General features: G+C 45.0%; 1 long non-coding RNA gene across 1 annotated transcript; it reads right to left on the bottom strand.

Annotated features, from left to right (window-relative positions):
• Positions 1–25,575: 25,575 nt before the first annotated feature.
• LOC126533938 (uncharacterized) lies at positions 25,576–65,931 on the bottom strand. Its single transcript, XR_007600139.3, has 4 exons — positions 65,590–65,931; positions 40,252–40,353; positions 30,630–30,675; positions 25,576–25,763 (listed from the first exon to the last, which is right to left on the bottom strand). It is a non-coding gene; the product is annotated as an uncharacterized lncRNA (long non-coding RNA).
• Positions 65,932–72,089: the final 6,158 nt, after the last annotated feature.

Raw genomic sequence — 72,089 nt, 5'->3', positions numbered from 1 at the left:
GCTTCTGCACAGAAGCAAGGCAACTCTCCGGAGCTGGTGCTGATGGTCGCATTGGATAGTCCCCTATGTATATCTCCAGACAGTCTAAAAGAAGAGTGCGATAAATATAGAAGTAAATTGTTTGTGCAGTGATTTATAGCAATAAATGAATGAAGGAAATCCGCTGGAATCATTTCAAGCAAAAGATCGATTGAGCAAAGGTTTCAGATAATAAAATGCAGCAAACATTACACACAAACATATGATACCCAGTGTGCAAGCCAGAGCAACTTTATTTGCAGTGAGAGTGCATACACATGCATCACATTGTTTTGCAGATTTACATGAGATTTTCGTAGGTGCTTTTGCCAAACCTATGCCTATTAGGGAGGTTGGCTTTAGTCACCTGGCAGCTGCACTCAAAATCTCATGGGGCGGATCTTCGGCTCCCTATTTAGCATAATTTGTCTGCTCTTCAGCGACCCAAATTCCTGTCACATTAGGACAGCCACGATTTGGCTGCAATGTCTCTAACGCATACAGGAGAACTGCAAGGCGCAAGCTGCCCGGTTTTTCCACTCTATCATCTGCTGCCCTTACCTGTTACCCGTGCAGCTGGCGAGGAAACGGGCCATAACTTTAGCATTTCCCATATAGACATAAGCAATATTATGTAAAGTTTTTTGAGTTAAAAGACATTTTGATATATTATTGAACACTAGTTGCTGCAGCAGCGCAGCAGCAAACGACTTTATTGGGGTCCTGAGGAGCTAAGCAGGGGCCTGCAGGTCCCTACCCAGCCGTTGGCTTGTCCCATGTCGGAACAAAGAGGCAATGCCTCTCCGCTCGTTCACGGGCTCTCTGGACAGCCAGGAGCTGGACGACCTGTCTCGGGTCTGTGATGGCCTTCGTCCAGTCTTCTTCTGTATTAAAATCCTGTAACACAGGGCACTGCCAGAGCATGTGATTCAATGAGCTAAATTCAGTGCCACAATCTGGGCAGAGTGGATCGATGTCCGGGTGGAGGATCTTCAAAAAGCCCCTAGAGGGGTAGGACCCTGTCTGGAGCATGCGAAGCGTGCTAGCTTGTGGCCTGTTGAGCTTATGATGGGGGAAAGGAAAACTCTGCCTATTCCCTCTGTAATGAGAGGTGATTTCATGAAAAGTAACGAGTGGATCACTGTGGACGAGCTCTCCCGAACTCTCCCGAGACACCATCCCGTCGCGGCATACAAAACCTCGCACACGGTCGTGGGCTATGTCATTGGGGTTCAGGTGACCCGGTAATACGTCTGGTCCCATGTGAGCTGGGAAACAGACTATGTGGTGAACAATGTCAGAGGGGTGTTTGCCGTTTAGAATCCTGGCTGCTTCTTTGGCTATCAATCCCGATGCGAACGCTCTAACAGCTGCTCGGGAGTCCGTGTACACCGTAGTGCGTTTTGAGTCCAGTAATCCGAGAGCTATAGCAGCCTGTTCTGCCACATCGACCGAGGAGGTTTTCAGCGAGGCTGCCGAGAGGAGTTCTCCCCTGTCATCGACTATGGCTACGGAGAACTTGTTGGCACTGGCGTGTCGAGCCGCGTCAACAAAGGTCTCCGTTCCGGATATGTTCTTTATGAAAGTTCTAGCCCTCGCTAACCTTCGACCTTTATTGTGTTGGGGGTGGAAATTTCTTGGAAAAGGGTCTACAATAAAGGAGTTCCTTGTCTGAATATCAAGTTGCGTGATATTTCCCTGATTGAAGCTAGGGCGGAGGCCTGCCGCATCCAGAAGCTGCATTGTGTCGATATGAATTCAGGAGTAATATAGGTTGTGCCGCATGTAGTAACTCCGTTTAAGTATTTGTATCAGTACGCAAAATTTTATTCCTAAGAAAAATGTAGTTTGCACTTGGACACGATTTCACACTATCTTGTTAGTTTGGTAATTGGCTTTGTCACCAAATTATTGTGTATGTAGGATGTTTATACGTATTTGTCTGGACAATGGCACAGCACATGATATGAGCAACAATCTGCTCACAAAAACATAAGCTCCTATGCCACACTACGGCGACAATGACAGATTTACCGAGCGACTGTGTGTGCTTTTCTTAGTTACAGAACTGCCAAGCCGTCGGTAAGCACAGTGTTTTTGTTTAGCAAATAACTTTTCTTTCCATCACAATGTGCATTTCTTATCTAGGTCTCATGTAATGTTTAGTTAGGGTAACATAAGTAAAATCAATCATTATGAAACACGAACCTCAGGCTCAAGTGCCAGCATTCACCACATCACTCAAAATTGATTTTATGAAAGCTAGAAGCAAAAACTTTCATTATCATAACCGCTTTCTTTGTGTATGAATAGTATGCATTCATTCGTCATTATATTAATATATTGTAAAGCTACTTGTTTTCTAAAGCTTCATATTAGGCATCGACGTGGAATAAGCACACTAGGATAAAACGAGCGTAATATGCACACAGTGGTTTTTCCTCCATTACTTGACTATTTCCCGTGGAAATTCTGCTTGTGCAAGGTAAACATAGAGTAATAATTGAAGTTTCCGTGCTTTTTGTAAACGTTGAATTGTAGGGCATTTAAGCAAGAAAATTTATTTGTAATTTGACACACCCTGGCAATATATATATATATATATATATATATATATAGAGAGAGAGAGAGAGAGAATGTGTCAAGATTTGATAAATGCGCTTTCTCATGTATCCCGAAATTTCGCAAGCAAATGCATAATTTCGGCGCATTGAAATTTTTGTTTTAATGTTAGCGTATGCGATGTCACAATTCAGCTCATGTTTTCTGTCGTAAGTGGCAGGAACTGTCCTCATGCAATTTTTTTTCTTTGTAATATCTCCTTCCTTTCAAATATTCAGCTTGCCAGTATCTCTTGCTTTCGTCAGATTGAATCATTGAAGCTTTTCCATGCTGTGTACCTCTCCCCAAATTCCTTTGCTCAGCAGCTTCATCACAGCTCCTAGACCTACATCCACTTAACACCATCCCGTCTGAGTATGTCTCCTTCTCCCCACTGCAAAAATACATCTAAGTATTGTTGTTATTCATACTGTGGCACTCTCGAATACTTTACTGGGTCATGTTCATTCTCTTTCCCCTGCTTTAATATCTTCTCCAAGATACTTTTGGTCATTTGCACCACTTTGTATGTCATTGCAGGATGTTTCAGTTATAGATTGTGTTATATATTCTATTGGTCTGCTTTCGCACATATTTTGCATGGGCAACGTAAGAAGGGCACATTGCACTAGCGCGTAAAAAAGGACATGGAAAAGAACACGAATTACTTGCTAGTGCAGTGTGCCCTTATACGAATAACCATCAACTAGCCCAGCTTTCAGCGTTAAATAAACGTAACAAAATGCATGGTGGCTACATTTCTGTTGTCCTTTGCCTTTGTTTCAATGTTGCTGGCTTGTTACCAGTTATGTATACATTCCCTGTTTTCAGTTGTGGAACATAATACAAACAGTTCACTTTCCACAACATTAGTGTCGTAGAACAAGTGTTTTATTGTCCTTTTTTGGTGTTCTCATCATACCTGATTTTTGTTAATAAGGCTACATATGCTTTATGAAATATCTCATCTAATTGCAGTAAAATATGTAACACAAGAATAATACTACAATTTCTGCTACAGAAACTGTAACACACCATATGCACATCTCTGCAATCAATTTGTTTTTAGGCGGCAGTTAACATTGAAAAGGTACCTTTGAACAAATGCACCAAGTGTAATTGTTTATAGCCCTTGCCTCCATTCGATGAGAAAAAAATTTACATTACAATGTTGCTCCATATCTATGTACAGTGCTAGAGCCTTCGCCATCAAGTATCATCGTTTGCCTTTAAGCAGGCACTTCGCCTTTGAAAAGAGTATTTTTGCAATAGTCCAGCCCTGCGGCAATAGCTTGACAGCGGGGCACATCATCCGATATGTAGGACAACTGGTGACCTGTTACAATATAGGAAAGGGGCGTTTCATACAACCTGTAGGACAGAGTATTTCTTCTCTATTGCATTAACTTAATTTGGTTTTCATAAAGATAGAAATACAGTCAAAGGTGACAGCATTGCCGAGAATGGTGTTATGAGATTGTGATATAAGAAAATTAGTGACCATTGGTAAGGTTTCTTTAGTGCGTGAAAGTAATTAGATGTTGCAGAGGCCTCTATGCACTATGGCGGACGCTACGTAATCATGACGCACAGAGAAATGTTAACAAAAGGCAAAGACTAATTGGTGCTTTCGTGGAAAATACATGATGGTATGTCTAGCACTTTTAATACCAGAGCAAGGAAAGAAATACAATTATCATATAGATGGAAAAAGTTAGCTTCTAAAAGTATTTCTATTTTCCCTAAATGTGTCGAACTTGAAGGGTAATTCATATTCTGTATTGCATATACAGCTACTTGGTATTGCCAATTAAGCTTTGTGAAAACTATGAGTATTATTTGAAAGATATTTCTACTTATTTTCATTCACAATTGAATGGCGTATACTTAACCATATATCATAGGATATGAGCTAAGCTCACTCAACAAGGCCGATATATAATTACGTGTTCTTTCATTAACTCAGGCTCCATATTTAGCATACTGCAAAAAACAATGTGCTAGATTTGCTTTAATGTGTACCTTCTAAATACACATTTTTTCTGGTGGGCTCTGTTTTTCTTTCTTAATTAGAGCAATCCAATGCAACTACGTTGCAATGTAGTGCTCAATAGAATGATCATCATCATCAGCCTGATTACGCCCGCTGCAGGGCAAAGGCATCTCCCATACTTCTCCAACTACCCCGGTCATGTACTAATTGTGTACATGTTGTCACTGCAAACATCTTAATCTCATCTACCCACCTCAATTTCTGCCGCCGCCTACTACGCTTCCTTTCCCTTGGAATGCAGTCCGTAACCCTCAATGACCAAGGGTTATCGTCCTTCCTCATTACATGTCCTGCATATGCCCATTTCTTTTTCTTGATTTCAACTAAGATGTCGTTACCTCGCGTTTGTTCCCTCACCCAATCAGCTCTTTTCTTATCCCTTAACGTTACACCCATCATTCTTCTTTCCATAGCTCGTTGCGTCGTCCTCAATTTAAGTAGAACCCTTTTCGTAAGCCTCTAGGTTTCTGCCCCATGCGTGAGTACTGGAAAAACGCAGCTGTTATACACTTTTCTCTTGAGAGATAATGGCGACTTTTACTGTTCGTGATCTGAGAACGCCTGCCAAACGCACCCCAGCCCATTCTTATTCTTCTGATTATTTCCGTCTCATGATCCAGATACGCGGTCACTACCTGCCTTAAGTAGATGTATTCCGCTACCACTTCCAGTGCCTCGCTACATATCATAAACTGTTGTGCTCCCGAGACTGTTAAACATTAGTTTTCTGAAGATTAATTTTTAGACCAATCCTTCTGTTTTGCCCCTCCAGGTCAGTGAGCATGCATTGCAATTGGTACTCTGAGTTACTAAGCAAGGCTATATCATTAGCGAATCGCAAGCTACTAAGGTATTCCCCATTAACTCTTATCGCCAATTCTTCGCAATCCAAGTGTCTGCATACCTCCTGTAAACACGCTGTGAATAGCATTGGAGAGATCGTATCTCCCTGCTTGACGCCTTTCTTTATTGGGATTTTGTTGCTTATTGAAATAGCATGCGCCTAATCTCTCAAAACAATGCCTTTATTCGTAAGAACTGGAGTGCAATGCTTTCTCTTCTATTATGTATGCTGTATAGCTTGTCGATTAACAGTTTTATTTCTTCTATATATGAAAGGGTACTGCAATATCTCGGCCATCCACCATTGCATCAAATAGAGCAAGATTCATTCATTTGAAATGTCGGATATTTTAAATGTGTATCATTATTGTACAAAATAAAGCACGCAAGAGGTTCTATATTTGATATTTATGTCCGAAGATAAACATCCAAGCTAGCACTTTTTATTTTTGGCGCCTTGCAGAGGCCCAGGCAGTCCATTTAAACAAGGTATATTGTAAGCAACCTAACTTATGCAATTTAGCTGTTATACAGCCTGCATAACGATTTCACAATGCACTTTTTACAATAGTGGCTGCATTAAAGAGCATTGCCCTTCAGCTATTTTATAATTTTAGTTGTGCATTATATGTATTATCACTCTGAAAACTTCCATATCGCATATTTTATGTGCCATATATGTATGGTTGTCATTTTTACCAATTGCACAAAAATCATACGCGAATAAAATTTCAGTTTGGCATGAGGATTCCGTGCTTGCTATCTCAACACTCATTGAGAGAAAGTGCTTCCCACTATGCTGACGGGCATGTGCAGTTTACCATAGCCCGTATGGTATAGCAGCAAAGAAATATCTATCATGGTTTACTATCACCATCAATGTTCAAGTTGAATTATATTCAATATACCTTTAAACGCGAATTGTTGCAATAATGAAAGCAGCATTATAAATACTAGACACAATTTTAGCAGGGCACAGTATTTAATAGTTAGGCATGCATCATGAAATATTACATTGCAATATTAGAATAAATGTCATAATAAAGTACATGCGAATGCATGTTTCTAGAAGTAAAAAATGGGACTACATGTAGTGCTACCATTTGGCAAGTCAGGTAATCATGTACACATTAGGTACCCGAAATCATCAATGCACGTTGCACTACCACCGACACATCTATTATGTTCTCGCTGTCACATATATTCGCTCATTTTCTTTCCACTATGTGTCCCGCAATCCACCGAGTATGCCCACCATTCACCGAACGCGTACACCGTTCACCCACCACATATACATGTCACCCAGTACGTACCACACCATCCGCCGACCACACCCACCATTCATCCAGCGCGTACACTATTGAGACAAGTCACCGAGTATGTATCCCACCAATACATCCCACCATCTACCACTGTACCCACCATCCACCCAATATACCTATGACGAATTCCATCATACTCACCATATTTTCCACTATGCCGAGCACATTTTACTTCTTGGCCGTCTGCATACCCGACATGAACGTAGGTGACTTATATCCCGAAGGAACTAGAAGTGTGGAAAGAGACAAAACAATATATCGGGCTGGCACCTTTCACGCAATTAATCATGTGATGACAAAGTTGCTGTATGGCGAGTTGCAGAGCTAAAAAAAATACGCAGATATCACGCAATGTGGAAATCAACCTTAGAATAAATTTACATGTAGCTGCCTACCGAGGATTGTTCGCGGTTCCTCAAAGCGTTACCAGATTAACCATCATTTTCGTGCAAGGCGAGGAATTGTGTCAGAGAGTGTGACGAAAGACGCCGATAGATGACAACTGGTGCACGACGACTGATTATTTGTACTCCGGTCAAGAAACGGTTCGCCGATATTTGCACTCATAAGCAAGGGGGTTTTCTGTGACATTACGTACACCTAAGAAAATTTGTTGCTATGTGGCATCACGCAAGGCACATGCTGTAGACCAGTCACGCGTCTATGTAAAAGTGCTGAATGGTAGATTTTATATTGGTGTTTTTCTTAATCACACTAATGGGGTAAAATTTTTTCTTACGGAAAAACAAGAGTAAAAAGAAAAGAGTAACTCGCTGTTCCGGCTCTGCGCAAGTCTATGGCCCGCGATACTGTTGCAAAACCACCACTACAACTACTGCAGGGGGTATGCAATGTTTTAGTGATGGTTCGGATACTAGTTTCGAGCTTGTCCTTTATTTCAGAGTATGCGGTTTTGTGTGCTGTATGAATGATTTTAATAATGGGCACATTGCTCGCTTCACTCTGCTGAGCTCTTGCAGCTGCTGACTTATGGGGGAATGGGCCAATCCAATTTTAACGCGATAGCGTTAAGTGCCCCATGCCGCAGAAAAGCCAGTGTTGGTGCGATGTCGACGCCAGCGCCAGCGGCATTGTCCGTATGAGACAAAATCATCCCAAACCACGCATCCCGATCCACGGAGGCAGTTGCAGTTCTCAAAGTGAAATGAGTAAGCGAGGGAGATAACTTTATCTCGAATCCAGCGATTGGGAGGATCGTATCTTGGGCCACCTAGATGGCCTCTGGGAGATATTGCTCCCGTGCGGCCTTCGTGGCTGGTTGGACGGCCCAAAGTTTGTTTTGGAGTTCTGAGTTGAGCAGCGCGACCAACCACCATGCCTATAGAGTTTCTGAGGTGACTGTCATTTTATCTTGATATATTTTACATCTCCACAACATGTGTTGAAGGGTGGCTCTTGCACACTTCCATAGCTTGCATATATCACTCTCGTATATCTCGGGGTCGAAAGGTATTAGTTGCATGGGACTCGTATAAGTTTCCGTTTGTAATGGCCTCCTAGTAACTGACTCAGCTCTGTTCAGTTTCGTGTGAAGCAGTAACAATATTCGCCTCAGATTTTGATAAAATTTCGTAATATCATTTAATATTGCTAATCTGTCTTTTTCTCTCTTGATCTCCTCCTCCACATTCTCCAGACCTATGGAAGTCACTTCTTGCCCTGCTCAGCGAGTAAGACTTCGAGCTTCGCGGTGTGCTACCTCGTTGGGACTGATTGCGGCAATGACTGGAGTCATATGCAGAGAGAACCAGAAGAAATGCCTGCCATTCTTGTCTGCGTTAGAAAATATTGCTTCGTTTACTCTAACGATGTGCCATGTCTGAGGAGATGCCCTGCTATTAGCATAATTTCTACTGGTTGCCTGAGAATCGCTAAGATTCGTGGAGGCCAATGCTAGTGCAATAAGTTCTTCCTCTGCTGTCTCGGAATGCTTGGTATTAACTGACACACTTGTAGAGGGTTTATGCGTGTGATCTAAGAGTACTGCCGCATGGCTATTTTGGTGCGAGTATTCTGCCGTGTCTACCAAGGTTGCTCCATCGTGGGACCCATAGCTGCGGATCATTTTTTCTCCTCTACTCGCGCGTCTGCCCTCGTTGTAACATACATGCATGTTTTTGGGTGTATTTCCTACTAGGAGTTTGTCACGAATGTATCTCGTTAGCCTCCTCTTCTTCCCGTATATATTGTCGTACTTCATTACTAGCTTGCGTACTATAAGCCTGTTTTCGTCCCGCTCTGGTTTTCGTTGGTCGTTCTGCCCGGGATGTTTGTTTGGCTCCTATGAGTTCGTCCAGTGTGTTATGCAGTCCTTACTTTAGTAAGGGATAATTGCTCGTACTGAACGAAATCCCTAGTGCTAGTTTGGTCAAAAATTAACAGCCAATCAAAAGGCATCTGAAAGTATAATGCGTCACAATATTCATACGCACAACCTTCAGACACAATAGCGCCGGTCTACAATTTGAATATAGCAGAAAACATAATTCTGTTACGCCGAAACTCAAAGAGAAACCCGTTTTCGAGCTCCCGTTTGAGGTCTGTTTTAGTAGGAGCGGCGCACCCCGTTCGGTTCCATGCAAAACCATCTAAATGGTGCTCGATAGCCTTCGTGCATAATCTTTGTCGCAAGCGTTCCAAGGAAAACGTTTACGGTTATATAAACTACAGGTGTAAGGAAGCGGAAGAAGCAGTCAGGGATCTCTGAATGCTGTCACGTTGCACCCTTTAAGGTTAACCTTTAGAGTAAACAAAAATGTGTAAACAAGTGTAAACAAAAATGTTAAATATTGTACACGATGTACACGCTGTTCTTACCACTTAGATTGTAAAATATAGTCATCATCAGCTGCAGGTATCCGAATGAAATAGCGTTTGCAGCCGCAAGAGTTATGCTATAGTAATGCAGAGTATATTTGCACGAGTCATGTCGATGGCTTCCGAGCAATAAATGTTGCGATATGTTGAGATGTGCGGGGGCAGCTTATATATCTACGTTCCACGCTATGTGACTGTTACGCACTGAAATTATATTGTAGTGTAGGGAAGAACGATGGGCAAGTGCTTCGACATTTGCTCCTTAATACATTTTTTTTTCTGTCAAGTAGAGACAGCACTACTTTTACAAACGCATATACACATGTCACGCTTCCTATTGTGATATGAAGAGAATCCTCAGACTTACTACAAGTACATAGGCAAATAGTTTTGTTGTCCTTGCAACTGATAAGACCAGTTCCGCAAGGCTCGTCCTGTTTCCATGGTTCTTCACAGGGTTCGTTGTTACCGGCTGAAACAAAAAATGAACAGTCATAAAGTGACGGCTTCATTTGCATTTATGTAGTGTTAAGGCAGACGCCACCGCTACTAACATTGGTGTATTCCGCCCGAAAATTGTGTTGCCTGGTATCATGGTTGAGTGCTCGACAACACGAACAGCTGAGTGTATTGTGTTACCTATTAGTACTAATGCTAATTATAATATTATTACAATGTCGGATCAAATTCACGCAAGCTGGTGCATAAAGCTATAGAGTAAACCGAAGTTATTTTGTTCACATGATAAAAAAATTATGTAGCTCCAGTACAGCCTGTGAAAGCTCAGTTCAGTTCAGTTAAATTTATTACCTTAAAAGTCCCCCGTAGGGGTATTACATAAGGGGTGGGTTTTATAAAAATAGCGGTAGCATAAAGACAAATAATTATTTAACATAATTGTTGGTTACAAGTTCTGTGAACGAAGATGGACAAGTGGTAGAAGCGATGTTAGTGGGAAAGCCGTTCCAGTCTGTGGCAATACTGAAGAAAAAGGAGGCTTTGAAGGTGGTTGTCCGTGAACGTGGGCGCGCTACTTGAAGTGGATCGCTGGTGCGATGAGATATGCGTGCTGCTGCCATGATGTAAGGCTCTTGATTAAGGGAAGAAAAGAAGAACTTGTGGTACAGGGAAAGACTGGAAATGCGACGTCGACATGAGAGCATTTACAAGCCGGATTCTGATTTCAGAGATGAAACGCTGAATTCGTATAAGCATGAGGCATGAATGAATCTAACAGCACGATTTGGAACTGATTCTAATGCGCGGTGAGATATGCTTGATGCGGGTTCCAGACGGCTGATGCGTATTCCTGTTTAAGCCTGACAAGTGACCTATATGCTAGTAATTTTACATCTTGTGGGACGTGCGTCGATTACGGTTTAGAAAACCTAAGGTTTTGTTATCTGCGGAGATAATGCTTGTGGCATGTGTGCGCCAAGATAAATCGTGAGATAGGGTTACACCTAGATATTGGTAGGATTGTACTAATTCTAATGGTGTGTTATTAATTGTATATAAGAAGAAGAAAGGGTTGCGACGGCGAGAGAAGGACACGAATTTACATTTGTTGGCGTTAAGGGTCATCAGCGAATTGCTGCACCATTGTAAAACACTATTAAGATCATTTTGGAGAGCAGTATGACCAGAGGAGTTATTGATACAGCGATAGATGACGCAGTCGTCTGCACATATGATCAGCGAATTGCTGCACCATTCTAAAACACTATTAAGATCATTTTGGAGAGCAGTACGATCAGAGGAGTTATTGATACAGCGATAGATGACGCAGTCGTCTGCACATATGCGGATATTACAGGAGACACACTGAGGTAAATTATTAATATATATTAAAAATAACAGGGGGCAAAGAATAGATCCTTGGGGCACGCCAGAGGTTACTGGGAGGGGACTTGAAAGGTTATTGTTGACTAGAACCATTCCTGTGCGATGAGGCAAAATTCCTTTACCGCGATTAGAACGCTAGGGTCCAAGTTCAATAGTGGAAATATTAGTAGCAAATGTTGGTGGGATACTTTATGAAATGCTTTTGCAAAATCCCAAAAGATTGCGTCATTGATGTCAAGGTTATTATGCAAGTCATGAATGGAAGGAGCTAATTGAGTTCAGCAAGACAAACCTTTGCGAAAACCATGTTCTGAAAGGCGAAAAAAGTTATTACGGTCCAAGAAGGCAATGAGATTTGAAAGTTGATGACATGCTCCATAATTTCGCATGGCAGGCTTGTTAGTGAGATGGGTCGATAATTTAATGAAGAATTCCTGTTACCTGTTTTGTAGACTGGAACGACCTTTCCCACTTTCCCATCACCCGGCATGTTTCCTGAAGCGAGTTGATGTGAGAGCAGTAAGGAGAGGTATGATGCAGCCATGTGTCTTTTGTATCTTAGAAGTTTAGAGTGAATTTCATAAATGCCAAATGAACATGATAGGTTAGCCTTCTAGATTGTGGATGAAGTTCCGTCAGACGAAAATGTGATGCATGGCATGAGACTTTCAACATTGTACAAAGGTAAAAAAATATTTTTTTCGATTTCTTTCTTGAATACTGTTTCAAATGCGGAATTAAAAGTGTCAGCGCATTCAGTATTGGTCATTGTTTCGTGTGAGTCATTGGTGAGCATAATAGTTTGAACAGGATGAGGGTTTATTACTTGCCAAAAGTGTCTTTAGTTAGTGCGCAGCTAATTTGCGAGTTTGGTGCCATAAAAGGAACACTTTGCGCTGCGGATAGCAAACAGATATTTGTTTTCAGGTTTGTGGTAAGTTTCCCATCGAAGCGAATTCCCATTAATTTTAGCCGCTAGGTAATGACGTTTCTTTTTATTTTCTATTTTTTAAGGCGTTAGTAAACCATGATTTTTGATGAATGGGAAGAATGTGAACTTTAGGAATACATTTGTTAGCCAGATCTGTTAATTTATCCTTAATCATCGACCAGTTATCAAATATTAACTGATTGCGATACGCGGCTTCAAACGTGGGGAGGAACGTCTCAAGTTCGCGGTTAATTGCGTCATAGTCACCCCTTTTCGTAAAGCCTTATAGTTTTCTTATGTGTCTTATTTGGTGTTACAGGAAAAGACAAAGTAGAATCAATGACATTATGGTCACTAATTCCTCGAAGGTGTAATTGATAAGAGGGTACTGGGATAATTAGTCAGGATTAGGTCCAGAACGGTTGTGGATTCTGGGGTGACGCGCATTGGCTCTGAAACTAATTGTGTCAGAGTAAAGTTCAAACAAATGTCGATAAAATGTCTTGGCTCTGGGGCACCTACTATTGAAGAATATGGTAAGTTGCTCCAGTCTATGTTTGGGAAATTAAAGTCCCCGAAAAGTAGGAAGGAAGCATTAGGGTAGGTTATTGAAAGTTGTATTGAGCTGTTATTCAGCTCCCCACAGAATTCAGGAGTGGCAAGGAGAGGCCTGTAGCAAACCCCCCAGCAGCACTGTCAGTGGTGATGCGGGATATAATGGCCATATTATTTCGAGTTTAGATGCGATGTTAAGCAAAAGATTCCGATGAATTGCTACAAGAACATCACCACCCCTTGTGCCTACGCGGTCAGTTCGATAAACTTTGAAGTCAGGTAGCTCGGCCAAAACTTCGGTATAAGTGATGTCATTGTGTAACCAATCTTCTGTTAAAATGAGAAAGTTAGTGCCTGTTGATGATATAATGTTAGATATAAGCTCGAGCGTCGGAAGATAACTGCGTGCATTAGTAAAGACTGCGAAAAATGAAAGATCATTTCTCGGTGTAAGTTCTGATTGGTTATCTTTTGTAGAGGACGGGATGATTGCTGCACAATTTCTTTTAGAGTTAGATGATGCGTCAAAAACATATCGTTTAGGACCAATGTACAAGGTTTTATAGCGTAGAGAGTATGCAAGTGATTTAGATTTGGCGAAATGCAAAAGCGCCTTCCGTGATTTCCGAGTCAGACGAGAGAAATCTTCACCTACTCTATAATTTGTTCTTTTCAGCATTGGGCCTTTTGACAGAAGGGCGTCTTTCCTTTTCCAATGTGCTAATTTTATTATTATTGGACGATTCCGATCTTTGGTGTGTTTTCCTAAGCGACGTGCCCGTTCTAAATCTGTGGGGATAATGTCGGTTTGTAAATGAGTACGGTAGCTCTGAATTATTAATTCTTCAGACTTAGTAAAAGTTTCATTTGTAGTGGGGTTACTAATTCCGCAGAAGATCAGGTCATTGCGGTGGGATCGGTTTTCGGCGTCGTCGAAACGGGCCTCTAACGCTGTGCCCAGGCGAGTTGTTTCCGTTGATGTTGTTTGTAGTATTTCTATGTCTTTGGGTAGAGGCATGAGGGCCTGATAATTGGCCTCAAAGTGGCCATGCGCTTATTCAGGTCGCTCATTGTTTTGTCTGTGGTGGTCAGCGGCAGTTTCAGGCCTTTTAGCTCCTGCACAAGTGTTGTTTGGCCTGCGGTTAGTTTCCGCGATTCGGCCAGTACAGTGTCTGGCAGGCAGGACCAGGGTTAGTCTCGACGTCACTAGATATGATTAGCAACAGACGGATGACATATATGCACTCAGTGGCAATTCCGACGCAGCACCATGGGCTCTGGAGCTGTACCAGAAGATAATTGCTTGATTGTTTAGCAAGAGTGCATATGTTTGACTAACCTGCATGGCGAGATCAAAGCGTTTAGCGACTTGCACCAGGGTACAGCCACACGGCCTACAGAGCTGCGTCGACAGTGGTTGTTCCTTTATAGCTGGTAGGGCTGTCGATGGGGATCATTCTTTCCAAGTTGTCTCCAGGACCGGTAGCTCGCGTTCAAACGGTGACGTCGATGGAAATGGTGATAAGTTGAAACCGGGCAAAGGATGGCACATGGCCGCCCCGCATTCGTGACAAGGGGAAGCCTGCACTGCCGAGGCACCCGAGTATGCGCATGCCAGAGCAAGAAGCAGCAGGTTGGAGACGAGGTAGACGACAATCTGCATGGCGACAGCAAAGCGCTTAGCGAACTGCACCAGGGTACAGTCACCGGGCCCACCACAAGCCACTGGCCAGCAAAGGTGTGGTATCACCCGATTCGATAGACTGATGTGACGCCGCCACGAACATGGTTCTGCCGACATTGAGCACGACGCCGTTGTCAGTATTGACCTGGCTGTTCCTTTCGGTGCTCACCGTACTCGCGCTGCCCTTCGGGCATCTTAAAGGGATACTAAAGTTAAAAATGATTTCTTCTGCGTCAGTAAATTACCTTTCTACAACACCAAAAACACCACTCTTACAACGATAAGACGTTTGGTAAGCCAGAAAACGCGCAAGAACGAAATACGGGTGGCGACCCCTACTTAAGTTCCCGCACCTGGTGGCTGTGACGTCTTGGATTTCGATCGCACGTTTTGGGGCCTGCTAATTATATATAGCGGTACAGATGGACCACATTTTGCTCTAAAGGAACCAAATATTAAACATGGCAAGTTTCGGGAACCTTTACTCAGCCAACGCGGCCCAAATGCGAAAACATACTTTGGAATCCCTGACGTCACGCTGACGTACCGGCGTGGGGTTTCGGCGCGAAATTAAAATACTTATACTTGGACCATCACTTGCTCATCTAATAGTCAAACTATTTTTTTTTAAATGAGTGCCTGCATGCTTCTTAAGCAATGCTTCAATAATCTAAACTGATATATAGTTTCGTTTTAGTGTCCCTTTAACTATGCGCGGCTTAATTTGGGTAGGAAGTGATACGTCCTGCCTGGCTTGAGAACCCGCTACGGCCGCAAGGCGTAGCGGGTTCTGACGAGGTGGGCCAAGAAGCATGCGCGGCCTAATAGACATGCAGACCGGCGCACGCTGCTTTAAACAAGAAATATGTTTGTAAGCGCACGTATTTTGCCGTTTGTGCGCATTAACCGAGAGCGCCGTCTTAGTACGCGGAATGACAAGTCAATTGCGCACGTTAGTGGTAACGCGTGCGATTCTGTCACGGTACTTGATATGATATGTCGTCACCAATCCCAGATAATGTTATCGGCCAATGAAGTGACAACATCGCATGCGTGCTGCCTAGGCATATAAGTCAAACCTCTTCGCAGAACCTATTCGCAATGGCTCCTCGACTCACAGCGCATGAGCGACGCGCAATTGCTATTATGGGACGCACAATATCTCAAAGATATGTGCAGCTAGCCGGCGCCCTATGCGCACAGTTAACAGGGTCCTTTAGGCTGCTTATTATGAAGGACAAATTAGTGATGCTCCCAGTGCAAGTCAACAGCGGGTGACATCAGAAGATGAGGAGCACTTAATCGTGGCAGCAGCTGTGACCGATTCTTACCTCAGCACCAGAGGTACAAGGGGCGAAGTTGCACTCGGAAATATCAGCCTTACGAAAATCGAGAGGTGGCTTCACGAAGCCGGCATAACGAGCAGGGTATCAGCGCAAAAGGTGATGCTGGATGAAATACACCGCAATGAGCGACTTGAATTTGCGTCTGTGGTGGAGTCTTGGAGCCCGAACAACCGGCGCGCGGTTGCGTTCACGAATGAGGCCTCGTTGTGTACACATTGGGACCAGCAGGCGTCCGCGCAACTGCCGGTATGTCACCTATTCCTACCGTTGTCACTGGCTGCGAGCGCTGGGTAGTTCCCTACTTCTTTCAGCAACAGCATTGCTTGCAAATGAAAGCACGTTTTGTGTAATCTCAATCTTTCTAAGCAGTTACCACATGTAATGCGATAATATTTACCTCAACGAAGTTTTAATTGACATCAAGCACTTCCCTTTCTTTTTTTGTAACATGGTCCATGCTGATTTACCAAAATAATGTCAACGCAATAGCTGTTAGGTTCATGTATATGTCGATGACACATGTCCCGCAGGTACGACTTCGGCTGTGTCTTGGGTACTAGTTCAAGAGGGGGCACCACTGTTCATGTGTGGGGCGCGGTCAGCCCCACTGGTTTGGGACCATTGCATCGATTTTCAAGGAAGATGAACTCTGAAACGTACGTGGGCATTTTGGAGACAGTACTCATTTCGCATATTCTCGATGGCTTCTGCCCGGATGGACTTTACTGGCTACAACAGAACAATGCACCAACCCACAAGTCAGAGGCTATGCGGGAGACGCTGGACAATTTAGGTGCGACAAGGCTAAAATGGCCTGCGAGAAGCCCCGATTTAAATATCATAGAAAATGTATGGGGAAGGAGGAAGACAAATCTAGCCAAAAAAGCAGGTCTAGCCACAGTCACCACTGAAAAGCTTTGGTTAGCTATGAAAGAGGAGTGGGACCGTCCCCGAATGCTGCCAGATTTTGTGAATCAGCTGTACGACTCGCTTTCCACAGGGATCGAAAGTGCGCAACAGAGTCTTGGAGGATCCATTTTCTGTTAGAAAATAAGCGCTATCTCTCGTTGCATATTTTGCATAAATAAAGGTTGTTCTTTTTCTCAGTGTTTCCGTGTTTTTTTTTTTAGAAAGTACAAGTCATCGCGTAATCCTACTGATCCAAAGAAGCGGTCAGTGCTGCTCTAATGACTATAGTATTGAGCATAATGCAGTTTTCTCCAAAGAACGACAAGGGAGCCACAGAAAAACGGGGATTCGCAGTAATCCGCTGCGGTCTAACAAGGGGAACCTCAGGAATATGGCGAAGCTTTAACCACAAGGCCCCTTGTGGAAACGTTGTCCGTAGGCGGAAGCTGCAAAAAAAAAAAAAAAGCCATATAACGCATTATCTATAAGCGCCAAGGGCAGGTAGAAGACAGCATCAAAAAAGTAACGCCTCGATTTTCTTTTTACGTCGTTGTCGCGTTATCATTTTTTCATAACACTGACTAATCGGAACGGCCAGAATACGCGCATTGTGTGTTGTGAGAGTCTGGTGCGTGTTATCAGCTGAAACGCGTAATCTTTTGGCATGGAGATACCGAGAGTGCCCTGAGGAAGCCTACATATTCGGTTAAACAACGGCCCTTTTCAACGTTGCCACTTGTGCAATGCAGTTCTGCATGTATATCAGGCCACGCACGCTCCTGGGCACAGTGCGTCAGATCCCGCAACTGCCGCACGGTGTCGCCTCGCAGAGCGAGGCTGTCTGCTCGCGCGCTCTACACAGACGTGGACGCGGCTGTACGTTGGGCAGACAGGGCGTCAATGAGCAACTCAGGAAACATGCGCAAAAAAGTAAGCAAAAATGTAGACAGAGGAGCGCACCTTGTTGCGCAGATAAACTGTTGCAACAATTGTGAGACGCGACCTTATGGGATGCCGATTCTTGGCAACAGCAAGAATGAACATGCCTGGCTTACCTTAAAGCCTGCTACATAAAAAGAGAAGGCGATAATTGCATCAGTGACACATGTTTGCCCTTGCACCAATCTCGTTTTCGCTTTCTACTTTTACGAATGTGATAATTTGTGAGAGCTCTGTAATGCAATCTGTGCGCCTGCGCGGTTGTGTGGCCTAGGATTTATTAATGCTTTGGCGACGAAGAAATAAAGAAGTTGTTAGTCAGCGCTAGTGTGTGTCGTATCTTCCTTTTGTGGTCCGTCTTAGGCGTTGGCGCTGTAAGTTTAAGTTCAGAATTATGTACCAACTAGACCCAAATGAAGTTTCACTTTATAACATGCGACCCGCAGAGCAAGTGCTGCAAGAGGAATGCGGAACGTGGAGAGTTAAGAACTCAGCAGTACAGCGAAGCCTCAACCGAACGCGTCGTTCGGGAACACAGTGTGGTGTTTGTCGCAGTTATCTTTTAATTTTCTTCATTCGGGGCTATCAAACCCTCAAACCGGGATGTCATATGTGCTAGTCGCAGGGAGGTTCTCAGCGTGCTCAACTACGCAAAAGTGGAACGTCAGTTGTCGCGTATGGCCCGCATTCACGCCCAGCAGCTACTGTATAGTAACCTCTCTTTCCGTTGCCTCCTAGCCTAGTTGCCTGCTCGTCTCAAATGTCTACCTGCTTACGCAGCGCTTTCCTATACATTTTTTGAGAGCTTGTCTTGGAGCTCCTTCTATAAAACACATTATGTCGTGTGCGCCAACTTTATATTTTATTGCGATAGCTATTATGTGGGCACATCAGGCACATCTCTGCCGTCGGCGTCGTCATCGCCCTGTGGTTCCGTGTGAAATCCATGGACTATAAAATGTCTCCGCCCGCTGTACGCTGTATGTGTGAGTGATAGCGTTCGAGGGTGAACCGGCAATCGCGGTTCAATCTCGTGTACGCAATAGCGGAAAACGGAGAGGAACACTAGCGCCTTTCGTCGCGCTCAAGAATACAGAGGAGGGTGGGGAGGGGGTGCGTTCTAGTTTTGGCGGCGCAGGGGGCCGTGCGCGCCCGGCTACCTATACCGAAAACATATCCTGTAGGCGCCGAGAGGTCAGACCTGCGCGCTAATTGGCTCTCCCGACAGGCTACTTCCGCTAGCATGGCGGCAGCCACGGACGCGTCCTCCGACGTTGCCTCCGAGAGTTAAGTTTGCTTACGCTGCGGCACTGGACTGCCGCCGCAGTGAATGCGATGCAGCGTTGGGCACTGACGCCTATTTTGTGACAGTAGCATGCATCACTTGCATGGTGGTGTATCCGAGGCACCTGAAGCAACTTTAAATACTTCATGAAATGCCTGTGCAACGTTGCGCAAGAGCGGTATCCAGGCCTTTGACAACGCCACGTTTCGCTGCCCAAAGCCGCGTTGCTCCGTTTTCATCGACGCCGGAAAAAACATTCATGCGGAAAGGAGACACGCGCCACATGGAAATCTAAGAAGATGGTGGTGGCAGAATAATGAAGCCATGTGCTGAGGCCACAGCGATAACGACGACACGGTGAGTTTTTTTTTGCCGTTCAGAGTGCATATTTCTGAGAACGCTAGTGCGATGAGGTAAGACCTAATGCCGCATACGTTACGCGGAGCATGCACTTGTCCAAAAATAATTCGACGCCGCACAGAGTTACTGATACATACCACGCAGAATACGAAGCGCACATGTATTTACAGGTATGCGTCCATAAACCTTCAAAGCGCGCTTCAAACCATAAGCACTTTCGTGTGGCCACGCTTGCGGCTTAGCTCTAACGCCCGATTTCTTGTGGGATATGATTTTCTTGTACCTGCTATGCGTAAAGCAGAAGCGCTTGGCGAACAAGCAATTCTCTCGCCGCTTATTGGAGCAAGACCTCGACCAAGGGGGAACTCTACTAAAACACCGAGGTTGCTGCGATTCTTCAGTTATGAAATAAATAAAAGGGAACGGTAAGTTATGATGGCTTCAACGCCGGGCAGTTTTGCATTGCGGTGAAGCATTCAATGTATTGCAGTGAAGCGAGTGAGAATTTGCGCCTACAGGCAGTGTAAGCAAGACTTTATAGGCATTTCATGATGGTGAAAGTGCTTCGAAAAGCTTCTCCACAGTACTTAGAGATACAGCGGTGAAATTGTATACCAAGCAAAAAGAAAATAATACCTGCAGACGGACACCTCAGGTGCCCGTCTGCAGGTATTAATAATAATGAAGACTACAACCATGGCCAGGTTGCGTTTCCAGTTTTTATAATAACACATTGCTTACTGGTCGTACGCGCAAATTCTCAATTAGCTTTACTACAAGACATTGTATGCTTCAGCACAGAAGTCTCAGGTTAGCACCTCATATAATAATTAAGGCCAGACCGTCTTTCAGTGCAATTTCCAGCTTTTATAATGATGTTTTTGCTTACATTGCGTATGTGCGGAAATTCTCACACTCTTCACTGCGATACACTGAATGCTTCGCCGTATCACAAATATGTCATGCACTGAAAGCATCATAAATTACCGTGATCCTTTTTATTATTTTCATAAATGAAGAATCGCACCAAGCTCGGTGTTTTAGAAGAGTTCCCCCTCGGTCTGCGCTTTACTCCAATAAGCGGCGAGACTAGTGTTTGTTGGCCACGTGCTTTTCCTTCACACATAGCGGGTATAAGAAAATCATATCCCACGAAGAATCATGCGTCAGCGCTAAGCCCCGCGCGCGAAGGCAGGATAGTGCTCATGGTTTGAGGCACGCTTTCGAGGCTTATGGACACACACATGTATCTATAGGCACGCTTCTCATTATGCGTTGCATGTATTCCGTCACTCGGTGCGGTGTCGAATTATTTTGGACAAGTGCGCGCTCCGCGTAACGTATGCGGCGTTAAGTCTTACCTGGTCCTACTAGCGTTCTCGGAAATATGCACGTTGAACTGAAACAAAAACTCACCGTGCCGTCGTTACTGTTTTGGCATCAACACATGGCCGCATGATCATGCCGGAGTAGTCTTCCTTTTCGCTTGCGCATGTCCGCTTTACGCATGAATGCTTTTACAGCGTCGTTGAAAACGAAGCGACGCGGTTTCGGCAGCGAGGCCTAGTGTTGTCGAATGCCTGCACGAGATCCTTGCGCAACGTTGCACAGGAGCTTCTTGAAGCTTTTCAAGTTGCATTGTGGTGTGTCCGAGGCACGTAAAGCAAGTGATGCTCCCCCATCTACACACTGCAGCGTTTTGACAGCCAGTTTCTGCGGTCATCGAGTGAGGTGTGTTCATGTTGAAGCTTGCGCGTGGAACACCACGGTTGGTAATTGAGTTATTCCCGGTGAAATTTCTGCAGATATGAAGACAAAACTACAACTGCAAAGCGCAAACAAAAGAGAGTGATTCTTCAAAGAGTCCCGCGTTTTAATCGACCGAAATGTACACTTGAGAAGAAAAAGCATAAATACATTATTAGCAACAGCTAAAAAAGACAGAAGGCACCAGTGGGTGTAAAGCTTTATTTATCGTGCGTCGTTTCACTTTCGCGTCTGAGAAAAACGCAAAACCGTCGCACGTGGAAGCCCCCTGGATTCAGCGTCTGTTCCTAGCAACCAAAAGCAGTGTCAAACGCTGCCGGTCTACATGGTGCGGTAACACTTGTCCAGCAGCCTCGCGCCTGTAGATTTCCTTCTATAGCCACAAAAAGTTATCCGCGAGTATAGTATTCCTATGTTTACAAGTTGATACGGCCGAGAAAACTACCATCCTTGCATCGCATAGCTGACTAACTTCCTATTGTCATGGATAGTTCACCTTTCAGGCGAAACTGCCACTTGTTTCTTTATACAGCCGCTTCTGGCTGCATATTTATTTGCTCATTAATGAAATAACATAAATAAATAACTAGAAGTTCATCTTCGTTAGTATAAATGCTTTAATATTATTGTTTTAGTACACTCCGTGGACGCCACTTTACAATGTAAACTGTATAACTGAAAGTCTGACGAGGGCTGCTGAGGGCCCACTGAGAAGAGGAAACGGCGGTCTGCCCTGAGAGCCCCGCGCCAACATTTATGGTCGCGTGAACAATGTCACTGGCAAAACCTAGGCGTCTTGTAAACTGAGTCGTCAAAAACTGAGAGCCACCAAGAAAAAGCCTCGTACACCGTTGCTGTTGTCATGATGGACTGTCGTTTTGTCATCGCCATTCAATCATTGTCATGTTGTCATTGCCACTCCATCATTGTTGTGACACAGTCGTTACACCACATTGTCTAGACCATCGTTGTCATGGCGTCTTCGTTTCATTGCAGTCATACCTCGTCTTCAGACGGACATTGTCATGCTGTGATTGTATCTAATCACTTGAAGTTATCACAGCACACGCTACCATGTACACCGCGAACATTAAATTTGGCTCATCCATTCACTGATATAGTCTGCGAATGTTAATATGTTTACAAATGCTACCCAAAAGAAAACAGTGCAAAAATGCACAATGAAAGACCGGAGTGTACATGTGTTGGGCTAAATCTGAACATATCAGTAATCCTTTAACAAAAAACTCTCCTCCGAAAACAACGGCCACGGCCATCGGCTTGTGGAAATACTCATTTACCGGCACAACTTCTTCGGACATTACGCATATAATGAAAAGCATTAAGCTTATAGATTTGCTTTGATCAACAGTCGCAATGCGCCTTTCGTGAGAATATCACTTTCACTGACAAAATTGCCTTTTGTTGTATACTACACGTTATCATGACTTAATTACGGTTCTTCACAAATCCTTTCTGCCTGCAAGGGCGAGTGCACGTTTCAAGCATACTTCAAGGGATCTGTTTAGCGACGTATAACCACGACACAAGGACCTGAGGGTGGGATTATATATCATGGAACCACGACGGTAGGAATACGATGGTTTCGTGACGAAATTATGGTGACGAAAGTATCACGCCAGTGGAATGACTATGAGGGCATAATTATGATGGCGTAATGCCGCCGCCATGATGAAAATGATATGACGATGACGGATTCATACAAGAGCGGAATGACAGCGACGAAATTGTGGCGACAAGGTTACGGCGCAGTGTGATGACAGCAAAATTACAACACCCTGATAACAATCGGGAGACAACCGTAGAACGATGGCGACGGAACGGGACAAAAAAAAAAGAACGGTCGTAGTGGTATGAAGGCAATGAAGTGGCGATGACGGCTTGATCATGATGTTGTGTTGGTGTTAACGGTGCGTCCGTGATCTCGCGCCCCACTTGCTTCCCCGGCCCAGTACTTGTTTCAGTATATCCTATGCGGTCGTATTGCGCAAGTAGCCGACAGCAGCGAGCAGGCAACAGCCAGCACACTGAAAAAGTGCGTCCCAGATAAATAAAGTTTTGCTTTAGAAAGGCATTCCGGGGATGAAAGCTGGATCTTTGGATATGCTGACCTTGACGTGTTAGCTGGCAATTTTTCTGATAAAATGGCGTTCTCCACGTGCTTAATTATCTTCTTGATACCAGTAAAGCTACTTCAACGAGTTACGCAGCATTTTTATAGTGGCAGTTTGGAAAATACGCTGCGGCTTTTTACGACGTGGTCGACATTAAATCTTTCACTACATTAAAGTCTCGTGGTATTGCCTATAGGGATTTAAAGCATGGCAGTTTCTTAAGCAACATAATGCTGATTAGTAAACACATTTTCGTAAACTACGTCCTGGTAAACAGGAGATCTTTCAATTCCAAATGAGTCTTTGCAAATTGACCATTTCGATATTGCAATCGCTTTAAGACTTCATCAGTTTCCTGTGAACGTAGATGGACCAAATTTCAGCGCTTTTTCTATTCGGCAAAGCAGAATTTGTTTAAGATTCAAGCCAACTAATACACATACAGCAAAGTAAAATACCCACAAGAGCGCTTAATGCCACATGCAAGAAATCAAGACAAATTCATGCACTAAATACTGTACCCATGGGAGCTTCAGAGATAGCAGCTCCCGAATTTCCGCTACTACTTAAAGCAGAATATTTATGTATTAAATAAAGCAAGAGGACGGGAGGGGACACGAACCCGCCGCGACCATATGACAAAGGCATCGGCGACAATGTTGAGGCAAACGTTGGCATCGGTAATGAAAAATGACTAAGAAAATCCACCAATGCCGCTTTATACCAAACAGCGTAAATGCTCAGCCTCGCACTGGCAGTCGTTGAGCCTGCACAGGGTGATTAAAAGGGCATCGTAGAAATGTAAAATATGCGGAAAAAGTACTTAGGCGGCATATAGTGAAGTAAATCAAGAATACTCGGATATAGTAAATGAGTTCGAAGAAGGAGTTATTGGAAAATGTCGGCCGTATGTCTTCCATTACTACTAGACGCGGACGTATCACGGCATGATCTTCATTCAATTCCGTCGCTCCTATTTGAAACCATTCTTTTCACAAAATGTATGTGCAATAACTGCTATGACGTAGCACTTGCAATGAATGGTTGTCGGTCTTCTTTAATGATATTTCCCTGTGTGAGAGATGGATGTTCTCCAATTTCATGCCACCGTTCGTGTGACATTACAATGAGTCGACCTGTGATCTCGTAGATGTTAGACAGCTGGTTATTACTCAATCACGTGGTCGCACTAGCTAATCGAACGCCCAGGCATATCTACACAGAATGCGGATGGCATTCACCATGATTACGTGCTTTCTGATGATTGGTTCTCTATAAGGTCAATATTTTTCACGGTCGCGTCAACCTTGAAAGTACATTCACCGCCTGATAACAAGCAGGTGCTAATCAGCAGTTCTGTGTTTTTTTGAATTGTTTATGAGTGAAAAAAAATGCCCAGCGCACTCGGGCAATTTTATCTTCACTAAGCCATAGAGAAGAACTTATCAACAGGTACCAATCTTCAATATCTTTCAGGAGAAGTAGTTCTCGGATTTCTATGGGAAATTGTGCAAAAATAATCATGCTTACAAACTAGCGGTTGCTCATTTGTAACAGAGAAATAACTTTGGCCAACATAACGGTGAAAAAGATGACAAGGCTATCATATCTCCCATAACCCCGGCTCTTATCATCCCGTTTTCTGTCAAATGTTGTGCTCTTAAATGGTCCATTCAGTGCGCGGTTGTGTTACGCAGAGGTCTGTAAACGGCAAACTCAAATCATCCGGGAGGTATCAAACCGCCATAAGTTTTACGCTGTCCTAGCTTCTGATCCAGCAACGTTTGGGCGTTTTTTAGGAGAGGAACGCTAAGACCAGTAGTGCATCCTTACATCTTTTTCTGGTGCATTTTTTCTCGCACCTGTAAGGCAGCAGATCGCTCGCGCTTTTTTTCTGAAAAGCTGCTTTTAGCAAGTATTTTTGTGCAGGAAGTTAGTGGTTGTCGCACCCATTCGGTGCAGTGCTAATACCTTTGTGTAGTAATAAAATCTCTAATACTGTCCACACAGTTTGTACAATATTGTGAAGCGGCATGAGCAGGTCTACTTCAAAGCCATTTTCTGACTAAAATATGGTGCCTTTTATTGAAATATGTTTAGAAGTGAAAAATCGGACGAAGTTGGAGTCGTTTTCTTTGGCAGAATTCGTTCTGTTTTCTATTTATTGTTCCTTAGGAAATGAATGAAGAAATTCATATAACCATTTAGTGCTTTACATATTAGCTGTAAAGCCAACTCGCAAGTGTGCCAGTGGAGGTGTGCTGAGACAACGAAAGTTGAAATAATCGAAGCAACCAGTGGAGTCCGCCTATACGTCCGGATGACCAGAAAACTGAAATATAAAATACAGTAGGTTAGTTTCACCTAGATCTCATACAAAAAGGGTTGCATGGACGAGATGCTATGTAACTGCTGTGACTGTGAGCGGGGGTTAACCTTCAAACATTTGATGAGAATCGCAAGATTGAGGGCTTCTAGTTCCTGAGGGCTTGTTTAAGAATATGGCATTAGAGTATTGATAGTTCCCTTCCCTCGGTACTCTAAGCTATTCGTTTGATTTACGTGATCTGTTTCTACAGCTTGCATGGTCAGACATAACCTGCAGATGCTGCTAGGCAAAATAAAGACGACCCATTTAAGTACTGAGCATGAGAAGTCAACAAATTGTCACTCTAGAGTACTCACCTATGTTGCTATAAAGAAAGCTGCTGAAACGTTGAGTTCTAAAGAAAAGATGGATATACGCGGATAAGGCGTGAATGTTTTTGAATACATATTGAACTGTGGAATCATTTCCGCAGCAATAAAGAATTAAGGGTAAAGCGTGTATTCTCAAATTGAGTTTGGGATGGTTATCAGCCTGTCAGTACGTTGACGGTACTGGCAGTACCATCAATGATAGGTGAAGGTTATTACATAAGCCACCTGCTGGCTAATTGGCGAACGAAGCAGGTTCAGTAAGTTATGTGATACATAAGTATCTAAATGAACCGTTCACTTCTGTGTGTTCGCACATCGCTTTAGCGCCCTGCCTCAAGCAGTGCTGTTTATGTATTTTGCTAGGGGGCCTAAATGGAGTTTGGGAGCCACGTAGTAGTTATCCGCTGATCGGCGAACGAAGGAGACGTCAGTCAATGCTCGTGTTAGCTCGCCTGCGAGCGTTGTCTCCTGTGTGGCCTTGTAACTTATTATTATTCGATTAAACCACCCTCTTCTGCTGCGACCTGTGCTTGAGTCACCGACGGGAAGACGAGGTTTGATTGTCGAAAAGTACGACGCCGTATTATTTTCACGATACAGCGTCATCTTAGCAAGTGAGTATAATGTTTGAAAACATACCAGCACGACTTCTTGAATGACAACATAACCAAACAACAGACAAGGATAGCGCTTGATCTTGTATATTCTTTCGTTGTGATCTCGTTGAATAAGTCGCACAACTACACTTTGAATCATGCGGAAACAACAGCATATTCTTTGACAATAACATGCTGTATTACTAGGAATTTTGATCGTCAGTACGCACTACATAGAAATAACTTGCTTTTGGCCAAAATGTTATTTCCCGCGAGACATACATGCCGCTCAAAGAACGCACACGAAAGCACAGGACACGAATGAAAACACACACGACTACCATGAGGGGTACCCCCAACTGACTTATTTCGAGTGCAGTCCTATACATAAAGTTATATGCACAGAAGGCACAATTAAGACCTAACGGGAGAATCAGCATTGAAAAAATATGTTGTCAGAGGTATCAAGCTGCATGCACGTATCGCATAAACATGCCCCGGCTAAATATTTTCCTATTTAAAATTGGGCCTTTTGAACGAATGGCGAAGGAGTCAAAGTAGTCGCGAGGTTCAGCGTTGCGCTTAAGTTCTTAAGACGACCTTCCAAGCTTACGTGATGGTGACATGCTGGTGCGGCACAGCAGATGGCGCCATTTATAGTTTACTGGTATCATTATTGCTACAGTAATAATAGGTTTCCATTAGTTCGCGTGCAGTTTGATTCTTGGTCCTGTTGAGAATCTGTCTCACGGAACCATGATTTATACTTGGAAGTGTGGCATATGTGAGCAGCATTCCGGGCAAGTTGGTAATCCATTGCTTAAATGATATTGCGCGACATAAAAACGACACGGACGTGAAAGAAGACGACACACCAAGTGCTTGGTGTGCCGTCTTCTTTCACATCCGTGTCGTTTTTATGTCGCGCAATATCATTTAAGCAGTGGCATATGTGCCAGTTTTCTTTTATATCACGATACCTGGGTCATTTATGAAGGAAGCGGCTGCTCTGTCCTACGCAGGACATGCCGAGCAACAGAGATAGAGTTATCACACCAACATCATATATGGAACTCGTCGGGGCATGCTTCTTGCACAGATTTGCCAATTGTTCCATCACCTGCATTCCCGTGCATAGTGTACCAAGCCTTTGCTTTTTTGATGTTTTCTTCTACTTCTAACTTGTCCTTGTGCTAGGAACCCAACCGTCCTCGGCCTTTGTCAACTTCTTAACTTTATGTTTTTTTTCCTCGTTCTGTGTCAGATATCGAATAAAATATTTTTACAGAACCACTCCTCAAGTTATATTTTTTGAATTTCAATAAATATAATACATGAGTGAAGCTGTCTCCCACGCTCTGTAAAATATTGGAAGTGGCAATGAATGACGAAATACTGAGCTCCGTGTTCATCCTGAAACATTTTATTTGATTACATTTGTTATTAGTGCATTGGTATTTTGTCGCCTGCAAAGTTTTCTCATAGCATTTCAGCACCCAAACTACAGCAGTCCTATCTCTCTACTTACCATAAAATACGGATCAATCCCCCGTGAACAAATGATGGAATGAGACGTGCAATGATGCGTGGTTTTGCCTTTGTCGTAGACTTTATTGTGAAAGCAACGGCAAACGTAAGAGGACTAGATTATGTAAGTTGACCTAGGGATATTCGAAACATATCGTTCGGCTAATTGCTGTGTCATGGCTTGCCAACTACCCAGGCACTCAATGCTCCGTGGTGTGCATTGTGATAGTCTTCTTGTGTCGTATGTCAGATATGTTTTCTGGCGATATTACTAAACTGTGAGTTAAAGTTGCAGCGATGATTGTTGATCAGGCAAAGTTGAGCAAATTTTACATGTTTATAGTTCTTTTGGCTGACCTAGGACATCTTGTTTATCTGTTTAGTGGCATTATTTTGTGGTGGCGGTTCACTTATCTTTCCTGCTGTTATACTGAACTGAGAAACACACATGAATGAATGCATCTGCCGTGTTGTTAAATTTATACCTCAAACATTTATGTCAAATTCCAACCATGATATCAGTCTTTCATTCGCACGTAGGTAACGCATTTCTCTGAAAACTTTTATGCACATAATAGTGACCAGCCTCCATCGCTGGGCGTCATGACCTGGAATCAGCCGGCAGGGGGGGGGGGGGGGATTTTTCTTCGGATGCCATTCTAAGTAATCGAAAGATCTAGAGCCAGCTTAATGAGTTCTGGAAGACTAATTACATGGCGAAGATGGCACGACAGCTAGGAAGCTATACTAGCTTTCTTTCAGATAGTAGTTAATAAGGAGCACTCGGCACGACGGTGGTGAAAACGCGGGAGACGAAGCGCAGGCGTCTGTTATGAGTGCTATTGCAGCGGACGTGTAGTGAAGCACGGCGTGAGCATAGTTTGCAGCTTCGTCATGTCGCGCACGAGATAAGTTTTCAGCCGCTTCAATAATAAATAGAACCCTCCATAGGAAACGAGCACCTTTCTGAACGTGCACAAATGTTTTTCGTTAGGAAGTAGCACCATTTCCCGAAACCTTCGAATGTGCGTTACTTTTCGGTGCACATAAACCAGCAGTATTCAAGAGCAAAATGTCGAACACTCCTGTCAACTCGTTGGGGCAATTTGTTCTTTTATAAATAATATTTTCAATTATTTTGGGTACTTTGTCTATCGTAAAATTCAAGGTATCACGCTTTCGCAATTTTTTTTTAAAAGGACGTCTTTTAATCACGATCATGCGGATGAAAAGGCCAACTGGTACAAAAATACCACCACTGCTAATCGCTCTCTACCACCGAGGGCAGCAACTGTCTTTGAACAGCGGAAACGGGGAGCAAAAAGGGGCTGAGTATTAGTCAGCGAAAGCACGGAAACATACTCGCCTACAGCCATAGGTATCTTGCTGCCCGTGAGAAAGCAAGCTGCCACATATTACCACTCGTGGCATTTTTCATTGCAGACAGCGCCATCCTGTGAGATAATGTCTACTTTATTGACCAGCTGTTCAGCGAGTCTGCAGCTCGCACGACAAATGGTCTTTGACTCTTGTGTGGCCAGAGTGTCTCCGAAACGTGAGTCTACATAACTGGACTGCGGAGAGGTATTTTTTTTTCATTACAATTGTGTATACACTTTCGACTAGAACTGTTTTTCCCTTATTGCGATAGCCAAAATATGGCCACTGTTGGTGATTTTCGGCATTCGCCGTCACCATCTAGTCAAGTGTTTTTCTATGGAGTATAAGCTCGATAAGCGTGAACGGCTCGCGCACGCTATGCTTTGGGTGCAAGGGCCAACGTGCCAGGGTCAGCCGAAAAAGGTGGTGGCTTTAAGTACACGGTGGCTTAAGGGGTAGCTGCGAGCAGCATGTTGGAGGGGACACGTGATTGAGCGCACCAGAGAAGTAGAGAACGCGTCTCCTTCTCTGCCCGGCCATCGGTGCTATCCACGTGGTTTACCGCACACGTGGCCCACGTGCCATATCCAGGAGGTCGTGGGTGCGGGTACTAAGTGGAAAGAAAATTGGATAATGACTTCACCCTTGCTATCGGAGGTCGCGGAGGCCGCGTTATGGAGTTCCTGAGACAAGGTGAAGTGATCCTTGCCGCCGGAGCTCCTCATTCCTTCAACGTCTGAGAACGAGCACTAGCTGTCACTAATTGAGATCTGTTTATGATTATCTGTGCTTGCGTATTATCAAGTTCTTTATTACTAAGCGAATGTTTGCTACAATATATACAGTCGATAAACTACAAACTTGACATCAATAATACATTCCGACCCCTATTACTGATTCTCCTATCACGTCAAACTGCGACATCTTAGAGAGCTGAATTAGAAAAGGGCCCTCATTTACATGAAAAGTTGTCAAAGCAAACTTCGTGTTCTTACCGGATGCCCAGTTTTCATGCTACTGCATACGACCGCTGGCTTCAGGCTGAAAACGTGTGAAACATGTGAATAGGAAAGTTTGTACGAGAACAGTGAGACAGTTACCGCTCTCTAAATTGAAACCAGTGTTATCTCAGCTACAAGTGTGGGCAGAGATAAAGCAATATATTGGGATGGCAAGTTTCACGCAATTAAACATGTAGTGACAAACTAGCTGTACGGCGAATAGTTGCGTTAAAACAAAATATGCATGTTCCATGTAATGTGGAAATCAATCTGCGATGCAATTTGCACGTAGCTGCCTATCGACGATTGCTCGTGGTTCCTGAAAGCGTTACCAGATGAACCAACGTGTTTGTGCAAGGCGAGCAATGGTGTCTAAGACGTGAGAGTGTGTGACGAAACTCACTGACAGATGAATACAACTGGGGCATGACGACTCATTAATTGTTCTCAGGTGAAGAAAAGGTTCGCAGATTTTCGCACTTATAAGCAACTTGCTGTTGTGTGACACGACGTACGTCTAAACGAATTTGTTGTTATGCTGCATGACGCCAGGCACATAGACTAATCCCACGTCTACGTGAAAGTGCTGAATCGTAGATCTCATATTGGTATTTTCTTTATTTACACTATTCAGCTAAATTAATTTTAGCAAGCCTGGAGTGTGGCCTGATCCCGGTGACCAGACCCGGTAACGCATTCCCTCACCAGAGCAGGATTGGCCACCCTGGTGCAGTACTTGGCCACAACCTCCTATATGAACACAACAATCAAACCCCGGCCCTCAGTACTCAGCAGCTGCGAAGCAACTGACCACGGCGGCGGTCAGACATGCGACGCTGCAGAGGGTGCTAAGAATCCCTGGCTCCGGACAGGCTGCCATTGGAATATGAACCTGGCAACGTTTAACGCTAGAACGTTATCTAGTGAGGCGAGTCTAGCAGTGCTATTGGAGGAATTAGAGGGTAGTAAATGGGATACAATAGGGCTCAGTGAAGTTAGAAGGCAAAAAGAAGCATATACAGCGCTAAAAAGCGGGCCCGTCCTGTCCTACCGGGGCTTAGCGGAGAGACGAGAACTAGGAGTCGGATTCCTGATTAATAAGAACATAGCTGGTAACATACAGGAATTCTATCGCATTAACGAGAGAGTGGCAGGTCTTGTTGTGAAACTTAATAAGAGGTACAAAATGAAGGTTGTACAGGTCTACGCCCCTACATCCAGTCATGATGACCAGGAAGTCGAAAGCTTCTATGAAGACGTGGAATCGGCGTTGGGTAAAGTCAAAACAAAATACAGTGTACTGACGGGCGACTTCAATGCCAAGGTAGGCAAGAAGCAGGCTGGAGACAAGGCAGTGGGGAAATATGGCATAGGCACTAGGAATAGCAGGGGAGAGTTATTAGTAGAGTTTGCGGAACAGAATAATATGCGGATAGTGAATACCTTCTTCCGTAAGCGAGATAGCCGAAAGTGGACGTGGAGGAGCCCGAACGGCGAGACTAGAAATGAAATAGACTTCATACTGTGCGCTAACCCTGGCATCATAAAAGACGTAGACGTGCTCAGCAAGGTGCGCTCAGCTGACCATAGGATGGTAAGAACTCGAATTAGCCTAGCCCTGAGGAGAGAACGGAAGCAACTGGTACATAAGAAGTCGATCAATGAGTTAGCGGTAAGAGTGAAAATAGAGGAATTCCAGATCAAGCTACAGAACAGGTATTCCGCTTTAACTCAGGTAGAGGACCTTAGTGTTGAAGCAATGAACGGCAATCTTGTGGGCATCATTAAGGAGTGTGCAATAGAAGTCGGTGGTAACTCCGTTAGACAGGATACCAGTAAGCTATTGCAGGAGACGAAAAATCTGATCAAGAAACGCCAATGCATGAAAGCCTCTAAACCTACAGCTAGAATAAAACTGGCAGAATTTTCGAAGTTAATCAACAAGCGCAAGACAGCTGACATAAGGAAGTATAATATGGATAGAATTTAACATGTTCTCAGGAACGGAGGAAGCCTAAAAGCAGTGAAGAAGAAACTATGGAATTGGCAAGAATCAGATGTATGCGTTAAGAGACAAAGCCGGCAATATCATGACTAATATAGATGAGATAGTTCAAGTGGCTGAGGAGTTCTATAGAGATTTATACAGTACGAGTGGCACCCACGACGATAATGGAAGAGAGAATCGTCTAGAGGAATTCGAAATCCCTTAGGTAACACCGGAAGAAGTAAAGAAAGCCTTGGGAGCTATGCAAAGGGGGAAGGCAGCTGGGGAGGATCAGGTAACAGCAGATTTGTTGAAGGATGGTGGGCAGATTGTTCTAGAGAAACTGGCCACCCCGTATACGCAATGCCTCATGACTTCGAGCGTACCGGAATCTTGGAAAAACGCTAACATATTCCTAATCCATAAGAAAGGGGACGCCAAATAGTTGAAAAATTATAGACCGATCAGTTTACTGTCCGTTGCCTACAAAGTATTTACTAAGGTAATTGCAAATAGAATCAGGAACACCTTAGACTTCCGTCAACCAAAGGACCAGGCAGGATTCCGTAAAGGCTACTCAACAATAGACCATATTCACACTATCAATCAGGTGATTGGAAAATGTGCGGAATATAACCAACCTTTATATGTAGCTTTCATTGATTACGAGAAAGCGTTTGATTCAGTCGAAACCTCAGCAGTCATGGAGGCATTCCGTAGTCAGGATGTAGACGAGCCGTATGTAAAAATACTGAAAGATATCTATAGCGGCTCCACAGCCACCGTAGTCCTCCACAAAGAAAGCAACAAAATCCCAATAAAGAAAGGCGTCAGGCAGGGAGATGCGACCTCTCCGATGCTATTCACAGCGTGTTTACAGGAGGTATTCAGAGACCTGGATTGGGAAGAATTGGGGATAAGAGTTAATGGAGAATACCTTAGTAACTTGCGATTCGCTGATGATATTGCCTTGCTTAGTAACTCAGGGGACGAACTGCAATGCATGCTCGCTGACCTGGAGAGGCAAAGCCGAAGGGTTGGTCTAAAAATTAATCTGCAGAAAACTAAAGCAATGTTTGACAGTCTCGGAGGGGAACAGCAGTTTACAATAGGTAGTGAGGCACTGGAAGTGGTAAGGGAATACATCCACTTAGGACAGGTAGTGACTGCGGATCCGGATCATGAGACTGAAATAATCAGAAGAATAAGAATGGGCTGGGGTGCGTTTGGCAGGCATTCTCAGATCGTGAACAGCAGGTTGCCACTATCCCTCAAGAGAAAAGTTTATAACAGCTGTGTCTTACTAGTACTCACGTACGGGGCAGAAACCTGGAGGCTTACGGAAAGGGTTCTACTTAAATTGAGGACGACGCGACGAGCTATGGAAAGACGAATGATTGGTATAACGTTAAGGGACAAGAAAAGAGCAGATTGGGTGAGGGAACAAACGCGAGTTAATGATACCTTAGTGGAAATCAAGAAAAAGAAATGGACATGGGCAGGACACGTAATGAGGAGGGAAGATAACCGATGGTCATTAAGAGTTACGGAATGGATTCCAAGGGAAGGAAAGCGTAGCAGAGGGCGGCAGAAAGTTAGGGGGGCGGATGAGATTAAGAAGTTTGCAGGGACAACATGGCTACAATTAGTACATGACCGGGGTAGTTGGAGAAGTATGGGAGAGGCCTTCGCCCTGCAGTGGGCATAACCAGGCTGATAATGATGGTGATGAATTTTTTTACAGAAAGCGGAAGAGTAAAAAAAAAAGAACTCGCCATCCCGGCTCTGCGTAAGTGGATGTCCAGCGATACTGTTGCAAAACGACCAATGCGATTGCAGGAGTGGCTATGCAATGCTTTATTAATGGTTCGGACACTAGTTTTGAGCTTGTCCTTTATTTCAATGTATGCTGTTTTGTGCGCTGTATGAATGATTTCAGTAATGGCGTGCATTGTTCGCTTGACTCTGCTGACCACTTGCAGCATCTACCTTACGAGGGCATGGGCCAATGCAATTTTACCGCGATAGCGTTAAGGTCCCCTTGTCAAAGAAAAGTCAGCGGCGGTGTCGGCGCCAGCGCCAGCGGTTTGTCCCTATCAAAACATGATCCCAAACGACGTATCGCGATCCACGGAGGCCCACCACCTGGCACACAGGCGTTACTGATGTAACTCTAATTTCTCAAAGTAAAATGAATAAGTGAGTGAGATAAGTTAATTTGGAATCCGGCGATTGAAAGGCCCGGACCTGGGGCTAGCTAGATGACCACTATCCATAGCTGGCTGGTGGGCTCAAAGTTGGTTTTGGAGCTCTGAGCTGAGCAGGGCGGCCGACCACCGTACCTGTAGATTTTCCGGAGAGATTGCCATTTAATCTTGATATATTTTACATCCCCACGGCATGTGTTGAAGGGTGGCTCTAGCACACTTGCACTGCTTGAATATATCGCTTTCGTATATATCGGGCTGGTAGAAAGTACGGGACTCGTACAAGTTTGTAATTTCTTTGTGTTCTCTTTGTAATCGCCTCCGAGTAACGGACTCAGCTCTATTCAGCTTAGTGTGCGGCAGTGGTAATATTCGCGTCCTATTTTCATAGAATTTTTTAATGTCGCTAAATATTGTTAATCTCTCTATTTCTCTCGAAACCGCCTCCCCCGCGTTCTCCTGACCGATGGAAGTCACTCCTTGCTCTGCTCAGTGATTAAGATCTCGAGCTTCGCGGTGTGCTACCTCGTTCGGGCTGATTGCAGGAATGGCTGAAGCCGCACGCACTGAGAACCAGAGTAATTGCCGGCCGTTCATCTCTGCGTTGGAAAATTTTGCTTCATTGACTCTTATGATGTGCCACGCCTTAAGAGTTGTCCTGCACTTAGCGTCATTTCAAATGGCTGCCTGAGAATCGCTAATGATGTCTTGAGCATTAATAGAGACCAATGCTACTGCAATGGCTACCTCCTCTACTGTATCGGAACGTTTGGTATTAACTGACACGCTCGTGCGGAGCTTTTGCGTGTGATGTACGACTACTGCCGCATTGCTTTTTCTGTGCGGGTATTCAACCGCATCTACGAAGGTTGCTCTGTGGTTTGAGCCATAGCGTCAGATCATTTTCTGTCCTCTACTCGTGCGTCTGCCCTCGTTGTAACCTGGATGAAGGTTTGGGTGTATTTGGCACTATGAGTTTGTCACGAATTTATCTCGTTATCGTCCTCATTTTCCGGTATATATTGTTGTACTTCATTCCTAGGTGGCGTAATATATGCCTGTTTTGGTACTATTTTGGGTTTGATTCCCCATTCTGCCAGAGATGTTCTGCTTCTATGTGTTCGTCCAGTGTGTTGTGGAGTCTTAACTTTAGCAACAGTTCCATTCTTGTACTCATCGGAATCCCTGGTGCTAGTTTGACCCAAAAGAAACAGCTTGATAAAAAGGCATCTCAATGTAAAACGCATCACATAATTCGTTATGTATGACTTACGCACAACCTGCAGACTCGATAGCGGCGGATTGTATTTTCAATATACGAGGAAACAATTCTGTTACGCAGAAACTCAAGCACAAACCCGTTTTCCAGCTGCCGTTTGACTTGTGTCTCTGTAGGAGCGGCGTGCCCCGCTCGGTTTCTTGCAACCCCACCTAAACGGTGTTCGGTCGCTTTCGTGCACAGTGTTTGCCGCCAGCGCTTCAGGGAAAGCATTGCGCTTACATAAGATGCAGGTGCTGGGAAGCAAAGAAGCAGCCAGGGATCTCTGAATGCTATCACGCTCCACCCTCTAAGGGGAAGCTTAAGCGTGCTCCAAATATTTTTCTTTTTGCTCTTGCTCACGGTGGTATGAGCCATTGCTTACGGGGTTATGAGCTATTGCTGATGATGAGAGATGCTTGTTTTGATTTTGTTCTTCATTGAAACGTACGCTGTTCTGTACGTTGTATGCGTGATTCTAATTAATTTATGCATTGTTCACTTAACTGTGGTGAGTACTTGTAGCTTCTGCATAACGAGGGGGCGGAACCATAGAATTTTTGCTTGCTTAGGGGGGAATTAAGGATTGCAGATGATGATAACTTTTGTTCAGGGACCGTGACGTAATATGCTGACTATTGATAGGCTTCAAACTTCACTGTAAAATTGAACATTTGCATCGCAACTCATTCTTGCTCAGTTAGAAAGGTGAAAGTTGTACGGTCATCGCGGAGACAATGCGAACAGCTGATTGAAACGAAGTCGGAAATGCCGTACTTTTTTTCTACACCCTTAAGCGAAATTGCACAATTTGGGTCATATCTTGCCGCACAACAATTCGCATACCCTTTTTTAACGCTGCGAAACCGATACTTCCCAGTAATGAACGGCATACGCTTTACAAGCACGACAGGAAATTCTCGACAGGAAAGTAGCGGGCGCGGGGATTTCAAAAAAGAAAACGCAAGCAAGGCTGATGACGATTATTGTCAGGTGTCAAATATATACCCCAAAGGGTATAAACTTTATTTAAAGTGTATTGCTATGTGGCAAAATACTACCCAAAAGGAGTACATTTGTTTAAGAGTGTATGGTGAGCAATATTAAACAGGGCGTATCACGTAAAATTGTGTCAAGGTTAACAATACTCAAGTGTCGTGTAGCTAGACAAAACTGAGATAAATATGTTTGCCATTGCTTGGTACAGGTCCGGCTACATATTTTTTTTTCATTTTGCAGAATTAGATAACTATGAGACAGTCCTAAGCAAATTGCTTAAGCAATATGTTCTGACCAAAATATTCAACAAGACAGGTAGAAACTATACTGAAAAATACTCGATCCATCGACTGTTGCGGTATACCAGTTATCTAATAGATTTTTTCTTGCTACAAAGAAAGTAGGTGAAACACACAAAATAACTACCATGTGACTAACCGCTTGCGCGCCACGACAGCTCTGCGCTGAAACCTACAGTGCACGAAGGAGGGCTGATTGAAGCCGGGAGCGCTCCAGTGCCACAAGTGATCGCCTGCACATCTCAATGACGGCAAGAGCGATGTCGTCAATTCGGAGAGCGCTTTTCACTGCACGGGCAGGCTGCGAGCATGTTACCATCATTTCTCTGCTGCCGGCCACGGCTTATCGTTAAGGCAAATCTCAGCGCGGATATGATGCAGCGCTTACGCGTTACGGTGACTGGGTCGAATGACGTGGTGAGCGTCGTCGACGTATGCGCTCCGGTTCTTCTGGCAACACAGAGCGCGTGGCTACAAAATTGGCCTTCGTTCATGCGCAGCATGTTTGGCATAGCGCGGCTGTCGCGGATCGCGAGTGAGGAGTCACGTGGTACGTGTTCGCATTTGGCATACTTACGTTGCTGCCAGGATACTTATGCAATCGCAGGAAAGAGCATGCGAACGCTACTCAATGTATCTATAGTATATCATCATCATCATCATCAGCCTGGCTACGCCCACTGCAGGCCAAAGGCCTCTCCCATACTTCTCCCACTATCCCACTCATGCGCTAATTGTGACCATGTTGTCCCTGCAAACGTCTTAATCTCATGCGCCCGCCTAACTTTCTGCCGCCCCCTGCTACGCTTCCCTTCTCTTGGAATCCAGTTGGTAACCCTTAATGACCATCGATTATCTTCCCTCCTCATTAGATGTCCTGCCGATGCCCAATTCTTTTTCATGATTGCAACTATGATGTCATTAACTCGCGTTTGTTCCATCAACCAATCTGCTCTTTTGTTATCCCTTAACGTTACACCCATCATTATTCTTTCCACAGATGGTTGCGTCGTCCTCATTTGAGTAGCACCTTTTTCGTAAGCCTCCAGGTTTCTGCCCCGTAGGTGAGTACTGGTTCGACAGAGCTGTTATAGACTTTTCGTTTGAGGGGTAATAGCAACCTGCTGTTCATGATCTGAGAATGCATGCCAGATGCACCCCAGCCCATTCTTTTTCTTATGATTATTTCAGTCTCATGATCTGAATCCGCGGTCACTACCTTCTCTAAGTTGGTGTATTCCCTTACCACTTCCAGTGCCTCGCTACCTATCGTAAACTGCTGTTCTCTTCCCAGAATGTTAAAGATTACTTTAGTTTACTGCAGATTAATTTTTAGACCCACACTTCTGCTTTGCTATCCAGGTCAGTTAGCATGCATTGCAATTGCTCCTCTGAGGTTCTAAGCAAGGCAGTATCATCAGCGAATCGCATGTTACTAAGGTATTCTCCATTAACTCTTATTCCCAATTATTCCAAATGCAGGTCTCTAAATAGCTCCAGCAAACATGCTGTGAATAGCATTGGAGAGATCGTATCTCCCTGCCTAACATCCTTCTTTATTGGGATTTCGTTGCTTCCTTTTATGGAGGACTACGGTGGCTGTGGAGCCGCTATAGGTATGTTTCAGTATTTTTACATACGCCTCGTTTCACACCATGATTACGTAATGACTGCTGAGGCTTCGACTGAATCAAACGCTTCATCGTAATCAATGACAGCTATATATAAGGGTTGGCTATATTCCGTACATTTCGCTATCACCGCATTGATAGTGTGAATATGGTCTATTGTTGAGTAGCCTTAGTATCCGCATATTATTCTGTTCTGCAAACTCTACTAATAACTCTCCCCTGCTATTCCTAGGCCCTATGCCATATTCCCCCACTGACTTGTCTCCAGCCTGCTTCTTGCCTACCCTGGCATTGAAGTCGCCCATCAGCATAGTGTATTTTGTTTTGAGTTTACCTACCGACGATTCCACGTCTTCATAGAACCTTTCGACTTCCTGGCCATCATGACTGGATGTAGGGGCGTAGACCTGTGCGACCTTAAATTTGCACCTCTTATTAAGCTTCACAAGACCTGCCACCCTCTCGTTAATGCTATAGAATTCCTGTATGTTACTAGCTATATCCTTAAGAATAAGGAATCGGACTCCTAGTTCTCGTCTCTCCGCAAAGCCCTGGTAGCACAGGACGTGCTCGCTTTTTAGCACTGTACATGCTTCTTTGTCCTCCTAACCTTACTGAGCCCTATTATATCTCATTTATAGCCCGCTAATAATATTTTCTCTAGAACTTATTACGCTCAAGAGAAACAGCGTAGTCACAGCTCCCCACCATTCGTCACGGCAAGCCGAAGGCTTCTCCTTTTTGGTTCAAGCTCCGGCTGTTCAATGTATTGCCATATTGTCTTATTCGATAACTGGAGGCATGATACAAGTGTAAACAAAAATAACTATTTTACATGTTGTCCACGCCGTTCTTACCATTTACATTGTAAATTGTACTCATCAGCTGGGGGCGTTCGCCTGAAATAACATTTGCCGCCGAAAGAAGTATGCTGTAGTAATGCATAATGTAATATTTGCACGAGTGATGTTGATGTGTTCCCAGTAATAAATGTCGCGATATGTTGAGGTGATTTGCGGGCAGCTAATATATCCACCTTTCGCAATATGTGAATGTTAACCCCGAAATTATATCTAGTGTAGGGGAGAACGATGGCCACGAATGCCAACGCGAGTGCTTCGGCATTTGCTCTGCAATACAGTTTTTGCTTTCAAATAGAGAAAGCACAATTTGAACAGACAAATATACACATGCCATGCCTCCTATCGAGATATGAAGAGAGTTATTAGACTTACCACTATGACATATAGATATGTCTCCTCTGCCATTGCATTCGATATGACTATTTGAGCCACAAAAGGATCCCCATGAGCTTTCACAGCTTTGGTTCTGACCGGCTGAAACCAACATGAGAATCGAAGTGAATGCTTCTGCAGATACCGCCTCTACTAACATTTGTTTATTTGCCCCGAAAAGTTTGCTGCCTGATATCATGGTTGAGCGCTCGAAAAAATAAACAACTGAGCGTATTATGTTATCAATTAGTACTAATGCTAATTATATTATTATTTCATTGTCGGATCAAATTCACGTGAGCCTTGTTGGTACACAAAGAAGTAGAGTAAACCACAGTTCTTTCGTTCACATGATGAAAAAAAATTTTGCTCCAATCCAAGCTGTGAATTTGGCTGGCCAGCGAAGCCGTGGTATCCCCTGATACGATAGACCAATGCTACGCAGCCACGACCAGGGCTCTCCTGAGACTAAGCACGGCGCCGTTGTGAATACTGACCGCGTTGTTCCTTTCGGCGCTCACCGTACTCGCGTTGCTCTTCAGGCATCCTAACTATGCGCGGCTTGCTTTGGGCAGGTACCGCTGCGTCCTGCCTGGCCTGAGCATGACGCCGTTGTGCATATTGACGTTGCTATTCCGGTCGCCGCTCATCGTGTTTGCTATGGTCTTCGGGTGCCCTAATTACACGTGGACTTTCCACAGAACTATCACAAGAGAATTGAAATTACTTGCTAGGCATGTTATTCTCTTACATATGAAAGTGTAGTGATGTCTCTCCCTGCTTTTTATGCTGCAGTGGCCGCTTCCCCTCAACTGCAGCTTATGGAACCATAATTTTTACCGGGAAGCACTTGCGGCGAACGCTATCCGCGAAGACAGGCTTTCTTGTTCTTTTCTTTCCGGCATGGCGAAGTGGCCGCTGCGCGGATGCACAGAAGTGAGCGTCATCTGGTGGTTATTCAAGGAACACCGGTGCACGCGACGTGCGCCTTCCACTCTGATTGGTTGAATTGTCTGACGACCGAGACGAAAAAATCCTGGGATCCTAGTCATACACTCTGAAAGCAGTTGCATCCTTTCCGGTGCATATTTGCTGCACAACAATAATCGTGATCTGTCTTCATCATCATCATCTTCATCATATTTTATTTAGGGCTCCTGAATGGGCATTACGTAAGGGGCGGGGGGTAACAAATGGCAACCATGGGTCACAAAGATAAAACACATTAATACAGATTGCAAGAAATGGTAAACAGAGTAAACAGATGAAAATGAAAAGCCAATAAAAGCGCTTACTACGGGCGCTGTGGACAACCCTGGTGTAATTAGAACAGTTTAAATTCTACAGAATTTGTTTCATTGGGGGATATCGTCAGGAAGTACATTCCAATCCGATATGGCAGTTGGCAGAAATGATTTATTGAAAGCGTTAGCTGAACCATGAACGCCTTGAACACTGTGGAAATTAAACAGACGTCGTGATGATCACATGGACGGCAGAATTAGGCTCTCACGTAAATTAGGAAAATAATAATATAGCTTATGAAAAAGGCAGAGTCTTGCTATATTACGACGGGATGTCAGGGGGGCTAGACCAATCGAAGTTTTGATGTTGTAATGCTCAACCTGTAATCATATTTTGATGTTATAAAACGAGCAGCTCGATTTTATACCGCCTCTAACGCCTTGAGTAAGTACTCTTGATGGGGGTTCCAGATAGGGGATGCGTAATCAAGTTTGGTACGGATGAAAGTTTCGTACGCGATTAGTCTAACCTTGGACGATTAACTAACCGTGGGAGAAGCTAACGTGAGTGATCGTCTGATGAAAACTAGTGATTTGGAAACGCTTGCAGAAAGCGACGTGATGTCCTTTGACCAGCTTAGATTACTCGTTATTTCTATGCCTAGATACTTATAAGATTCCACTCGTGATAGTGTGGTAGTGTTTAGCGTGTATGATAAGTGTAGATTAGATCTTTTACGAGACATGTGCATAAACTTACATTTCGATACATTTAACAGCATGAGCCTGGTGGAACAGCAATTTCGGATTAAGGTTAAATCATCCTGCAACAATGACCGGTCGGTAATAGTAGGGATACGTTCGTAGTGAACGCAATCATCCGCAAACAGACGAAGGGATGATGAAATTTCAGTTGGAAGGTCATTGATAAAGATAAGGCACAGAGGCGGGCCAACAACAGAGCCCTGAGAGATTCCGCAGATAAGGTTAGTAGGGGCAGAAGGATGACTTTCGCTGACGGTGTACAGCGAATGATATGTTAAAAAGCAGCGAATTCATGAAAGTATCAGTGGGTCCCGTGAAAGGCAAGAAAGTTTAGTCATCAGACGCTGGAAAGGAACAGGTTCAAAAGCATTAGAAAAAACAAGGTAAATGACGTCAGTTTGAATTGAGTCTAGGTTTGAGTGCAGGTCAGTCGTGAATTCAAAAAGTCGAGATTCGCAGGAAAAGCCCGACCGAAATCGGTGTTGGTTTGAAAAGAAAAAAGGAATTATTATTCAGGTGCTTTTCCACGTAAGAGTAAATGATATGTTCAATACGTTTGGATGCAATGCATGTTAAGAGATAGCACGATAATTTGACGGGTTGGAGTGGCTTCCGGCCTTAAAAACCGGTACCACTCTGCTTACCTTCCACTCGGACGGAATTTCGCCACTGGAAATAGACTGTGTGAAAATGATTTGTAGTACGTGACTGGATATTTCTTTTGTGCCTTTAAGGATTTTAGGAGATATGTTGTCAGGCCCAGGGGCACTGGACTTCTTTATATTATCAATTATTTTACAGATTCCTTCTGCCGAGATACTAACTGCTGGCATTTGAGCGAAATTTGAGCTGAGCGGTATAGGAATATTAGCAGCTGGTTCCTGGGTGAAAAAGTACGTGAAGTTCGCATTAAAAACATCAGAACGAAGCTCCTTCGGAACGACACAACCATCCTGATATAATGAAAAGTTGTTATGCGAACCATTACGGTTAGTAGTTAACAAGGTCCGAAACATTTTGGGGTATTTCGGAGGATGTCAAGCAAGTCCTTGTTGTAGAAGTGTCGTTTCGTGCTCCTAAGCAACTTCGTATAACTATGCAGACACTCGAAGTATTTTTCCCATTTTAGTGCTGAATTCGGGCACTTGACTTCCTAGAACAACCTCTTTTTTTCTTACCTAATTTTGTTAACGAATTTGTAAACCACGGTTTCCCGACATCACCGCGAATGCATAGGAGGCGTACATAGGCTTCTATTGGAGAGCTGATTTTTTTTTATATTGTCACGAGAGAAAAAGCCAGTCAGTCAGTTCTAAGCGAACAGCCGTTTACAGTTCGTGTTTGCAGCAGCTACCACGCACACTTCTTCTTCCTCGACCTCTAGCGTAACTAGTGCGTGCCATTACCCCTCCCTCCAAAAAAAAGAAATAAATAAATAAAGTTGGGGAGATATTAAATGCCACAAGGAAAAAATAAAAGAAATGAGAAAGACAACGGACGAGACGACAGGGGCCGCATTACAAAGTTTGTGGATGAGAGTCAGCGCGAATGGTAAGGCTTTATCCTGGTAACATGAACAATGTCAGAGGAACGTGGTCTACGGGAGTGGTGCGAAGTGTCGGCTGGAATAACTTCGTAGTTGACAGGACTTAGACGACGCAAAACTATGTAGGGCCCAAAGTATCGGCGCAATAATTTTTCTGACCGGGCTCGTTGACGTATAGGGGTCCAAACCCATACAAGATCTCCCGGGTTGTACGTGACGTCTCGATGGCATATGTTGTATCGAAGAGCATCTTGACTTTGTCGGGATAGAATTCGTTGCCGCGCAAGGTGCCGCGCCGCTTCGGCACGCTGAACAAAGGCGTCTGTATCTGGTGCGGTAGGTTGAGACGAAGTTGGTAGGAGCATCACGTCGAGCATAGTGGTGACGTCGCGTCCGTAGACCAGACGAAAAGGAGGAAACCCGGTGGTTTCTTGTAGGGCAGTGTTGTACGCGAATGTCACATACGGGAGCAGTTCATCCCAATTTTTATGATCCGTGGCAACATACATGGAAAGCATATCCGCAATCGTTTTGTTGAGACGCTCTGTTAAACCGTTAGTCTGCAGGTTATACGCAGTTGCCGTACGGTGCGTTGTTCCGCTCAGCTGCAGAATATCTCGGACCAACTGGGCAGTGAAGGCCGTACCACGGTCTGTGATGACGACAGCGGGAGCACCATGTCGAAGGACGATATTTTTGATAAAGAAGTTAGCAACATCTGAAGCAGTAGCTCGCTGAATGGCTTGTGTTTCGCAGTATCGAGTGAGGTAATCGGTGGCGACGACGATCCAGCGGTTATCAGCCGAAGACTTGGGAAATGGGCCGAGTAAATCCATCCCGACTTGTTCAAAAGGTGAGCAAGGAGGTCGGACAGGCTGAAGCAGACCGGCTGGTTTTAGTGGTGGAACTTTGCGGCGCTGGCAATCTCGACAACTTCTGACGTACTGCTTCACGGTTTTTGTGAGTTTTCGCCAATAGTACTTCTGCTTGATCCTCGCGAGAGTACGCGTGAAACCAAGATGCCCGGACGTTGGTTCGTCATGGCATGCACGTAGAACGTCGTCGCGGAGAGTAGCGGGAACAACGAGCAGGAAAACGGCTGCCGTAGGGTGAAAGTTCCGCTTGTATAGGATGTCGCCACGTAGGCAGAAAGAGGACAAGTGACGCGCGAACAGCCGTGGGGGTTGTGGGCGGCTTCCTTCAAGGTATTTAATCAAGGGCTGTTGCTCGGAATCTTGGCGTTGCTGTTGAGCAAGGTTTAAAGACGGGAGAGTACAAAGAAAACCAGAATCGTCGTCAGTATCTAGTGGTGCGGGTTCGACGGGGGCGCGGGAGAGACAGTCGGCGTCAGTGTGTTTCTGGCCAGACTTATAGATGATGGTCACATCAAATTCCTGCAAGCGAAGGCTCCATCTGGCGAGACGGCCTGAAGGATCTTTGAGATTCGCCAGCCAGCAGAGAGAGTGGTGGTCGCTGACGACACGGAAGGGGCGTGCGTACAGGTATGGGCGGAACTTCTGGATAGCCCATATGACTGCCAGACATTCTTTTTCAGTTGCTGAGTAGTTTTTTTCAGCAGCGGACAAGGTTCGGCTGGCATACGCAATAACGCGCTCAACACCAGCTTGAAACTGTACGAGTGTCGCTCCGATACCAACGTTACTAGCATCAGTATGCACTTCTGTGTCAGCCTCGGTGTCAAAGTGACCAAGTATCGGTGGTGTCTGTAGACGTCGCTGAAGGTCGTGGAAGGCGTCGGATTGTGCTGGACCCCAAACAAATGTGACGTCGTTCTTGATGAGTCGTTGCAAAGGTTCGGCAATTTCACAAAAATTGGGTACAAAACGGCGGTAATACGCGCAAAGCCCTAAAAATCGGCGGACATCGTGTTTTGTCTTCGGTAGCGGGAACAGAGCAACTGCCAGGGCTTTGTCAGGGTCAGGGCGCACACCGGTGCTGCTGACAATATGACCTAGAAATTTGAGCTCCTCGTAGCCAAAGTGACATTTTTCGGGCTTCAGGGAGAGGCCGGCGGTGCGGATAGCTTGAAGAACCGCCTCAAGCCGCTGAATGTGTTGTTCAAACGTGGTGGAAAAAACAACTACATCGTCTAAGTAGACTAAACACGAGTTTCACTTGAGGTCAGATAAAACTGTGTCCATCATACGTTGAAATGTGGCCGGAGCGGAACACAATCCAAAAGGGAGGACCTTAGATTGATAGAGACCGTCGGGTGTTATAAACGCCGTTTTTTCCTGGTCCCGTTCGTCAACTTCAATTTGCCAGTACCCACTACGTAGATCCATTGAAGAAAAGTAACGGGCATGTCGCAGGCGATCCAAGGAGTCGTCAATTCGAGGAAGTGGGTAAACGTCTTTTTTCGTGACCTTGTTCAGTTTGCGATAATCGACACAGAATCTTAGTGAACCGTCTTTCTTTTTAACTAATACAACAGGTGAAGCCCAAGGACTTGTCGATGGTTGAATGACATAATCGTCGAGCATTTGTTTCACTTGATGACGAATAGCATCCTGTTCTCTTTGCGACACGCGATAAGCGTGTTGGCGAACAGGTTGGACGGTCGGTTCAGTGATGATTCGGTGTTTGATTAAAGGAGTCTGTTTGACCTTCGACGTGGTGGCGAAACAGTCGCTAAATGACGAGAGCAGAGTAAGGAGCCTCTCCTTCTCGTTTTGGTCGAGCTGTGGGTTGACGTTGATGTGACTGGTCAAGTCCACATCACTGGGTTCCGGAATCGAGATTGTCGTTACCGAAGCACAGGCGTTGGACTCGGCCATCGTTTCAAAGTAGGCCATGGTGGTATGCCGCGCAAAGTGTTTGTATTCGCCACTGAAGTTCGTAACTAGAATCGTGGTTTGCCTATGTTGGAGCTCTACGAGACCTCGTGCGACGCCGACTTCGCGATCCAGCAATATGGTGAGGTTACCTTCGGCGATGCCTATTCCTAGTTGTTCTTGGGGACATTCAACGAGGACGAAGATGCTACTTCGAGGCGGTAACGTCACGCAGTCATCGACCACGCGTAAAGCCGCGCGGTGATGTTCATCCGCCACATTCGAATCCGAAGAAACATAGTTAGAAAAAGTCACGAACAAGTCACGAAGGTTAATGATCGCCCCATATTCCTGGAGAAAATCCATGCCCAGTGTAACTAGCCGAGAACACTTGGGCAGCACAAGGAAAGACGCTACGAAAGTCGAAGTAGAAATTGCAAGTCTGGCGGTGCATCGTCCAATGGGTGACACGAGGTGTCCTCCGGCCGTAATCAGATGTGGGCCGTCCCACGCTGTCAGCACCTTGCGTAGCCGAGTCGCCAGTGAGGCACTCATAACCGAGTAGTCAGCTCCCGTATCTACAAGTTCAGTTACTGGATAACCGTCGATTGAAGCAGTTATAGCAGCAGAAGTTTTTTTTTGCAGTTGCGAATGAAGGCGTCAGTGGTACGTCGCGAGGGGATGGCGTCGGCGGAGGATATTTGACGGTTCGCATGACAGCGGCCTCACCCCCGGAGGTCGCCGTTTTCAGTTTCCCCGGCGCGGGCTTCCACCGTTGACTCCAGCGGAATCAAAGGCGGGTCGAGCACGGTTCGGTGACGCGTACCGACGAGGTGAAGGCGACCGTGACTGTCTTTGCTGTTGGGCAGGAGGAAGCCGGTTACTTTCTAAGTATTTCTCGATTTCGTGCGGGCGTTCGCCATAGCGCGGGCAACGGGCGTCCGGATGGTATCCCCGCAGACCAATCCGTCGGTACTGGCAATCGCGATACATGTGACCAGCCTCCCCGCAGTGATAGCACAACGGACTGTTGTCGGGGGCGCGCCATACTGTAGATTTGCGCGGACCAGGATGAAAGGGTGCTTGCGGATTCGTGCGGTGGATCGGACTTGGGGAGCGTCGAGAAATCCCAGCAGGCGGCTGCGAAAAACGGCCCGTCGACGGCTCGCAAGCCCGAAGAGCATCCGCGTACGAGAACGTGGGAGGTTCGGGTCGTGTTGGCGGCGAGGGATGAACCACTTTGCCGATTTCTTCTCGAATGACATCCGTAAGAACCGCGGCACTGGGAGGTGTCGGAGCCGATGCATAGGACTTCTGCAGTTCTTCTCGAACAATTTGTCGTATTAGCTCGGTAAGTGACTCCCTGTCATCATTTGCAGGTACGAGAGAGCATGCAGCAGTCATGGTGGTCTGGCGTTCATACTGCGAGAGCCGCTGCCGAAGCATACGTTCCATGACTGTTGCCTCACGAACGAACTGAGAGACTGTTGTGGGAGGATTACGCACGAGGCCCGCGAAAAGCTGTTCCTTTACGCCTCGCATTAACAGACGCACCCTCTTGTCTTCTGGCATTAGTGGGTCGGCCCGACGGAACAATCGCGTCATGTCTTCGACGAACATGGCGACGGTTTCGTTTGGCATTTGGAACCTCGAAGACAGTGCCTGTTCGGCTCTTTCTTTTCTTTCGGGAGTGCAGAAGGCTTCGCATAGCAGTCGGTAAAACTCCTGCCAGCTGGTAAATGAGGCTTCGTGGTTCTCGTACCATACTCTCGCCGCGTCTAAAAGGGAAACGTAGACGTTCTTCAACTTACGGCGATCGTCCCAGTCGTTAAAGGCGGTGACCCGGTCGAAATGGTCCAACCAGTCTTCAACGTCCTCAAAGGCGTCGCCATGGAACGGGTTAGGCGTGCGAGGCGCGTTGAGAATGCATGGTACGGCAGCATTTGGGATCCCCTCGGTTTGGCTTGCGGTAGTTGTTGACATCTTCCTCACGGAGCTTGCCAGGGGACCGTATTGCGGTGGAAGACCTTGGAGGCGACGGCTGCTTCGATAGATTTCTGCCGTCTCCGAGGTACTGGCGTCGGTAGCTTCTGGTTCAGGACCCGTAGGCATACGATGGATGTGTACCCAGCACCTCCACCAGTTTGTCACGAGAGAAAAAGCCAGTCAGTCAGTTCTAAGCGAACAGCCGTTTACAGTTCGTGTTTGCAGCAGCTACCACGCACACTTCTTCCTCGACCTCTAGCGTAACTAGTGCGTGCCAATATATAGGAAGACCAGTTTTTCCAATAGACCTATTAGGAGCTGATTGTTCAATGTTTTGGAGAAATTCGACCATTTCCTCAATGATTTTGGAAAACTCTGCTTTGCTGTAGTCGCGAATGTACTTTATTGAACGTTGGAGCGAAGGAATTGAAATGGCGAGGTCGAACAACACTAACATATTATCGCTAACACCGTCGGTGTATGATAATGTCTGAATTAGGCCCGGATTTGACACAGGGACAACATTAAAGGGTGTTACTAACACGAGTTAGTATTCAAACAGTTTGAGTGAGGTTTAAAGAATCAGCAGCTCTTGCCCGCATTTCCATTCTTTAACGCTGCAAGCCCGGTACTTCCAAGTCACGAACGGCATGCGCGTTATCAGCATGACAGAGCATTCTCGACAGGAAATTAACGAGCGCAGCGTTTTCAAGAAAGAAAACACGGACAAAACAGATGATTATTGTGTGGTAAATATACACTCCGAAAGGTTTAAACTTTACTTAGAGGGTACATAGTTTCGCTTTAATAAGAAAAAATATGGGAACACAAACTACAAGTTAAGAATATTCTCATGCCAAGGTTTCTAGAAGAAAATTCGTTCAGGCAAACAGAAGTCAACCAGAAGCATTTATTCCAGTTAGGGGGAAGTTTCTTTGCCCTGCCTTTCTTACCTTTCCGAACTTACCTTGCAAACTGGTACAGTCCGCATGACTGTACCAGCTGTCCTGCACCGGGATAACAGGCAGCACGAATGATTTAACACCACCAAAACCAAGTGCATGTTGCGTAGAGTCAAGCTTCGAAACCAACTGTCATATAGAGCCCCTGATATTCTATAAGTAATTAAAAGCATTTAGTAGACCTCTAATTGTCTTTTTTCTTTTTTGCCGGAAAGCTAATTAGGTGGTCGTGGAGAATGTAGGGGCTTGTCCAAATCTGAAAAGTACGGGCGGTTTCTCAAGAAGGTTCAAAGCATTTGTCTTATTCGCGAGAACTGATGTATGCTTTTTTAAAGCTTAGTACTTTATAGCTGTAACACCGCGTAAATAAAGGACCACGTTCTTAAGCTGGTACGTCCACGTGTTTATTCATAATGTTGCTAGAACAAAAGTATGCTTCACCTTGATTTCCTTGCACAACTTAGGAACGTGTTACATATGCTATGGGACCACTTATTGTGGCTAAATATTCATTTTTATCTTCCCGGACGCGCTCAAGTTCAAAGTATGTGGTTTTATACCAACCTGAAGTTGTTTATAGAAAAAAACAATTTGCGAGAAAAATATTTATACACATAATGCTCTGTAGACTTGGCCACATTAGTTACGCGCGTCATTTTTCGCACATCACTCCTTATAAACAACAGAATAACAATTCACCCAGTCTTACTAATAAAGGGTTCCTGAAACGACTTTGACGATTTTGTACAAACCTACTGATTCGCTAGAGTAGGTCCTTCTGATCATTATTTGATGTATCTAAGAGCTCCACGTAAATCCTGTAAGTTATTTTAGGGTTATAAAAATCTACATCACTGCCGATGGCAACACACCGCTTGGCTGAATTTTGAGCTGCCCGAGCCATTTGATGTAAATTGCCCTAATGACGTTAACAAATTAAATTATGGGGTTCTTGCGCGTCAAAATAACTCTCTGATAATGAGGCACGCACCCTAATGACGCTAGTAGGGCAAGCCATCCGATGGATGCCCAGGGTGCTTCAGCGATAATTTTTCCAAATTTATGGTGAACAAAGGTTCGTAATAGTTGGAATTTTAGTTCATCTGTTTCTCTAAAAAGAAAGTAACAGAAAGAGAATGCTGAAAAAGAATTTCTCACTGCACTTAAGCACTTCCGGCGCACAGCTGTTAAAACATAATAATAATAATATTTGGGGTTTTACGTGCCAAAACCACTTTCTGATTATGAGGCACGCCGTAGTGGAGGACTCCGGAAATTTTGACCACCTGGGGTTCTTTAACGTGCACCTAAATCTAAGCACACGGGTGTTTTCGCATTTCGCCCACATCGAAATGCGGCCGCCGTGGCCGGGATTCGATCCCGCGACCTCGTGCTCAGCAGCCCAACACCATAGCCACTGAGCAACCACGGCGGGTTCTGTTAAAACATGCTTCGTGTTGACGAAGGCTCAGCGGTCAGTGATGGTCTTAGTCTTTTCGCCAGCACCATGATTCGCCTTTGTTGTGTTGTGGGATGCAAACGTAGTGACTGGCCATATGTAATGCTGCAACATCGTGTCCTTCTGCAAGGCAGTAGACGAGCGGAGTGGATGCAGTGCATCGGACTGTCCTATCCGATTGGCGTCAGGATTTGCTTGTTTGCGGCCTCCACACCGTCACTTTACACTCGAAGATTACTACCACAACAGCGTTTCTCGAGTCCGGTATTCAGGTGAACGCGAACGCAAGGGAATAGGGCCTGGCCGTTTAACCGTGTCGTTTCACGGGATAAGCAGAAGCGGAAAGGTGAATGGTGTGCACGGTGCAGCCACCTGGTGGCACAGTGCTCAACCAAACACAGCAGCAGTAACGAAGTGCATTCTTCTTTTCTGCTTGTGTAAATATTTCGCAGGAGTGCAATCGATAGCACGTTGTTTTTGTAAATGTTTAAGACGTTTTACACTTGGTTAGAGTAATAATAGCTCTTTGTTTGGCTGGTTAAGCTCTGCGCCACCAGGTGGCTGGACCGTGTAGACAGATCAGGCTGCTGACGTACAGCCAACCGCGAAAGGTTACGGGACGCAGGATGTGCCCATAAGCTGAATTCGCGCGAAGCGTGGTGACACAGCCTCGAAATAAATGTTCCAGCATGTACTAGCCTTCACCACCTACACAGTGATTCATTAAATACGAAGTGTCATGCCTTAACAGTGCAGGAATTCACATTTGAAGGGGAAACTACATTCCGTAAACGTTTGCTGTGGAATGTACGTCTACGCTAAAGTTCCTTGATAACTTCGAGATTATGCCTCCACCGTTCTGTCGAAATTCCCAGCTCGCCTGTGGTTACCGGAATACCAGACACGTTCGGCGCTGCGGCAGAATTTTCTCAACCCAAGCTGCTTCGATAGATCTCGCTTGGGGTCGACTGCGAAGCAGTTGGCAGAGAGGTTGGAGAGGCTTCCCGCGTTCGCTCCTATAAAACCGGAAGGAGAAGACACGACGTGCCATCATGACGCAGAGCCAGTGAAGGTGGAGCTTAGCCCCAATTTTTTGGCGAGGGAGTTGAGGAGGAAATGCATGGCTATGGAGGAGGGTAACTTTTAATCGCCCGCAGCTATCTCAATAGGAGATGCTTCGCACATATCTTAGTGCGAATTATGAAATACTGCTGTACCCTATGCGTCTACAATATTTGTGTGCAGCTTTTAAGGAGCTCTGTAGACCATTTGGCAGACTACATTGTGTGAAAAGCATATTGAAATCTCTCCAAGCCATGAAAGATACCTATTGCAGTGGTCAAGTGTTTGCCCGCCTGAAGATGAAAATTGCATAAGAAAACGTAAACTTTCTGGCTGTAGTGCAGCAATTGCTCATTGTATTCTCTTTGAATACATTGGCTAATTTTTCTTCTGCCGTTGACTGGTAGAACACAGGGATCAACCTTCTGAAGCTGTAAGAGTTGTTCCTTGATATTGGTGGAAAATGTGAAGATGCCGCGATGAAATATGCGTAAAGAGCGCAACAGTTGTAGCTGTATTTTTAGTATGACGGTGACATCATAAGAACAATCCTTTGGCGAACGACTTGTACGCTTATTCTAGAAACCTTAATTTAGTTCTTCCTACGATTTACACAATTCAGTGGTATTCTGTTCTGGCGAAAATGAAAGAACCTTTCGGTATACCATTACATAGATGTACCATGAACTCTCAGGATTTCCAACACAAGTAGAAAGAAGCAGAAAAGTTATTTTCTGTCAAAGAATAACTAAATACAAAAAATGTGCGCAATAACCCATCGGGAAACGGTGCCACGCACAAGGGCAAGGCATGTGCAAAAATATGTAAATAAAGGAAATAGTCTTACGCCAAAACAAAATTATCAACGCTTCCACTACCAGTAAATGGGGGTAAGCGAGGATTGTGGTGAGTGCGCCTGACCTTCGTCAGGGAGTAAGTAACCCACAGGTAAGGGATAGAGCCGGCCGCCGACTCCCTCCGCTCAGGATCTTCTTCTCATTGCTATCGGATTGCCCAGGCTGGGGTGGCTCTAAAGGTTGAATCAGCGCGCCAGCGGCGATTCCTTTCACGGGAGCTGTCGCCGCCGCTCGTCGATAGCTTCCTGTTCCTTGGGGTAACACACAGCGCGTAGCCATCCCATCCGTTTTCTGAGAATGAAGCGAACGGAAACGAAGCCGGTGCAATGCACGAAACACTTTCTTGCCCTTACACTCCCCGGTAGAAGCGAAACGGCGCTGATTAATTGTGCTCGTAGCGTGAGCGCGCGCCTATGCAGCTGGAATCCTTGCTAATGAATCACGCTCCGCCGCTGGCGCAGCTGTCAACTCATCAAACCAACCTTTATTGCAGCTGCTGTGCTCTGGGAGCAACTGGGCTATTGCGTGACCAGATTGCCACCGAAACTGGTGAGCCAACAGAAGCTTCGCCTGAAAATTTGTAGCTATACATGCATTTCGGCCAAACGTTAAAAATATGCAAAGGATACGTAGCTCGACAAAACCAAGCTGATCTTTTATGCCGTCACTTGGAGATACTCGCATTGTTTTTGCATTCCGCCGCATTACATAATTAGTCTTAATTATTTAATGAACTTCTCAAGTATTAAAATTAGATGAAAACGGTCAGCGAGAAAATTGTAGAACAACATGAAAAACTCCTCATACAGCTTTCTGTTTGTCATTACGTACTATAAGAAGTATTTTTTTCGAGCGTAGACGGAGCCCGCGAATACACGCAAAGTCCCTCGAATGGCCAGTCGCGAGGCAATTTTGCATGTATTCGCGGGCTTTTTTCACGATCAGAAAAACACTTTTATGCAGCATGCATGGAGCAGCAGAATACGGTATCGGCAGTTGTCCATGTTACTCTACAGTTTTATCACTCACACTTTTTATCTAATTATGATATTTGAATTGGTAATTAGTTAACTAGGACTTATGTAAATAGGCAGAATTCAAAGATTATCTGGGCACTGCCAAGTGACGGTACAAAACGTTATCTTGGTTCTATCCAGGTACGTCGCATATGATTATTTTTATAGTTTGGCCCAAGTGAAGTGACACGCCTAGTATATGCATATATACATAGTACGCAATGCATGGTCCTAGGGAATGCGAAATATTTAACTGGTGATTGCCTTAACAAACTGATGAAATGGTAAATTTCGAATGTTAGAGTGCAGCCGCTGCGAGATTTAAGTGGATCTAGACAAAGCTACATTTAAACTTTTGCATAGGTAATATAGCGTTTATAGCTGTTATATTAGGAGAAGGAAAATTCCTGGCATTTGATACTCTATCAAGTTTAGTATATTACAAAGAGGAAGAAAGTTTGGAGCTAACAGTAGTGTAAAATAGTTTAAGGCTTTCTGCATATAGCCTCTATACTAGAAAACAGAGATTCAAGGAGTAAAGTTTAGAAGTGGGGGCGAGGTGCTTGTAACCCCAGTAAATAAACCGAAAATATTTTTTGGACAGGTTGGAGTTTTTTACATCTGATTTAAAATATCAATTTCAACTGACACAGCCTTGTTCCAAGAGCTTTATAAGTGAGAAATTTTAATTCTTTAGAGGCTGAGCCCGGTGAACGCTTTAGGTAACTTTGACATGCTACTTTAGAACAGGTTTCTTCAATATGTTTGAACCATGCCAAATCGTTTGTGAAGAGAACGCCATGGTACTTATATTGAGAAACTTTTCTCAGAGGAATGCCATTGAAACAGTAAGGATGACACAATTGCGTAGAACGTGTCCATAACCGGTTTGCGAAAGTTAATGTTCACCGGCTACTCGTTACACCAAGTACAAAAGTTGGCAAATTCTCTGTTCAGATCAACATAATCTTCATGACTGGCAATTGGGTGACAGGTAACGCAGTCATCAGCTTAAAGACGAATTTTAGGTGATAGTACGTTGTCAGGAGGTTGATTTACGCACAGGACTTAGAGAAGCGGGCCTAAAACTGAACCGTGCGGAACGCCAGAGGTAATGGTTGCTGTGAGCAATTTGGCAGAGTTGAAACAGACGTATTCTGACTTATCTTAGAGAAACTAGATATACACGTGCCTAGCCTAGAGATATTTCAAATTCTATGTATTTTATTGAAAAGTTGTTAATGTACAACTGTGTACATTTGAAAAGTCAACAAATGTGTGTGCCTTTGGAAAAGTCAACAAATGTGGCATTAGTGTGAAGGCCTAGGCCTGGTTCATGGCAGACGTCATGAACGAATCCAGACGTTTCCGTTATGACGCTGAGGCGACTGCGAAATCCATGCTGGTAGACTGTTAAAATATTGCGGGCTCCGAGTTCCATCAGGGCCGTCGGCAGGCCCGTAGTGAAGCCATTTGGCGACGCTACGGCTCGCAAGATGGAGTGCTCTACACAGACGCAGCCAGACACCCTCGGTGCGACCTCATGACCGCAGTGGTAGCGGATCACAACGGAGGACTGATAGAATATACAACAATCACGGCTGGCCGAGTGGTGGAAGCGGAGGAAACCGCGATTGCCATGGCCATGCATGCGGAAGCGAATACCGTCATCAGTGACAGCAAGCAGGCCATCGGCAATTTCGTCCGTGGTAGAATTTGCAAACAGGCGTACCATGTCCTCACACGACGCCCCTAAGCGGCTTGTAAACCCTCGTGTGGACCCCCACTCACGCGGCTGTGCCCGGCAACGCGTCGGCTCACAGTTTGGCTTGAGATCTCGTGCGCCGAGCCTCGTCCGCGGATGCGGACGGCGTGAATGAGGAGGAGAGACACGAGGAACCCTGCGAGACTTATGAAATAGCTCATCGGTATCGCTTGAGGCGTCGCGCGCTGCCACCACCGGCCAAGCAACTCAACAAAACGCAAGCGGTCGCGTTTCGGCGACTTCAGACAAATACATACCCACACCCAAAATACACTAACAAAATCACAGGGGGCAGGGAAAGCGACAAATGTAGGCTCTATTCAGAAACAGGAACACTAACACACATAATGTGGGAATGCACCTCGCTCCCGTTCTCTCATCCCCCCGTCAGCAGCGAGACTGACTGGACAGCCTGGCTCAGTTCCGGGGACGTCGACCGACAACTTGAACTGGTGGACTGGGCGGAAAAGGCCAAGCAGGCCCAGGGCCTTACTTGAGCCCTAACCTTGAGCCACGTCCCTCTTTACCCTTCCCCCTTCTAATAAAGTTTATCACCACCACCACCAAGGAACACAATGATATTGTAACAGATACGAAAGGCACGGACAAGAGAAAAGAAGAGAAGACGAAGAGGACGAAGAGTTGGAGAGGCCGAGCTACGCTAGTATCACGCTACGATCATCATCCATCGCCTGTAAATATAAACATTTCTTCGCAACTCTTCGTAACAGTTGTGGTGGAAGCTGCGGGGTAATCGACACCCGAAGACGGAGGCTGAACCAGAACTTCTTCGACGGAGCCGTCGCATTGCTGGACTCCCACCGTATCTACCGGAGTTGAATATGTCCCACGACGCAGACGAACAACGGCCCATTCCAACAGCTGCGCCGACAAGTTCCGTTCTACAACTGAGAGATGCGCGTCCCTTCGTCGGAAGATTGGACGAAGACGTCGAGGAATGGCTCATCCATTATTACCGGGTGAGTGCCGCCAACAAGTGGAACAGTGCTTCTCAGCTTTCGAACGTCGTGTTCTTTCTAACGGATACTGCGTTGCTGTGGTTCGACAATAACGAGGAAACGTTCACAACAAGGGGAAGATTCGTTTCTGACATCAAAGAGCGATTCGGCGACTCCGCGACGAAAAAGAAAATGGCAGAACAGACCCTACTGCAACGTGCGCAAATGCCAGGCGACCCTGCACGACCTACATAGAGGAGCTAATAAAACTGTGTAGGATGGTGGACTCTGGAATGTCTGAGGAAGATAAAGTCGGGCACATCCTCAAAGGAATTGCCGAAGACGTTTATAATTTCCTCATTGCAAAAGACAACCTGGTTTACGTCACTGACATCATTCGGCACTGTCGTACTTTCGAGCAGCTGAAAACGAGGCCCATCACGCCGAAGTTTGGCAGGCTAGCCAATGTGACGACAGTTGCAAGCGTGGACAGCAACCAGTCTCTCGATCTTGCATCAACAATCCAACAAATAGTTCGGGAAGAGCTCAGCCTGCACGCGCAAGTGACACATTCAGGCACTCATAGCTTCCGCCTACCACGAGATTTCGAGCCAAACGTGGCATCCTTCTCCCCGTATCCTGCGGCGAGGGGCACCAAGGATAATGAACTCGCGCCCCGACAGCAGCCACGTCTCTACGACAGAGGCGCTACTTATGACGCTCGGCCACAACGAGAGCAGCCGCGTTTTTACCCCCGAGGCCCTGTGACCTCTCTCAGGCCGCGACAAGAAGAGCACCGACCCTATTACCACGACTTGACTCATGAACGATATAACGAATTTCAGTGAGGCGCAGAGGCACGTTATCCACATGACTACGAACTTTCTCGCCGCCCGAAGCAGCCTAGCATCTGTTTCGAGGAAGATGCTGTAAACCGCGACCCTCCCGTGTGCTACAACCGCAGTTCCATAGGCCATATAGCACGGTATTGTTGCCAAGGCCATCAATCACGAAGGACACCACCGATGTTCTCGCCAAGCTGAACCCGTACTTCGTATGACTTGCGGACGACCGATTCCCTTCCGATGGACCACTTCCCACACAAGACCAGACGCAGCGATTCGCCAAGTTCTGAGCGGAGTTTGACGCCACCAAATAATCGTCCCCGTCGCTCTCCGTACCCTCGGCGCCGTTCCTCGTCACCGCCACCGGGAAACTAGCGTCCGCGGCCAATGGAGATGTGGTCGCAGGACGGTCTTTGCCAGAAATGCCTCTGCCTGTTGTGATGCTCAAAAACAAAGTGAATGTCTCGATTGACGGAATACCGACCATGTCGTTAGTTGATACTGGGGCGACTGTGTCTGTGATGAGCCTCGCTTTCAAAAACCGTCTAGGCCACAAAGTTATGTTTTCTTGGAACGACGGTATTACCTTTCGTAGAGTGGGCGGCGAGTGGCTTCATCCCCTTGGTGTTTGTGCTGTGAGTGTTTCGTTGGCTGGGAAAGTTTCTGTGTCGGAATTCCTTGTTCTTGCTCGTTGTTCGCACGATGTTATTCTCGGTATTGATTTTCTTCAACAGTGCGGCGCTTCCGTGGACTGTGGTTGTGGCGAAATATCAGTGAACGAGTTAAATATATCAGCAGATTCCGAACAAAGTTCGCGTGGCGAAGATAGGGACACAGACACACTCAGTGTTCTTGATGAAGTGATTGCACCATCGTGGTGCCTGACGCCCGTTGATGTTTCTGCAACTACTGTTGACCCTGATCGTGTTCACCTTGCAGTTAGGCCTCTCCGCATAAACTGGGCTAAAAAAGATATACTTGTGCCCTGCTCTGTCGTGTGCATGACGAAAGGAGTCGCCACATTGTGGGCACTGAACTGCTCCGCCACGCCGGTTGTCCTTCCTCGCGGTATGAAAATCACTCTCTTCGATGAAGCCGCAAGTAACTCAATGGCGGCCCTAACTACGGACGTCTCTACAGCTTGCTCTCCTTGCCATAATGGCCATTTTGAAGAGCTAACGCTTGGCATGATCAGCAAGGCTCTCGGTACGTCGGAACGGCAAGCACTGGTACATGTTCTTGCCAGGCATGAGGCTACATTCGACTTCACGCATGCAGATGCACCGGTTCATTTACCGTCGTCCCGCGCTCGTCACAGAATAGATACCGGCTCCGCACACCCCATCCGCCAGAAGCCCTACCGATTGTCATCCTCCGAGCGAAAAGTTATTGCAGAACAAGTCAAGGAGATGATGAACAAAGGTGTCGTTCAAGAGTCGTCTAGTCCATGGGCAGCCGCAGTAATCCTGGTCCGAAAAAAAAAGATGGCTCCTGGAGATTGTGCGTGGATTACAGACATCTAAACGCAGTGACGAGCAAGGATGTCTATCCACTACCGCGAATAGATGACGTCATTGATTGCTTACACGCTGCTTCTTACTTCTCAACACTTTATTTGTGATCGGGGTATTAGCAAATACCTATGGACCCTGCCGACAAGAAAAAGACCGCTTTCGTGACTCCAGATGGCCTATTCGAATTTAATGTTATGCCTTTTGGCCTTTGCGATGCACCTGCCACCTTCGAAAGATTCATGGATACAGTACTACGAGGTCTGAAGTGGGAGATATGCGTGTGTTACCTCGATGATGTTATAATCTTTGGTCGCACGTTTGAAGAACATAATGAACGCCTCAGCCTTGTTCTCGACTGCATTGAGAAAGCTGGACTGGTTCTAAACTAAAAAAATGTCGCGAAAGTCAAACACTGGTCCTGGGATACTTAGTTGACAAGGATGGCGTCAGACCCGATCCTCGTAAGATTGAAGCAGTGAGCTCCTTCAAGACACCACAATCAGCACGAGAACTTCGCTCATTCGTTGGCCTTTGTTCATATTTTCGTCGTTTTGTTCCCAGGTTTGCCGACATCGTTTACCCGTTGACAAGTATTTTGCGACAGAATGCGTCCTTCAATTGGACACCAGAGTGTGACGCATCATTCTCTCAACTGAAGTTTATACTAACGTCAGCACTGCTCTTGCGTAACTTCGATCAATCTTACCCGACTGAAGTTCACACTGATGCTAATGGAATTGCGATAGGAGCAGTGCTTGTACAACGTCACAGTGGCGCAGAACATGTTGTCCCATATGCCAGCCGTTGCCTGAGCAAATCTGAACTAAGTTATACGGTTACGGAACAGGAATGCCTGGCAGCTGTTTTCGCCATACAGAAGTGTCGGTGTTATCTTTACGGTAAACCATTCAAGATTATCACCGACCATCACTCTTTATGCTGGCTGGTCGGTTTGTGTGATCCCTCTGGTCGCCTCGCACGTTGGGCGCTGCGCCTCCAGGAATACGGCTTTGTGGGGTCGTACAAGAGTGGCCGTCGTCACGCTGACGCAGAGTGCCTCTCTCGGATTCCTCTTGCGGCTACCGACTGCGATGGTCAAAATTTTGATGAGTGCCTCGCTGCTGTTACTTCTACGTTCCCTGACGCGCAGACTATCAGCGAGAACAACGGAGTGATGTTACCATCGGTCCGCTTTTTGTCGCCGCCCGTACTCCTCAAGGCAGCGGTCGCTTTACTGTCCGTGATAAATCACTCTACAAAACTAATTATTCCGGGGATGGAGCGCGTTTTTTGCTTGTTGTCCCGGAGAGCCTTCGCTCCGACGTTCTATGCGCCATGCATGACGATTTGACATCCGGCCATTTTGGTTTTGTACGAACGCTACACAGCACTCAGGAGCGCGTGTACTGGCCCAAGATGTGCGAAACAACCAAGCGCTATGTCGGTAGTTGTGAAACGTGCCAACGTCACAAGTGACCGACCACCGCTGCCCCGGGTCCCCTTCAGCCATTGACACCGCCCAACACGTCGTTCGAGCAAGTAGGCATTGACCTTTTGGGTCCATTCCGGTTATCTAACAACAAGAACCCTTTGATAATTGTCTGCGTAGACCATCTTACGCGGTATGCAGAAACTGTAGCCATACCATCTTCCACCGCCGCTTGCGTGGCGGTCTTCCTGTTGCGTTCCGTGGTCCTTCGTCATGGCCCACTGCGTGTCATCATCAGCGACCGTAGTCGCCAGTTCACGGCTGATGCCATTGAAGAGTTACTTCGTTTCTGCACTTCACAGTTCCGTCATTCCACGCCGTATCATCCACAGACCAATGGCCTCGTTGAAAGGACGAACAGAACGCTGACCAACATGCTTTCCATGTACGTCTCCTCCAATCATAAGAACTGGGACGACGTGCTGCCCTTCATCACTTACGCATACAGCACGGCGAGACACGAAACCACGAACTATAGCCCATTTTTTCTCCTTTATGCAAGGTTGCCGCGAAGCCCTCTCGACACTTTCTTACCCTTCGTTCTGCACAGTGACGATTCTGTATCGAAGACTTTATGTCTCGCCGAAGAAGCCCGTCGAATAGCTCGTCTTCGTACTCTGGCCTCGCAAAGTCGTTCGAAAAAGCGATACGACGTCCGTCACGTACATGTATCATTGGAAAAAGGTGACTTGGTCCTTCTTTGGACACCGCAACGCAAGCGTGGATTGTGCCAAAAGTTCTTGTCACAATATTCAGGCCCATTTGTAGTTGAGGACCACCTGAGCGAACTCACTTACGTCAGCTTGCGTACTGTGCAACTGTTGGCGGTCAAGCAGAACTCAGCTGACTCATATTGCTCGCCTGAAGCCTTTCTACCCTGCTTGTGCATCCTGATTCGCCCCACGGGCTTCGTCTGCTTGCGGGGAAATGTAACAGATACGAAAGGCACGGACAAGAGGAAAGAAGAGAAGATGAAGAGGACCAAGAGTTGGAGAGGCCGAGCTGCGCTACTATCACGCTACGATCATCATCCATCGCCTGTAAATAAAATCATTTCTTCGCAACTCTTCGTAACAATATGGTTTTAAATGGCATGTCCTAAATGTTTACTACAACTACAGGTTAAAAAAATTGGTTGTAGTTGGATAGGCCTTGTTCGCTCCCTGACTTGTGCGAAGGAATGACTTTCGCAACTTGCCATGCTGCTGGAACGGTACTCGTTTGCAAGGATTTATTAAATATCATTCTAAGAAACCTGCTGGATCAGAAATGATGCCATACGAAAACGTAGTTATACACGTTATAAGAACGACAACTTGTCTTGGAACCTAAATTTATAACCATGTTTAAGACACCTGGCGTAGCTACACATAAGTCAATACCAGGGAGCCGTGATTCTGAGGGATTTTGGAGTGGTCTGCAGATTAGACTGATTGCCAATACGAGTTGAAATCAGTTCCAATGACGTGAGGTTCGTTAGTGGAAACATCTGTTATTATGAAGCATTGAGCTATTGTTATACCAGGGGAAATCACACCCAATTTCTTTAGGATCTGATTGTATCGAACTAGGTAAAGTAATGGCATAGAGGAAATCTCTGGCTGGTATAGTTTTCAGTCGATGTTCATTCTTCATCGCCCGAAATCACGTGGCTACAAGAAAGTCACCAGTGCCTCTTTGTGGGCTAAGTCTAGTAAGGCGGCGAGAAAGGTGAAGGATATCTCTAGTCATCCATGATACGTTGACATTTTTTTCTTGGTTTAGCATGTGCATACGGCAGTGTTGAACAACCAAACCAAAATATTCACATCGCCATTGACACTGCGGCGTTAAAAAGTGCGAAAGAATGGCAAGAAAGTTATTAATAGACTGGTTATCAGCTTGTGTGAAGTCATAAATAGTGCGAGGAACAAATTTACTTGAGCAACAGGAACAGTTATAAAAACTAGTACAGCTTTGTTATCAGAAATTTCATCGAGAACGCCACACACATAGCCATCTTCAAGATTTCGACTAAGGAGTAAAAGCTCTAGAATAAAGGGGCCTTTGGTATTTTTGGTAAGACTTTGTTTTAAATTACACAAGAGGGAACTATTTATTAGTTCTTTTCAGATTGAAGAATCGCAGCCAGTAATAGATTGAGACTGCTGCTAAACGCATGTCATATTAGAAGCGCCATTAAAGTTACAATAAAGCAACACTAAACGAAAATTAAAAGTTGGCACGACATGTGTAATGCTCGTAATCAGTACAGCTGCTTAACATTTAAACCCGGATGTCGATATATTAGACCAATAACAACAGAGCAGTTGCCAAGTGACACTTGACACCACACAAATTCTACATGATTAGGAGCCCATAGAATCGAAAAGGTAAGATCGGACCACAAAAAAATAGCCTCGCTGCCACCTCTTTTGTTTGTTCTCTCGCAGCGCACAACGGTAAGCCTGGTCGGTACCTCCAACATTGCAAATGGCAGTGTGTAACATGTCGGTAACCCCGGTAACCCCGATAATATTATCATTATCGGTAACCCCGATAATATGAGGAGTATTAGAAGTGGTCACAGAGGCAAAGTCATGAAACAAATTAGCTGGGCTTCTGGAAATCACATCGTCAATTTTAAGGTTATCATGCCGCACTTTCTGCGTCACTATGTAACGTCCGAAGCGAATCCGGGGGAAATATAAGAAAAATGAGTTCAAGCCGCATTAAGGTCATTAATTTTGTTATCCCATTAATACCACATGTTGTTGATGAACACGGGACCAAACTTTACACGCAAACGTAACCATTTTTGCTGTGGGAGGCAGCGTCATCCCACGATTTCTTGCGAAAGGATCACGTACGGGCGGAAAATTCTTCACCAATACGCATGTCCGTGTATATTTGTGACCATTCCTGAATACTTCAATCTTATCGCGAAAGTCAAGCAAATTAACAATGATAGAACTTGAATGACCGTGCTGCAGTCTTCCAATTCTCTGGCGTCTTTCAATCTTGGGAAAACAGATCTGTAGTTTTTCTGCGAAAAACGGTGCGCTGATGCTTAGCAGTAAACTATTGGTTTCTTCAGGTTGTTCAGAAAGTCAGAAGAAGATCGGATTACTTCTAGGCAAATGTAGGTCATCATTCTTGTCTCTAAATTTGTTAACCGTGTTACTTTAGGACAAGAATACATTAGAAGGCTACGCAGAGGGAATAACACCACTTTGTTAAAAAGACAGAGAAGAATCAAGAGAAGTCATCTTAGTAACCAGGGCAGTCACTTTGATTTCATTACTCGAGGAATTTGTTTCTTCAGCAGCCGCTTATGTCATCAGAGAATTAACCTTCTAAGTAAACGAATCCACAGCGGCGTCAAAAGTACTATGTTAGGAGACAAGGATTCGAGCGAAGCAACCCCAGATTGCAAGTCTAGAAGTCGAGAATCGATGCTCTGAAGAAGATCATTTATATATAAATATCTATATGGTGATATCATAAGAAGCCAACTAACGCTAACATCAAAGACAACATAGGGAAAATTACTTGTGCGTAATAAATGAAATACAGAAACGACAAAATAGTGGAGATGAAAGTGGATCACAAAACAACTTGCCGCAGGTGCGAAACCATCCCACAACCTTCGCATTACGCATGTGATGCTCTACCAATTGAAGTACCTCGGCGCGTTACCCTATCCACTTTCTTGGGTATTTATGTTTTCTAGTAGAACTCTGAGAGCGTAGTCCCTGTCCAGTTCTCGCTGAAAGAAGAATTCCGACGTGCATGCGGTTTTGAAACGACAATTTTTTACAAGTTGGTATATAAGAGGCAAATATTAGTACTGGAGGCATCTTCAGGCGGACACTGATAACGCGCATTTCGTTTAATCTCTTGAGGAAAAACTTGACGCCGAATAGCTACGAGATCCTGCAAGAAGGAGCTCTAGAGAATATATAGTCCATTTTAAATCCACCCTTGGAGCAGGGCGTTTATATTTGAAAAAAAAAATCCAGAGTTCTCTTCTCGCAACCGTATGCTGGAAAACTGAAAGTGCTGACGTGAAAGTGCTGAAAGTGAAATTCATGTAAGCAAGTGCGATGCTACAAAAGGTGGCGACCTTGGTCACTAGTTTCTTGCTGGAAATCGCAGGATTGCACTAGAATGATCGTGACTTCAAATGTTTGATTGCAGCATGCAGTTGCTTGATATTTTTGGGCCGGGTGCTCAATAATTTCGCTGACCAGTCCATTGCATTGACCTATGTTACTGTTTGCGTGAATAAGATTTTTTTTTTTAATTGAGTAGCCCGAATGTAGAATTGGTGCTAGTCAGTATGGACCCCGCATAATATCGGAATACGCATTCAACGAAATGCCGGGTGCTTGGTTGTGGAATAAGGTGGTGTAGCTTAGTATGGGACTAAAATATATCCTTGTTGCTTGGAGCTTCTCACATACATTTGCTGTTCACACCAATTTTTCTTTACCTTGGCATAGCCCCTATCCGAGAACGTAGATACTATAACAAAATACCGCACCGCATTCATGAAACACTGGGTTAAGTCTCTTTGAAGTTTTCTTTCAGTTTTATATTTAACAATCACACTAATCTCGTGGTATAATGGCATGCGCAATAAATGTTTTAATAATAAATCTTACGTAAAAATAATAGTGCGATAGATATTTCATTAGTAGAAAATTCAACCGCAGCGTATCTTCAAGGCGGAACATAGTACAGGGAGGACGTAGGTGGGATGACTTGTGGCAGTCACAGAAATGCTTCTAATTTGTAAGAAGAATGACGCTTCTTGAGAGAGAGAGATTTAAGGAAGGGGGAAAGGCAGGGATGTTAACCAGAGGGGAAGATCCGGTTTGGTACCCTACGCTGGGGAAAGAGGGGAGGGGGAGGTAAAGAGATAACAATGTAGAGATGAAGACAGGAGCACAGACATACAATCACAGTTGGTCACTGTTGCCGCACACTGTCACCGCTCAGCACAGTAGCACTTGCAGCACTATGAACAACTGTTCATGCTACAGCCGCTTGTCCAATTCTGTAGCCCTTAAATAAAAACTGAGATGCTTACCACATCGTACGTTCGTGGTGGAGCCGGGCATGCAGCATAACCTCGATCCCGAGCTACAGCCGACAGATCGACAGTTTGTCTCGTCTGGGACAAAAAAAAAAAAGAAAAGAAAGCACCGCCTAAGCACTCCGTACAGATGGTTAGCGAAGCTGAAACGGGCGAGCCCGGTGTTTATCACTGGGTTAATCCCAATGGTTCATTAAACAACAGTTTCGTAGGCTGCCGGATCCTCGGTACGCAGCTGCTGCTTGCGCTTGGCTGCACGAACATCTTCTTGTGCGCGGGCTGCAGAATTGACACGGCGTAGACGAGCTCTTTCACGGTTCTGCTCGCTGCGCTTCTGATCGAAACTGCCTGCTCCTTAGGAGTACGTATGACTTATAGCGTACACATTTCGGAGCCGGAGAGAAACTGCTGCGAACGCAGTCGGCTGCGACAGGGAGTAACGGCGTTACTACTGGCGCAGGCAATCGCGTGCTTCCATTATTCTCCTTTCTTTTCGCGTATGTGCATGGGTTGCGCCGCAGGAGTTTGCGGCGTACATGCGACAGACGGACAGACGATGCGGCTAGCCATATATACCTTCGCTGTAATAAGATTTGTAGTTAGGAGACTGTGCTAATAATGACTACCGCCACGTAAATACAGTAAGGATATTTTCTTGTGGACCATGAGTGCAGTACTTGTAAATCAAGTGGCTGGCTTTTCATATTTATTCTGTGCCTTTCTGTATATATATATATATAGGTCTTTTTTTATGAATGAAGGCATCCCCTGCACATTTTTTTCATTTGTTCGTGAATTATTGTGAGAGCTAAAAATGCATAATGTGTGTGGTTCTTATATTTGTGTACAATTTTTAGGCACTCCAGCTATTAAAGTCACTGCTTAACTTGCCTACTAACAACCCCACTGCTTAAGGTCACTGCGTGCGCTTAATATCGAAGCATTTCACCCATGATTTTGTTCATATGCACAGACCGTCGTTGCTTCACAGTAACTTCAATCTTTTCAATATCATTGCATTCTTTCGACAGCAATGTCTTATGAAAACGCCGATGGTACCCATTTCTAGGACACTAGGAGCCCTCGCTTGCGATGCAATCTGAAAGTGTTCTTTATTTGCTGAATACGGAGGTGTCTGCAAAATACATATTTAGGCTCACTATGGAGGAACGGAATTAAAATTAAAATAATGTCTGCTCCAAAAATAGAAAGAAATAATTTACGAGAAACCCATACTTAAAAGGCGAGCAAGAACAAGCCATCAAGTGCTTTCATTGTCTCCTGTTTGCCTACTCCTGACGCTGTTTAAAAAGTATTTTTGAAATATTGCTGACAAGAAATAGGGCTTTATGCTGCCAAATATGTAGCGAACGTGTCCTGTAAGTCTTGTTAACCAATATAAAAGCCATTCGCAACCTGTAGTCAATGCTGCTTTGAACATGCGAGCCCAAAATGATTTTTCGGCATGCAGTGGCAGTTTTAAAAAAAACGATTGTTCTCCCTTTTCTCGGGTGGTCAAAGCCCCTCTATGTGGCAGAGCATGTGACATTATAGACCACATCATCTCTGAATTTCGTTTCACATGCTAAATATTTTTATGTATTTTTTGTAGCAGTAGCCACAGGAACAGGGCTTGCGTGGCAGCTGTAGCGGCATGGTGGAATTCGGACTCGTTTGGAATTTGGCAATGGCGCTCTGTCTGAGCAAGAAAAGTGCGGCAACAGGGTTTGATAAACGTGCTGATTTTTCAGGGGTATCCCAGGTCCGCTTGTGGTAGAGTGGTGGTCACTGCATCGTTGGATCCTGCAAGTTGGAATATGCGAACCAAAGCGATGCGCTCTACGCGCAGTTGTTAGGCGGAGCATTTGACGTCGCAGAATTACACCATGCGAAACAAGCTATAGACGCCAACAAGTGGGCGATTATTTATTGCTATGTCCTATCATTCGGCAGACGGTGAAGCGGTGGTTGTGAGTGCATTCGACGTTACCTCTGGCCTATGCATTCGAAAAAGGGGGCGCTTTTGCCAGACGCCAATCTTAAAGAAGGAGCTTTATCTTAGGATCAAGTATTTAAGTACGCAGAAACGAAAAAAATAGTTTTTGATGGAACAGCATCACATGATCCATTGAGCTAAAAAGCTGGCGTCTGTAGCTGAAGAATGGCTCATAAATTCTCATTGGCTGCAACGCCACGTCAAATGAGCATGCTGAGGGAGCAGAGCGGAGGAAAGCGTGCCTGCTGCCGTGCTGGTGCCCCAGCTGTTGCGTGACGTTAGGGAGCTTTGTCGTGACACCATATCCCCCTCGCAAGCATGTGTTATCCACGCGCTCCTTCACTTCGCTTCCGTAACCTCTCTAAAGACATTATTGTATAGCAAAACAGAATACATTCGAAAGGAAAAACATTGGCGGGAGTTTTAAATCTGCGACACTACGCTCAGAACTTGAGTCTCTTATCCACTGGACAAAACGTAGAGAGCAGGTCTGTGTATTCTGCTTTATGACATCATGATACTTCGACCGAAATTTCCATTGCCTAGCCCGACGTGAAAAAAGTGGTGACGTCAAATTCGCCGCAGCTTCTTCCGGAGCGTTGCCATTAGATTATATGGCAACTGGGCAAGGTAGAACCACGTCACGGAGCGAAGTGCAGCGGTCTTGTGCTATCTAGCACGCGCTGGCGAAGCATCTCAGCACGCTCCCTAGTAAGCGAGGAGTTCAAAACTCAAATGACCGCTAGCGCTCAACTGGACAATAATGCTTTCGCATTCACAGCTCATAGGTGCTTAGGTGTTGTTGGATTTTTCTTCTCGGTACCACTCTTGATGATGATGTTGATGAAGTTTGTTGCGTATAAACAAAAAATAGTTGAACCTAATTACCTCTAAGACGAAAACTTTTATTTAGGCTCTAAAATTGAAATGCGTAAGCATTTACATGCTTACACATCTGTATATTGCTAAAGGTGGATGTCACCAATGCTTACTGCAAACCAAATGTCGGAACGTAGAAAACTGTGCTGCGATATCCTCCTAAAGTTCCACCGAAAGTCGTGCCATGGTCATCTCACTGTTCAGTAACTATGTATGAGCTTGGTGCTGCATTTTCTGCTTCTCTACATCGTCCACAGGGCTTGATCGCATTAGGCAATTTGGACGTTAAAAAAAATTATATTATGGGGTATTACATGCCAAAACCACTTTCTGATTATGCGGCACGCCGTAGTGGAGGACTCCGGAAATTTCGACCACCTGGGGTTCTTTAACGTGCACCTAAATCTAAGTACACGGGTGTTTTCGCATCTCGCCCCCATCGAAATGCGGCCGCCGTGGCCGGGATTCGATCCCGCGACCTCGTGCTCAGCAGCCCAACACCATAGCCACTGAGCAACCACGGCGGGTAATTTGGACGTTGTCATATATTTCTTTCATAAGGTTATTTTTTGTTTATAGAGGGCAAAGTGGATTTCACAGACTATGCCTGATAATTCGAAGCGTATAGCCGCTTCCAGTGTAACCTCCTTTGTGTCAGCTACCTGAGCAAACGCTGTAGGCAATATTTTAAAAGCTGCGCAGTGAAACCACAGTTTTTAGAATTTGTAAATAAGCTCCTGAGTTGACCCTCGTCTACCGATGGTGTTATTGAGCTGGTCATCAGAATTGAAATCGAAACACGTCCCCTTTTTGTGGAAACAAAATCCACCGATAGTTACGGCTCCTAAGATTGCGCCAAACGCAATGCCATTCTTGGGACACTAAAAGATTTGGGCGTAGGTAGCCGCCTACATGCATTGACCGAAGTTTCTTTCTTTCTAATTTTCTACAGGAACAGAAAAAAATGACAAACACAAAAGGTTAAACTGCCTGACAAAGGTCTGCTTTAAATACAGTGTGGCGCGCAGGCCCGCATGCGGACGTATAGAAAAACATTTTGCACGTATGCGAACATATTTCAAGACTGGAAATGAAATGGCTTAAAATGTATAAATAGTTTAGCAAGTTTCTGTGTTTTCTAAGCTTGAGATTGATGAAATGCACATAATACTGACACCCTATATGCAGGTACACATATTTTACAATACCACCCTTGTACTACGAAGCCATTCGTCATACACAAGTTATAGTTTCTCATCACACGTAACAGAACAAAAACAGCAATATGCATAAAGCATGCAATTTAAAAAGGATTATATATGTAAGTCTACCGTCACGTAATGCTTTCCTGGTTCACATTTAAAGATGAAGCATAAGCGCACTATCAATAAATCTAGCTCAATATCTTGATCTAAACCTCTAATTGTGACATCAACGATTATGACATTCATCTGCTAGTTCACGACGTTAACGTTGTTCGATGCTGCATTGGTTTGCGTAACATTCGAGCTCACTGTCACAGTAAAGATAAGCGCCACATGCAAACGACTTCTGCATAGTGGCATTCATAATCCCTAGAACACAAGTGAAGACACGGTTACATACAGCAGCAAGCACTATGCCGTAATATTTTTGTCGGGAGGACTTGCGGTTTTCACTACACAGATGTGGCTTCCTCGAGTTCACGCAGAATTTTATGGCAGAATACCTCATGACTGTCGAAGCGAAAATTCTAGGACGCCATTACAAATATTCGTATCTCATCATAGGCCGCATTTCGATAACGAAATGTTGAAGCTGAGAAAGTGAAGGGCATCATACGATTTATCAAAATAAAAAGTCAGTGTTATATGTTAGCCTCCAACTTTCCAACAAATGCTTAAGAAAACCTATTGCAGTGACTGCATTACAAGACCAGTTTGTAACGCAATAAACAACCTTTGGAGACGCATGGAAGCACGGCCTTGTTGACTGCACACAAATGGAGATAGTTTTCTTTTCGTATTTTGAAACTTTGCACAAACTGTCTAATCACTTATGTGATACAGAGCTTCACATCCGATCCCTAGGCTCAAGGAGGGCCTCCAATACAGGCGCCTCCAAACATTCGGCACTAGAAGAAAGTTGTATATTCATCAAACCTCAAGTAGTTCGTCAAAGATTTTATTTGCCGGGTACCACTTAGTGTGACGTTGAGCTGCATATTTCCGGCCTTATCGGCCGTTGAAATAGCCCTGATTGCAATCGCTGGCACGTGCTAGAGACGCTACCGCATATAGTTTAGGTCAGATAAACCTGCGAAAGGGAGTGACGGCGTTTACCGTTTTTTTGTGGAAGTTTGCGGCACCACGTTATTCATACAAGACTTTGTTTTGCGGCTTTGGAGCTTGTCGATGTCAGCAGTAAGATATATGGGCCATATTTCAAGAACTATGATACAGACGGCTAACCTCAACCCTGAATATACTGTATGCTATATATAGAATAGCACCAGAAAGACATCGTGGACACGTAGACATCGTGTATTCCCTGTGTCCTTTGTTGCGCTAATTTGTCGTATCTTCTGTTTTTCGCTAGTTTACTTCTTTATCTGTGGAAAACTAACGAGCCCAACAAATTTTTCTTGAGGAATAATTATACTGTTGTGTTGACTACAAGACACCCCAAATATCACAGTCATACCAATATATTTGTTATTGTTACCTGTCACATCTCTTTAATTCCTCTTTTTACTTCACCAGCGGAGAGTTACAGGTTCAAGCGTTGAAGTTTGGTATAACATATGGACCAATGTAGAACTAAATCGTATTGTTAATTGGTACATATAGTGTTTTAAAAAGTGAAGGAGATGGCAATAAATATGAATCTTGTTTTAAACTTTAAAATTTAGGTGGAAGGCCCAATAAAATATTGCGACTGTAATTTATAGCATAATTCTTTGCCTGAATCCGTGCTGGTAGAGGGCGTGTTGAAGAAGCCGCAAAGCAGCAAAGCGACAGCGGTGAGCTTCCAAGTCATAGCTGGCTGCGATGAGTCTCTGTAAGGAGATACATTATTTACTACTCATCACCGCGATGCGATGTAAACCTTAACCGTTTATTACTTGCACCGGTGGTCCTATACCTTACACTTTATTAAGGAAGCTAATTCTGCATATGCAAATGCATTTTTCGTTCAATCGAAGTGACCTAAGAACGCAATCCTATTTGAGGTTGGCGCGCTGCGCAATATACCACAATAAAGTAAGCCTTGTGCAAAGTCTACAGGGAGTGCGCAGGTGGACGACGCCCTTGTTGCAATAACTATGGGTCATATAAAAGGAGGGGGGGGGGGGGGTGTTATTTCATAGACGGTATACAAATCAGAGCGTATGGTGAAATCGTGGTTCTAGTGGGAAATGGAATAATGTTTAAGACATGTACACGTATCCTACAGAAATGTTGCTCTTTGTTTGGTGAGCTCGCGTTCTCGCACGTCGGTTGACTATGAACCCACGGTTTCCACGTCAAATTTTCAGGATAAATGGCAACACTTTTTGACGCCTGGTCATTGTGGCAATGTTATCCGAAACATTATTTTACATGAATATATTGTTTGCATTGCGCATTGGTAAGGACAA

The sequence above is a fragment of the Dermacentor andersoni genome, chromosome 7, assembly GCF_023375885.2.
Source record: "Dermacentor andersoni chromosome 7, qqDerAnde1_hic_scaffold, whole genome shotgun sequence".
Classification (NCBI taxonomy): Eukaryota; Metazoa; Arthropoda; class Arachnida; order Ixodida; family Ixodidae; genus Dermacentor; species Dermacentor andersoni.
This window is presented reverse-complemented; position numbering and strand designations above follow the sequence as displayed.